The sequence below is a fragment of the Sardina pilchardus genome, chromosome 13, assembly GCF_963854185.1.
Source record: "Sardina pilchardus chromosome 13, fSarPil1.1, whole genome shotgun sequence".
Classification (NCBI taxonomy): Eukaryota; Metazoa; Chordata; class Actinopteri; order Clupeiformes; family Clupeidae; genus Sardina; species Sardina pilchardus.
The window spans coordinates 991,972-1,064,060 of NC_085006.1; the positions used below are offsets into that span (position 1 = coordinate 991,972).

General features: G+C 42.0%; 1 protein-coding gene and 1 long non-coding RNA gene across 2 annotated transcripts; one reads left to right on the top strand and one right to left on the bottom strand.

Moving 5' to 3' along the window:
• Positions 1-19,583: 19,583 nt before the first annotated feature.
• LOC134099994 (uncharacterized) lies at positions 19,584-30,915 on the bottom strand. The gene is made up of 11 exons (XM_062553042.1): positions 30,876-30,915; positions 22,531-22,667; positions 22,164-22,386; positions 21,980-22,055; positions 21,589-21,848; positions 21,220-21,294; positions 21,007-21,077; positions 20,728-20,813; positions 20,083-20,286; positions 19,911-19,997; positions 19,584-19,615 (listed from the first exon to the last, which is right to left on the bottom strand). The coding sequence occupies exons 2-11, from the start codon at positions 22,662-22,664 to the stop codon at positions 19,584-19,586; spliced, it is 1,248 nt and encodes a 415-aa protein (XP_062409026.1). The 5' UTR covers positions 22,665-22,667; positions 30,876-30,915.
• A 19,525-nt stretch (positions 30,916-50,440) lies between these two features.
• Positions 50,441-52,339, top strand: LOC134099486 (uncharacterized). The gene is made up of 6 exons (XR_009941131.1): positions 50,441-50,897; positions 51,112-51,182; positions 51,385-51,455; positions 51,670-51,740; positions 51,956-52,026; positions 52,239-52,339. It is a non-coding gene; the product is annotated as an uncharacterized LOC134099486 (long non-coding RNA).
• Positions 52,340-72,089: the final 19,750 nt, after the last annotated feature.

The following is a 72,089-nucleotide window of genomic DNA, read 5'->3' on the forward strand; positions in this document are numbered from 1 at the left end:
TTATTGTTTTCACAGCCACACAATTTGAAGTTCAACAGCTGTGTGTCAATGGCAGGCCTATTATGTGACTCGGTACACCTTTGGTATGGCCTGGTACCCACGAAGGCGAATTCGGTATAAACAACTATATATTTTCTGAAAGTAGACCTTCTAAGGATTCCATTTCACCCCCCTTTTACATATGCACAACTTATTGTTTTCACAGCCACACAATTTGAAGTTCAACAGCTGTGTGTCAATGGCAGGCCTATTATGTGACTCGGTACACCTTTGGTATGGCCTGGTACCCACAAAGGCGAATTCGGTATAAACAACTATATATTTTCTGAAAGTAGACCTTCTAAGGATTCCATTTCACCCCCCTTTTACATATGCACAACTTATTGTTTTCACAGCCACACAATTTGAAGTTCAACAGTGTATGTCAATGGCAGGCCTACAGTGTATTATGTGACTCGGTACACCTTTGGTATGGCCTGGTACCCACAAAGGCGAATTCGGTATAAACATCTATATATTTTCTGAAAGAAGACCTTCTAAGGATTCCATTTCACCCCCCTTTTACATATGCACAACTTATTGTTTTCACAGCCACACAATTTGAAGTTCAACAGTGTATGTCAATGGCAGGCCTATATTATGTGACTCGGTAAACGCTTAGTATGGCCTGGTACCCACAAAGGCGAATTCGGTATAAACATCTATATATTTTCTGAAAGAAGACCTTCTAAGGATTCCATTTCACCCCCCTTTTACATATGCACAACTTATTGTTTTCACAGCCACACAATTTGAAGTTCAACAGTGTATGTCAATGGCAGGCCTATATTATGTGACTCGGTACACCTTTGGTATGGCCTGGTACCCACAAAGGCGAATTCGGTATAAAAATCTATATATTTTCTGAAAGTAGACCTTCTAAGGATTCCATTTCACTCCCCTTTTACATATGCACAACTTATTGTTTTCACAGCCACACAATTTGAAGTTCAACAGTGTATGTCAATGGCAGGCCTACAGTGTATTATGTGACTCGGTACACCTTTGGTATGGCCTGGTACCCACAAAGGCGAATTCGGTATAAACAACTATATATTTTCTGAAAGTAGACCTTCTAAGGATTCCATTTCACCCCCCTTTTACATGTGCACAACTTATTGTTTTCACAGCCACACAATTTGAAGTTCAACAGCTGTGTGTCAAAGTAACGCTTAGTATGTGACTCGGTACACCTTTGGTATGGCCTGGTACCCACAAAGGCGAATTCGGTATAAACAACTGTATATTTTCTGAAAGTAGACCTTCTAAGGATTCCATTTCACCCCCCTTTTACATATGCACAACTTATTGTTTTCACAGCCACACAATTTGAAGTTCAACAGTGTATGTCAATGGCAGGCCTATTATGTGACTCGGTACACCTTTGGTATGGCCTGGTACCCACAAAGGCGAATTCGGTATAAACAACTGTATATTTTCTGAAAGTAGACCTTCTAAGGATTCCATTTCACCCCCCTTTTACATATGCACAACTTATTGTTTTCACAGCCACACAATTTGAAGTTCAACAGTGTATGTCAATGGCAGGCCTATTATGTGACTCGGTACACCTTTGGTATGGCCTGGTACCCACAAAGGCGAATTCGGTATAAACAACTATATATTTTCTGAAAGTAGACCTTCTAAGGATTCCATTTCACCCCCCTTTTACATATGCACAACTTATTGTTTTCACAGCCACACAATTTGAAGTTCAACAGTGTATGTCAATGGCAGGCCTATATTATGTGACTCGGTAAACGCTTAGTATGGCCTGGTACCCACAAAGGCGAATTCGGTATAAACATCTATATATTTTCTGAAAGAAGACCTTCTAAGGATTCCATTTCACCCCCCTTTTACATATGCACAACTTATTGTTTTCACAGCCACACAATTTGAAGTTCAACAGCTGTGTGTCAATGGCAGGCCTATTATGTGACTCGGTACACCTTTGGTATGGCCTGGTACCCACGAAGGCGAATTCGGTATAAACAACTATATATTTTCTGAAAGTAGACCTTCTAAGGATTCCATTTCACCCCCCTTTTACATATGCACAACTTATTGTTTTCACAGCCACACAATTTGAAGTTCAACAGCTGTGTGTCAATGGCAGGCCTATTATGTGACTCGGTACACCTTTGGTATGGCCTGGTACCCACAAAGGCGAATTCGGTATAAACAACTATATATTTTCTGAAAGTAGACCTTCTAAGGATTCCATTTCACCCCCCTTTTACATATGCACAACTTATTGTTTTCACAGCCACACAATTTGAAGTTCAACAGTGTATGTCAATGGCAGGCCTACAGTGTATTATGTGACTCGGTACACCTTTGGTATGGCCTGGTACCCACAAAGGCGAATTCGGTATAAACATCTATATATTTTCTGAAAGAAGACCTTCTAAGGATTCCATTTCACCCCCCTTTTACATATGCACAACTTATTGTTTTCACAGCCACACAATTTGAAGTTCAACAGTGTATGTCAATGGCAGGCCTATATTATGTGACTCGGTAAACGCTTAGTATGGCCTGGTACCCACAAAGGCGAATTCGGTATAAACATCTATATATTTTCTGAAAGAAGACCTTCTAAGGATTCCATTTCACCCCCCTTTTACATATGCACAACTTATTGTTTTCACAGCCACACAATTTGAAGTTCAACAGTGTATGTCAATGGCAGGCCTATTATGTGACTCGGTACACCTTTGGTATGGCCTGGTACCCACAAAGGCGAATTCGGTATAAACAACTATATATTTTCTGAAAGTAGACCTTCTAAGGATTCCATTTCACCCCCCTTTTACATATGCACAACTTATTGTTTTCACAGCCACACAATTTGAAGTTCAACAGTGTATGTCAATGGCAGGCCTATATTATGTGACTCGGTAAACGCTTAGTATGGCCTGGTACCCACAAAGGCGAATTCGGTATAAACATCTATATATTTTCTGAAAGAAGACCTTCTAAGGATTCCATTTCACCCCCCTTTTACATATGCACAACTTATTGTTTTCACAGCCACACAATTTGAAGTTCAACAGCTGTGTGTCAATGGCAGGCCTATTATGTGACTCGGTACACCTTTGGTATGGCCTGGTACCCACGAAGGCGAATTCGGTATAAACAACTATATATTTTCTGAAAGTAGACCTTCTAAGGATTCCATTTCACCCCCCTTTTACATATGCACAACTTATTGTTTTCACAGCCACACAATTTGAAGTTCAACAGCTGTGTGTCAATGGCAGGCCTATTATGTGACTCGGTACACCTTTGGTATGGCCTGGTACCCACAAAGGCGAATTCGGTATAAACAACTATATATTTTCTGAAAGTAGACCTTCTAAGGATTCCATTTCACCCCCCTTTTACATATGCACAACTTATTGTTTTCACAGCCACACAATTTGAAGTTCAACAGTGTATGTCAATGGCAGGCCTACAGTGTATTATGTGACTCGGTACACCTTTGGTATGGCCTGGTACCCACAAAGGCGAATTCGGTATAAACATCTATATATTTTCTGAAAGAAGACCTTCTAAGGATTCCATTTCACCCCCCTTTTACATATGCACAACTTATTGTTTTCACAGCCACACAATTTGAAGTTCAACAGTGTATGTCAATGGCAGGCCTATATTATGTGACTCGGTAAACGCTTAGTATGGCCTGGTACCCACAAAGGCGAATTCGGTATAAACATCTATATATTTTCTGAAAGAAGACCTTCTAAGGATTCCATTTCACCCCCCTTTTACATATGCACAACTTATTGTTTTCACAGCCACACAATTTGAAGTTCAACAGTGTATGTCAATGGCAGGCCTATATTATGTGACTCGGTACACCTTTGGTATGGCCTGGTACCCACAAAGGCGAATTCGGTATAAAAATCTATATATTTTCTGAAAGTAGACCTTCTAAGGATTCCATTTCACTCCCCTTTTACATATGCACAACTTATTGTTTTCACAGCCACACAATTTGAAGTTCAACAGTGTATGTCAATGGCAGGCCTACAGTGTATTATGTGACTCGGTACACCTTTGGTATGGCCTGGTACCCACAAAGGCGAATTCGGTATAAACAACTATATATTTTCTGAAAGTAGACCTTCTAAGGATTCCATTTCACCCCCCTTTTACATGTGCACAACTTATTGTTTTCACAGCCACACAATTTGAAGTTCAACAGCTGTGTGTCAAAGTAACGCTTAGTATGTGACTCGGTACACCTTTGGTATGGCCTGGTACCCACAAAGGCGAATTCGGTATAAACAACTGTATATTTTCTGAAAGTAGACCTTCTAAGGATTCCATTTCACCCCCCTTTTACATATGCACAACTTATTGTTTTCACAGCCACACAATTTGAAGTTCAACAGTGTATGTCAATGGCAGGCCTATTATGTGACTCGGTACACCTTTGGTATGGCCTGGTACCCACAAAGGCGAATTCGGTATAAACAACTGTATATTTTCTGAAAGTAGACCTTCTAAGGATTCCATTTCACCCCCCTTTTACATATGCACAACTTATTGTTTTCACAGCCACACAATTTGAAGTTCAACAGTGTATGTCAATGGCAGGCCTATTATGTGACTCGGTACACCTTTGGTATGGCCTGGTACCCACAAAGGCGAATTCGGTATAAACAACTATATATTTTCTGAAAGTAGACCTTCTAAGGATTCCATTTCACCCCCCTTTTACATATGCACAACTTATTGTTTTCACAGCCACACAATTTGAAGTTCAACAGTGTATGTCAATGGCAGGCCTATATTATGTGACTCGGTAAACGCTTAGTATGGCCTGGTACCCACAAAGGCGAATTCGGTATAAACATCTATATATTTTCTGAAAGAAGACCTTCTAAGGATTCCATTTCACCCCCCTTTTACATATGCACAACTTATTGTTTTCACAGCCACACAATTTGAAGTTCAACAGCTGTGTGTCAATGGCAGGCCTATTATGTGACTCGGTACACCTTTGGTATGGCCTGGTACCCACGAAGGCGAATTCGGTATAAACAACTATATATTTTCTGAAAGTAGACCTTCTAAGGATTCCATTTCACCCCCCTTTTACATATGCACAACTTATTGTTTTCACAGCCACACAATTTGAAGTTCAACAGCTGTGTGTCAATGGCAGGCCTATTATGTGACTCGGTACACCTTTGGTATGGCCTGGTACCCACAAAGGCGAATTCGGTATAAACAACTATATATTTTCTGAAAGTAGACCTTCTAAGGATTCCATTTCACCCCCCTTTTACATATGCACAACTTATTGTTTTCACAGCCACACAATTTGAAGTTCAACAGTGTATGTCAATGGCAGGCCTACAGTGTATTATGTGACTCGGTACACCTTTGGTATGGCCTGGTACCCACAAAGGCGAATTCGGTATAAACATCTATATATTTTCTGAAAGAAGACCTTCTAAGGATTCCATTTCACCCCCCTTTTACATATGCACAACTTATTGTTTTCACAGCCACACAATTTGAAGTTCAACAGTGTATGTCAATGGCAGGCCTATATTATGTGACTCGGTAAACGCTTAGTATGGCCTGGTACCCACAAAGGCGAATTCGGTATAAACATCTATATATTTTCTGAAAGAAGACCTTCTAAGGATTCCATTTCACCCCCCTTTTACATATGCACAACTTATTGTTTTCACAGCCACACAATTTGAAGTTCAACAGTGTATGTCAATGGCAGGCCTATATTATGTGACTCGGTACACCTTTGGTATGGCCTGGTACCCACAAAGGCGAATTCGGTATAAACATCTATATATTTTCTGAAAGTAGACCTTCTAAGGATTCCATTTCACCCCCCTTTTACATATGCACAACTTATTGTTTTCACAGCCACACAATTTGAAGTTCAACATTTGTGTGTCAATGGCAGGCCTATTATGTGACTCGGTACACCTTTGGTATGGCCTGGTACCCACAAAGGCGAATTCGGTATAAACAACTGTATATTTTCTGAAAGTAGACCTTCTAAGGATTCCATTTCACCCCCCTTTTACATATGCACAACTTATTGTTTTCACAGCCACACAATTTGAAGTTCAACAGTGTATGTCAATGGCAGGCCTATATTATGTGACTCGGTACACCTTTGGTATGGCCTGGTACCCACAAAGGCGAATTCGGTATAAACATCTATATATTTTCTGAAAGTAGACCTTCTAAGGATTCCATTTCACCCCCCTTTTACATATGCACAACTTATTGTTTTCACAGCCACACAATTTGAAGTTCAACGGTGTGTGTCAATGGCAGGCCATTATGTGACTCACTACACACTTAGTTTGGCCTGGTACCCACAAAGGCATAATTGGTAGCCTATAGATATCTGCAATATTATAGTGCATGTTATAAACCCACCTTTTAAATAAGCACAACGGTATAGTTTCATCAGCTTCACAGTTTTAATTTAACACTAGGCAATAAAGTAGATAAGGCACATTCAAAAATACATTCTAAATCGCATATACCTGTACATAGTGGCCAAAAAGAGCGTTGCACCACTACCTGGGGGGGAGGTGGGTAGCTCTTGCGCTTGAATCCATAGTAAAGCTGTCAGTCAAAACGCATCAGCCAATAGGAATGCACCCCACAGACACCCACCCACATGTGAAGTTTGTGCCAGAATCGCAAGCAAAGAAACAGGCAGCGCAAACGCGAGAGCCAGAATCGAAACTGAAAAAGCCAGGAGCAAACAAACGAATGATGTCGCTGCAAATGACTGTTGTTATTGTAAACCAAAAGACAAGTTATTCAAACAGTTTTTTTTTGCAACTACACAAATAATTTGTTTGCTAGTTTAGATTTTTTTTTTCGACTTTATTTTTTTTGTTTAGATTTTGTATTTGGTATTTTGATTAATTGATTTTTGTTTGAATTTGAAAAAGTATTGTTTGAACTTTTTGGCACAAACGAAACTCCATAGCCCCCTAGCCTCTTTATGATCCTCTTAATGCCCCCCCCCCCCCCCCCCCCCAAAAAAAACCCCACTAATATTGCAGGCAAAAAAGTGTCGCTGATACCAGAGTTTTGATATATATACTGTATATATAAAAAAAAAAACTAGCTGTTTTGTACATGCACTTAAGAAAAGTCAACATTCAATGTGCTAACTTACTACTACTTCACTTACTACTTACTACTACTTTACTACTTTACTAATGTAAAATATAAATACAATAGCTGCATTGCTTTTGCATGGTTGCATAATGCTTGCATGGAAAAATACTTCTCAAAACAGCAATTATATAGGTGCCATTGTTTTTGGATGTTTCCCTCATGCAAGCATCATGCACAGGTAGGCAAATGGAAAAAATGGACATGGTTTTTAATAACATTTCATTCAAATGCCTGGATTCAGGAAACACAACATTAGCTTTGTAGCCTATATGGTAAATGGCGGAGCAGATAGGCATAAGTCACTATTTGGAGTTTAACAGGAAGATATGCTTCAATAGCTTTTGGCCATGTTATATTCAAATTTGGCTAAACAATGCACAATTCTAGACTGTATTATACACTGCTCTGTTTTTATGGACGTTGGAAGAATCCACTTCGTTCTATTAAAAGTTGTGACATAATTAAATAGCCTTCCAACCGGTTGCGGCGGAGCTTTGCTACCAACGTTATCGAGTAGCCTAGTTTCAGTTTCTCTCGCGTAAACGCGCACAGGCATTGCATTGAATGCACGCTCATACCACCAATTAATGGCATGCCTGTATGTTTGAAGACGCCAAATTAGCGAGTATTTCCTGGTTGCAGAAAGGTTTGTTTTATTTTCCTGTCGGTCGGCGATTGCTTGATCAATTGCAAGTCAGACGAAGCGCCGGGAATAATTATGACCGCCGCTAGCATAGCTAGCGAAGCGGTCATATAGTTGTTGTCAAAGTTTTTTTTTTTTTTTTTTTTTTTCCGTCATTTTTTGGTCAACGATTCCCGGGACACCGTAACACCGGGGCACATGAAACTTGGTGGGCATGTAGCCCCAGTAGACTTGTGCGGAAAAATTTTGTTTCGTCCCCGGGGGTCACTCCCCCCCCGCGCTGCCCCCGCCCGAAGCCCAAAAATTGCAGTTTTTCCTACATAACTACCTGAACCGTGGCACCGAGGATGACAAATTTTTTATGGTATGTTGGTCTCAAGAGCTCGGATCAACTTAGCTTATAACCAGTCATTTGTGATTTGCACCCCCATGGTAAAAATTGAAAATGTAATGTAATATTGCTTTAATTGCCCCTATCTTCAGATGAGATGCTATGAACTGCACCAAATTTCATGTGTATGATTAACCTGGCACCCTCTGGGAGTATGCCAAGTTTTGTGGAATTTCATCCATGGGGGGCTATAATACATGTATTTATGTGTGCATTTAGTGAATGGTCCCTCAACGTGGCTGTTCTACACTGAAGCCTAGAATGGCCTGTGCCCCATGTAGCTGTGTCACTGGCCACCCCCGTGGCTACCCTGTGCTTACCAAATAAAACAATTATGTATTTATTACGATTTTATATGAGAACGTCAAAAGCAGAACTAATGCAACAACGTTCAAACACTGCAGCCTGCTGCCACTGGTGTGTGGCGCTGGCGCTGCTCAGTGAGTGATAGATCAGATCAGAGAGAAGAAGACAAACGAAGAAGATGGAGTTATGATTTCTCAGTTCCGAATGGCGGCCATATTGGAATTTTCGTTACTGTCGCTAGTTTCACACTACTTGATTTCTCATGTTGCAGTAAGCTGAACGATTTTATCTCTTATGTGACTTGTTGTTCTTGCACGTAACTGTGTAGCTGCTAACCGTCAGACTTATAAAGAAGTTGGTAAATGTCTTTACGTTTAGAAACGTAATCAAGCAAACTCCTCCGAGCAGATGCGAATAGCCTACAATGTCAGTAGGCCTACTCAAACCACCAGTCGCAGGCTTAGGACTAGGTAAGTAAAACATCTCTTCTCTATATCTCTACTATTTTCATTTTAAAAACTGTATTTAAAGCGAACACCTGTTTCCAAAATGTATTTATAGAGTCTGTACATGTGGTCCCTAGCTTGGTTTGCCCGAAAATTAAGTGGAAATATCCTTTAGAAGTGTTTACTTTAGGCGCTAGTTAGCATGTAACAACATCTGAATTAATGAACTGGCATGGTGCATTTATACCTGACGATCTTTTTCAAGTAATTTAAATAAAAACCGGACCTCATGGTTAGTATTAATAGAGTCTGTACATGTGGTCCCTAGCTTGGTTTGTCTGAAAATTAAGTGGAAATATCCTTTAGTAGTGTTTGTACTCTAGGCACCAGTTAGCATGTAACAGCATGTGAATGAATGAACTGGCCACTAGCATGGTGCATTTATACCTGACGATCTCTTTCAAGTTATTTGAATAAAAAACTGACATCATGGTTAGTATTTATAGAGTCTGTACATGTGGTCCCTAGCCTGGTTTGTCTGAGAATTAAGTAGAAATATCCTTTGGAAGTGTTTGTACTCTAGGCGCTAGTTAGCATGTAACAGCATCTGAATGAATTAACTGGCCACTACTCTATGGTGCATTTATACCTGACGATCTCTTTCAAGTCATTTAAATAAAAAAATGATATCATGGTTAATATTTGTAGAGTCTGTACATGTGGTCCATTGCTTGGTTTGTCTGAAAATTAAGTGGAAATATCCTTTAGAAGTGTTTGTACTTTAGGCGCTAGTTAGCATGTGCCAGGTGTCATACCATTGCAGTAATCATCTCACTAAACCAATCTGTTCAACAGAGTTTGCCAGTCAGACCACTACACCTTTGCCAGCACCACCACCCAGCAAGCTTCATCAACTCCAGCCATGCCGGTAAATACAGTGCCTATTGACAGCCTACACACCCCTGTTCAAATGCCAGTAGCTTTGTTCATTGTTAAATCCTGTTGTTCTTAAATGTGTTATTGTGTTTTGGAAAGGTATTGCATTACATTACTCTTCACCTTTTGCTTTGTAGTAGAAAACATGTTGATGGTAGTGAAAAGGTAGTAAATTCAGCTCAATTTTGCTATTTTGGGAGGAAACACCACCAAAGATGCTGTTTAAGAGGATGCTGGGCCGGGCTTTGAGGAGGTCCCTGGCGCTCCAAATTAATTAGACTGGTGCAGCAGGAAAGGTGGCTTTTAAGTCCTTACATCTGAAGAGTGTGTTGCATAATATCATTATTAAAAATAATTTTAATAAATTGTTTAAGCATGTACAATAAATAAAGCATGTAAATGAGCATGCAAAATAAATAAACAAAAGCATGTAAAATAAATAAATAAACAAAATGTATTGAACCTAATACTATGTGTGGTGAGTCTGTGTGATAGTTGCTGAGGATAAATGTTTTTATATTGGATTATTAAATTACAGAATACATTTATAGGTTTCTCATCAGCAGGCACTGTCTTCACCTTAGTAAATTTGGTAACTTTGGTAAGCCCTGTCAATAATTGTAAATTGTTCTGATTGAGGGCAAATGGAAAGTGTTATAATGTATTATTGCTATTTTAGTACATCATTTTCATCATTATGGCCATAAATAAGGCCAATTAGAAGCTGGTGGGTAGTAAGCGGCAAAAGGGTGGCCCTTTATCTGGAGCCACTTCTGAGCCGCCGATGGACCGCCAGAGAACTGATGAGCAAAACTCCAGCGGGCCACTGGTGGGTACCCGCGTTGGACCGCCAACTCTGCCGCTGGTTTGTAACAGTAATTTTAGCATTGCCCATGGTGGATTAAATGATTGCAAAATATTTATTGAGGTGAGTTTAACAAGTGTAATTTCATTGGCATATAATTCAGGCCTAAAGTAGATGGCTAAATGGCTACAATAGAAGGATACACGAAAAGCCCAAACTACCAAAATGTTCATATTTTATTACCACAGTTTCTATCTATAGGCCTCTCTTATTTGGTATACTGACTAGACATTATTGAACAAACAGAGGCTATTCATCTGTATTTCAGTATCTCAGTAGGTTAAAGTATTTTTAGATACCTCCCTGAAATTACTTTTTGCAGGTTGTGATGTCTTCTATATATTGTTGACGTTACTGTCAAAATGGCGTAACTGTTAAATTCCAATATAGTGAGTAGGCTATTGGCAAAACCGATTTCCATTTTTATGTTGAGCCGGCAGGGGGCTCAGTTTAAAAAGTAACTAAGTTCACACACACATATCAACAGATTCACACGCACAGATAAACACACTGCACGGATTCCACACACACACGCGCACACATGCACATTCACACACACTCAGACAGACACACACACATCTTTATACAAGCAAACTCACACATGCACACACTCATATACACATGAGCTGCAAGAGAAGGAGATATATACATACAGTATATTGCACAAATCGGAGGTACAGGAAAGTTGACAAGCGTAATTCGTTTTGGAGAGAATGCAGAACTGAGCGGCGGTCATATTGTGTACCGCTATGCGGTGCATCTAGTTTCTCTCTGTGGCTCCGTGGGCCTGCAGTGTTCACGTTGCGGACCGGTGCCGGTCTGCGGCCCATAATTTGAGAAACAACTAGCATTGACATTAAGTCAATAATTTGCACAAAGACATTGTTTTAATCAAAATTCAAATGAACACTGTATGTGTATACTGTCAGGTACTTGAAAGTTGAGATGAATAACAGTGATTCACGCCCATTTGTGCCCGAGCGCCCCCCTCTATGCTGCCTCGTCCACACCGCCCCCCAACACTGTCCGAACGCCCCCGTTGAGAAACCCTAAACTAAACAAAAACAAAAACGAATTACAGTTTTCTCAGTAAAAGTTAACTTCTGGGTGTCCCCCCCAAAGCTGAGACCAAAGCTACGCCCTTGGTGAGAGGACTAAATATTGGTCGTTGATCAAAGAACAGTAGCTACCATGCCTAGTCTACTATTATCTTTGATGTTGTAGTGCATGATTTTGAATATATTAACAGCTGCCAAAAATCTAAGGAATTCAGTCAGTCGAGTTTATTTGATATTCGCTGCACTTGAAACGGAGTTGTTGCAACTCAGCTGTGATTGCACTCTGCATGATATGTGTAATTTTTCAGAAAAGGGTAAATTGCACTGTTTTCCATCGTTTAAAACTTGAGTAGGCCTACAGTGCTAACTGTTCAAAGAGGCCTGATGATTAATAGGCTACTGATCAGCCTGGGATGGATTATTAAAAATGGCCTAGGTCTTTGAGTTCTGACATACAGTAATAAAACATTGCTTATAAAGTTAAATAATAAAATATCATCATTAATGTTCAATAATGGTCAAATCCACCTTCCTCAGGTGAATTTATGAACAAAACGTCGTTAATACTGTGAAGGCTAAAAGTGTGCATGCGTAATGGACAGTGTGCAGGATTCTCTCTTTTAAGCATAGGCCTATCTTGCAGGCATGACTCAGTCTCAGTTATAAATTCAATTCCTCTTCTCTCTTGCTCCGTGTGTTGGTGGAGCTGAAGTTTCGTCATGTGAAGCGCCTCCATCATCAAGGTGCACACATTGGTTCAGAAAGAGAATGTGTGATTCCAGCTCTGACCCCGCGGGTAGAGATACCACCTCCCCCCTTTCTCGTGGCTCAAAGATTGCGCTATGCTGTAGGCGAATATAAATTAAAAGACTGACTCCCCTGTTGGGCTCATTCTTGCTTCTTGTGTTACTTTGCGTTAATTTGCGTGTTGGTAGGCTACTATAACTCTGTTCATAAACCTTCAACATCAGGCGTACCGCACGTTAGTGCAGTGGTTAAAGCAGACGACTTACATGTGTAACGTTGCAGGTTCTATTCCCGTCGGGATCGTATATGCCAGGGCTATTCAATTAGTTTGTAATAGGGGCCAGTTCATGAAAAGTATCACAACTGCGGGGCCAGAGAAATACCGTTTGAAATATGAGTAATTACGTACAAATGTAGATACAATAAACTACAACAGCACCAATATGGGTGTTCAAATGTTGCATTTTGTAAATGCATAATATCAGAGCCTGTCCCTTATTAGACATTCTCTGATAATATCGTTTTTTGGTGGTTATTTGTGTTTTGGGAATATTTCTGCCACAGGCCCAGACTACCACAGTGGTAGGCCAACATTGGGAAGGTGACACTGGATCTATATTGCTAATATGTTGCATTTTGTAAAAGCATAATTATTTTGTGGTTATTTTGTTGTATTTGTGTTTTGGGAATATTTCTGCCACAGGCCCAGACTACCACAGTGGTAGGCATTGGGAAGGTGACACAGGATCTGCATTGCTATGACTAATATGAAATCTGTGATAACATTAACAGCAATGGAATCTGAGCTTTGCGCAGTAACTGCTAGGTCCATACAATTTCCAATGGGCACAAACAGGTTTCAAACAGTGTTTAAATGAATTAAATGTGCGTAATCGGTCGCATATGTAACTCATCTCAACATACATTTAACGTTCCCACCATTTAAATTGGATGAACGTGTTCACAAATCAATGTTACTTACAGTGGACTTGACATCAAGGCGATGGATGTGTATTAGTTTCACATTGAAACTATTTGCGTGGTGCAACCCGTTAAAATGTTAGTGGCTTATAATACTCCAACGTAGTGGCAATTTACGTTGAAACTAAGCTAAGATGGAACTTATGTTCAACTCGGTCAAAACGTTACGTGCAGTTGGCTGAGGTGCAGTGGCCTCAGAGCGAGTGAGAGCATGTAACAGAAATGATGCCACCAAAGTTAAACTTTTAAACCGACTCCTATTTGCTTCAATAGCTACATGACGAGTGGCGAATGTTTTCGCGAGGATCTGCTTGGACTGGAGAGGCACACTACCGGTGAGATTTCATGCACCAAAAATGTTTCATGCTTTGAGGAAAACAGCTTGGATTTGGCGCACGTCAACATGTTGGTGACGCTGCGTAAAAACGAAGCAAGGCACCTCTTTGTATAATATCCAGTAACAAAGTAGCCTACAACGGCAACGCACCACACAGAATATTATTTATAGGCGCTACTCGCAGTGTAGCCTATCACTGCACCTCCATTATCGCGTTTTCCACCAGCTATTTACGTCTCTACCGATCATAAGGATTTGCTCATATATAACATCAGCCAACACTTCAAGGGCCACTACAATGTATCTCGGGGGCCGGATCCGGCCCGCGGGCCGCTAATTGAAGAGCCCTGGTATATGCTTTTGTATCTGACCAGTGAAACGTGGAAATAACCCTAGTAAGTAGGCTAATGCCTTGGAACTATTATATAAACTGATGTTGTGATCCTGGCCACTCGATGTAAAGCAATTAAATGTATTCAGAATATTTTCTAACCTATTTTTGTGTGTGGTAGGCTAGTCAACTCAAAAGTGTCATGGAGAGGTAAAATGGAACTCTGGCCGCTCGCGCAATGTAGCCTATTGACGCGCAACAGCTGAACCACTAAACACAATAGGTGCACTCGACATGTCAAGTCGGCTGCAAACGCATGCAGTCGAAACGTAATTTGAGTCATATGCAGTGCATGCTGGTTAGACGTGTTGTTCGACTTGAAGAAAATTTGTGATCATGTCACAAAAATGCGACCATGTCACGTCACTCAAAACTCGCGGGATGAAGACGCGAACAGTCACTTTGCGCAATTCTCCGCATCTAGTTTGAAACGCCTGCAACCGGCTGGATCCCACCCCATGACGTCAGTTCAAAGACGTGATAGGTCCGTTTGGAACAGGTTTGGAAGGAATCTCCCCATGACGATTATGACAGGGGTCTCGTTCTGCCTGCTTACCAAAGATTCTATAGCGGAGCAAGATGGATGCAGTTAACATTTTAGGACCAGCACAGCCAGCGTCTGGGATGACACCTGAGCTTGTCAAAAGTGATCCATCTTGTTCTGTTGCAGAATCTTTGCCCCTTACGTTAGAATGTACTAAAATGAACAGATATGGAAGGGATACCTTCTTATTTGTGATTTCTGGAACAGCGGTAGGCTATCCTACTGAAAAGGTTTTGATATTCTGCTATTTTATGCTGTTGGTTACATGTACACGGAAAATCACACTTGATATTTAATTAATGTGCTACAATGCAGGCCTGTTAACTGTATGACAACAGTGGTTTATTTAAACTACTTCATATCAATTTATTTCGTCAGTCATCATGCTCATTTTAATGAGTAAGAATGAAAGTTAAATACTGTATTTAATGCACACAAATTCCGCGATATCTCCCGCGAGGTCTCACGCGAATCACGTCTGTCAAATTTGCAAAATCGTGTTCGGGACCATCTGCACCTAAAACTTTCGCCCCTCCCGGTGACACTCAAGCTCTCGTTGACGTATGCAGTCAGCCGAAGTCAGCCGTTTCCGAACTCGAATGCACCTAATAGGTGCACTCGACATGTCAAGTCGGCTGCAAACGCATGCAGTCGAAACGTAATTTGAGTCATATGCAGTGCATGCTGGTTAGACGTGTTGTTCGACTTGAAGAAAAGTTGTTATCATGTCACAAAAATGCGACCATGTCACGTCACTCAAAACTCGCGGGATGAAGACACCTGCAGTCGAATTCTGCATTTGCCTTTTCGTGCATGCAACCGGCTGTATCCCGCCCCATGACGTCAGTTCAAGGACTTGATAGGTCCGTTTGGAACAGGTTTGGAAGGAATCTCCCCATGACGATTATGACAGGGGTCTCGTTCTGCCTGCTTACCAAAGATTCTATAGCGGAGCAAGATGGATGCAGTTAACATTTTAGGATCAGCACAGCCAGCGTCTGGGATGACACCTGAGCTTGTCAAAAGTGATCCATCTTGTTCTGTTGCAGAATCTTTGCCCCTTACGTTAGAAGGTACTAAAATGAACAGATATGGAAGGGATACCTTCTTATTTGTGATTTCTGGAACAGCGGTAGGCTAGCCTACTGAAAAGGTTTTGATATTCTGCTATTTTATGCTGTTGGTTACATATACACACGGAAAACACTTGATATTTAATTAATGTGCTACAATGCAGGCCTGTAACTGTATGATAACAGTGGTTTATTTAAACTACTTCATATCACTTTATTTCGTCAGTCATCATGCTCATTTTAATGAGTAACAATGAAAGTTAAATACTGTATTTAATGCACACAAATTCCGCGATATCTCCCGCGAGGTCTCACGCGAATCACGTCTGTCAAATTTGCAAAATCGTGTTCGGGACCATCTGCACCTAAAACTTTCGCCCCTCCCGGTGACACTCAAGCTCTCGTTGACGTATGCAGCCAGCCGAAGTCAGCCGTTTCCGAACTCGAATGCACCTAATAATATCTGTCTGCAGAGCCGCAGAGCCACCACAACACCACTACGTCACGCCCGCGCATGCGCAGTAGCCACACCACTACGTCACGCCACCACTACGTCACGCCCGCGCATGCGCAGTAGCCACACCACTACGTCACGCCACCACTACGTCACGCTAGATTTGCCTCGCATGCGCAGTGGATATCACTGATATAACCCGGAAATCTGAACTGTTTTCAACTTCCGTTCATTCTAGATTTGTAATATTATGGAATTAAAATAGACTACAAAAGTCTTGTAAGTGTATATCATGTTTTGAAACTGTAGACATCATTTGTAACTGTAAAAATGATCTGTACAAGTCATCAGTCAGTATCGACGTTTAACGTAAGCTCTCTAACGGTAGAGTTAGCTTGTTAGCTTGTTGACCCATTATAACCTATTGAAAACACATAGCAACGAAATCGCTAACACACTGATATTAACTACTATCGCGTTTCTGTACAACATGACTTGTTGTCAACATAAAAACATTAAAACGGATTGTTGTGTGTATGCCACCTGAACATACTTGGGCTAGATAAACCACTGAATATAATCTGAAGCACTACTGTCTCGCTAACTAACCACTAAGCTAACCTGTTGAGCTACCGTTGACCACCGTTTTCAACGAAAGTATCCTGCCTGTCACTCAGCCGAAACGTGACCACCCCCCTCGGGCGAAATTTTAACAGGCGCGTGGTGACATGCCCTGTGGAAACCCAGCGTTAGCGATAGGTTTAAAAAAATTGCTGAACAAAAAGGGCAATGAAAGTTAAAATAACAGGAATCACATTGAGTAATCTCTTCTCAGGTTCTCCAACCTGTACATGGTGACGTAGTGGCGTGAGTGTAGTGGCTCTGCGGCTCTGCAGTCAGACCCTTCTCACTAAACACATACTAGTTATTGTGATAATTTGTAATTAGTCTAGGCCATATATACTTTTTACAGAATTGTTTAAGATATTTCAGACAAATAATTATTATATTGGACATCTTAAGCAAACTATTTATGTGCTTGCATAAGTTACGTTTTTTCCTGATAGCAATGATAATGCCAGCATTAATCACTTTGGGTTTAAATTAGACATGTCGACACATAGTAAAAACCATCACCTTAGTAAACTATCCTACCTTGAGCATACACCCATAGCCACTATTGATGTTCTTACTGCATCTTGAAATGTTTTGAAAGTACACCCAGTGTAACCCTCTTTTTGTCCAAAATAAATGGCAAAATCTCTCAGTACCCTATGCCTTTTAAAGTTTTGGTGAATTATTGACACAACAATAATAATGTAGGTTACAGTAGTATCAATCCCGCCGCAATGTTACAGCGGACACTACTGCCACCTTCTGGCGATACGTTGTATTACATTTCAGGCAGCTGCGTGAATCAGGCAACTTGTGAAGGAAAACGGCCATCACAATGTAACACCCACTGTGGAAGCTAGAAGATCCTTCATTACTGTCCGCTCTAACCCTCTCACTTACCGGAAAACTGGGGTGATGTCCTCTTCTAGTCAATCAAGTTGACCACGCCCTTAATTATTCATATTTTTTATATCCAAATGTGAGCTGAACTAACGAGTTAGAAAAAAAAGCTACTCTAAGATGAGGCCTCAATATATTGTATATGAGACCATTCTCACATACATTATTCTCTGTTGAATTGCAAATATTTTTTAGACTTGACTGAATGAAATGTAAGACCTTATATGGAAATCTGGCCCGTATTTAAGGCGCGTTAAGGCTTGAAGTTTCAGAATTTTAGACTTTTCAAGACTTTATAAGACCCTGTGGGGACCTCTGTGGGAACCCTGAATAATGGAGGTGAAAAGTGTGGACATAGACATAGCCTACTAGAGTAGCCTGAATAAATACATCCATTTAAGGATTTACAAAAATAAGTAATTAAACAAATAAGAAACAAATAGAGCGGAACTGCTTTGCTTCAATTCATTTTGGATAGACTTTTCTCCACATGGGTGTGACCCACACACACAACATTTACAAATAAACACTACACTTAACCAAATCAATTACAGGTCATTTCTGTTCAATAACACCAAACTATTTTCTGAATAGTTGAATCTTATAGGCACTTGTGTAACACACATGAATGTTCACAATCTTTCTGGACTGGCAATCTCATTGTATTTTAAGTTAATAGAGAGACCCAATGTCCCTAAACAAGGACATTTTTTTTTCTCAAAAACTACTTGCTGTACAAATGTGATTTTTTTTTGTATGATTATGAAGCCCTACAAATCCAAAATAACTCAGTGAAATGAAAAATTTATTCAAATTTACACCCCGGGTCTCAGTAGGTTAATATGACTATACATTGCCTCATGCACATGACATGAATTGATATGTATTTAAAATCACTTACCCATCAAGGACAGCATCGATCCCGTGCACCAAAGCATATCTTCATCTGAATCCTCCATAGAGCCAACATTGCTATTAGCCGCCATGCCATGGTGTTGACAGGTAATGTAGACCAGCTACAGACAGTATATTGTTCGAACTAAGTCACTACGAATTCAGTAGACTGCGCCTACTGCTGGCGTAACTTAGCTTAGCTTAAATGGCTACCTACGTTTTTGTGAGAACGAGTACTATTCGTTAGGAAAGGTGTCCGTCACTTTTGGGAAGCCTGGCAAGAACTGGGAAGTGATATGGCATGGCACATTTGAATACCAACATGATACCATAGGTCCAAAAGACTGTCACTCAGGACAAATAATTGGTTGACAGCCAATGAAAATCACAGAATCTAGAAGAGGACAGCTTAAGCTTTTTTTCATGAACAATTTACATGGAAAAGGCACATTATGTGGTCGGGAAAATTTTGAGAATATTAGCTTGTGTTTACGTATGTGTGGGTTACCATTTTTCTCTACATGGTGAGCAAGCTAATAAACAACTTTATAGACATTCATACCCCATGTGTAAACAATAGGGAATTTTCATGGTACGTTCAAAATGATCATCTGGTGAACTATTGTGTGTAAACGGCTGAAAAGTGGTACGCACAATACAATATTAGTACTTAGCAATATGAGCTGGATGTTTGGCTAGCATTTTACATAAATTTAACTTTGAAAGTCACGACGGGCCCACTAGGGGACGCTTCTGCAGTAATTAATACACTTCAACGTATACTCCAATCCATGTACATACTTGCTTTGCGCACATAGCACATAGCACAAACACATTATATTACATTACACTCCATTATATTATATACATGACCATCCCCTTCCCCCACCATCACCATACAATCACTCACTCACACTTGCATGCTACTGACTCACTGCTTTTACATACTGCATTACTACACATTGCACTCCCTGTTATCAATGTACTGCTACTGACACACTAAACACCATCCCTCCAACACACCCTCACGTCCTACGGAACATCAGCCTTGCAATGGTACCCATCAACTTATCAGCTTGTTAAAAAATAATGTACAAACCCATGTTCTTCTTAAATCCCTGTTTTAATTTTGACATTGATGAGGAAAGAATGTGCCTGACCACCCCGAGACCAACTGCAGCATCCCCTGAAATGAAATGATAGTCCTGCCTTCAGTATTGCATGTCCAACTTTAAATTCCTCATACTGTTTTACTGTGTGCAATCAAATACCTATAATACGACAGTTGAAAGGTGCGGCCCACTGGCTCTTGTCTCTCCTTTGTTTGTAAAATGAAATTAAGGTGCTGTCTCGCTCCTCATCATTATCACCCGCATCCAAAGAAAGTTGCAAAGGCGGCAGATGTTGTGCTCCCTCTTTCACTTCCCCCAGGAACTGTTTCATGGCTTCGATCGGTGTTTCTGCAGTTTTCCAATCTGTAAGGGAAAAACAAGGAATATGAGTAATAATTATTACACTTTATTACACCTCTCTATCAGGTTGCCGTTAAAGCAACACTAAAGCACTTTTCCTGTCGCACTATCGCTATTTGTTTATCCAGCACCGGCTTATATAACAATGTCCACAGACAAAGTATAGTTTGTCGCATGATTTTATGAAAGTATGATGTATTGCAACATCGAAGCATTTGTGGTTTCTTATGTCTCATTCCGTCGAACTACAGATCCACTGCCCGATCTGGTACGTTCATCCTGTTACGAGTTGATGAACCATTGAAATGAGTTTGGAAACATTATTTTAAAGTACAAACAAACTCTTTAGTGTTGCTTTAATAACTTTCAAGACAGCTTCACTGTCATCCCAACTCAAGTTCCGTATTTGGAATATAATGTATATTTTTTGTGTTGCTTTGTTACCTGGTGCAACACGCAAGGCCTGGGACGGTCTGGGATGGGATGGTCCTGGGACCTCCATGTCAGCCACTGGGACATTACTGTAGGAACTTACAACAGAAATAAAACAAACAAATAAAATTGTGATTAGTTATGCATTCGCGTGCCAAATGGCCCTGATGTGTGGAACAGAGAAAATCAAAGAAAAAGTTGGGCATCAAAGAATTATTTACATTTACCATAAATTAGCACACCTCAGCAGAGGTGTGCTAATTTACTTACCGTTCTGATTTACTGATTTACCATTCTGCACACAGGCTGGCATGATCCGGAAGCTCGGATATGAGGAATTCTGTGTCACACACAGGACATACCTGTACACAAGAGAATATCAACTAAATCAAACTATTACTTAATAACATACAAAAAAATGTGAACACAGAAATGTAAAAAAACAACAAAAATCAAATCCACCACCACTTTCTCTTGCTTTCAAATACAGTTATTTAAAATTACCCCTTGCTCCTCTGCTGTGCCAACGTGGTCAGTGTCCTCCTCATCATCATACACAGTCACCACATCCTCCTGCTCCTTTTTTTTTTTTTCCAATGATATAACAACAAAGTTAGTGTGCACTCAGACAAATTATTGGGTTGTATGCCATAACTTCTTAGCCAGGTAACAGCACAATGTTAAATTTCACTACAGCACTATCAAATAGATTTTTACCCCCACCTCTAACAGTTTATAAGTTCAAACAAAGCAGCCATGAAGTAAAAGTATGCCTATTGAGAGTGTTCAGATGTTTTGTACAAAGAGAAAGAGTCTGATCCAATAGACTAATCACTTTATAACATTCATGTTGAATCAAAGTATAGCACTTACAACTGCTGTTGCTGTGCAGTTCTCTGCATGCAAAGTCAACATTTGCAATGGCATGCTGTGATTGCAGACAAGGCAGGCCACCTGTGGCATGCGGGCAAACTCTGCAGAGTTATAAGGCAGTGGCTCAGTGTCTAACTCTTCCTGCACAGGAGCCAAGAAAATAACGTTCTTCCCATTGTTAGAAGCAGATTTTAACTGCCGCCCAGTGTAGCCTTCCGCATCTAAGGGAACCACCATTAACTTCCTTTGGCCACTGCCTCCTAAATCAGAAACACAGAATCACATATCATACTATTGGGAAAGTGGGGAACATCAAATCAGCTGTAGGAATACCAGCTCAGTAAGTACATTTTCCACGGAATTGCCCCAATATCAATTCTGTGATCAGTACCTGTAGCCTTGTAGAACATCCACCGGCCTTCCAACGGTTGCACTTTGGAGAACTCCTTCTCCACCAGGGACACAATCTAATAAAACAAAAGTTATAAAAGGCTGATGAGGAGCAGATTGAGTGGCACTGTCAAGGGAAATTACATAAATTGTTATTGTAAGTAAACAGTAAACAAAAATTAAACCTCAGAATGGTTGTTGTCCTCTGACACCGTCAACAGCCTCCTACCCAGGCCTGCTCGTGACAACAGCAAGTCTTGAGACCCTTTTGGTGTCACATCAGCGGGCCTGGGTAAGACATAAATTGACATGTCTATAGTTTTCGGAGGCGGAGGGGTTCTTGCAGGGCTGCAGAACCTGCCCTTTCCTCTTTTGGCCTCTCGAGGCTGGAACATGCCCGGGAACTGTCTATAAAATGGGAGAGACAAAACAATACTCAAGGGAGCTGTCAGTATAATTCATACAAAATATAAACGCTAAATATGTACAGTATAAGGTTATTATAAAAAATACCAACAATATAAAAAAAAACACTTTTTATTTGTGGCCTACCTTTTCACCGAATTGTTTACTCTAGTCGGGATGTCAGTAGGGGCAGGGGCAGGGGCAGGGGCAGGGGTGATGGGGGCCGGGGTAGTGGCCCTTGACAGAGCCTCTAATAGTGCAGAGGCCATTGTCTCGACCATTCTCTGTAATTGAAAGAGTAATGTAACTGAGGGCTAAAGGACTGTATGGGATTGAGGATCTGTGCCGCCTGGGTGGCGTCAGTCAAAACACCGGTTGAAGCAGTATAGTTTCTTTATTATCCTTTCCAACAGGTTCCACATGAGTGTGGATAAACTTATACGTATATGAATGTGTGGTCTGTAAAGAACCAAATAAAATGCTATTAGTAATATGATTACTAAATAAAGTGTATCGCTATCTCTCCATGAGCACAACTTGTATTAATTACACACGTAACATAAACAGCATTCACTCATCCCCTGAATGCTAAATCTCCGCTTAGCATGCTAGTCACTTGCATATTAACGTAAACAACCCATCCCACCTACAATACACATAACCGAACATTACTTTTACTTACTTTGTTGTCATGGACGCACACAACTTTAACTTAAAGGTAGTAAACTCACTCTGTATTAATATCTCTATCAAGCTAACGTCATGACCAACTCTCTGGTAATACTACTAACGTCTGATAAACCTAAACATGAGACTGCACGAGGGAGCGTCGCCAGGCAACCACACCTCAACAAAATAAGAGTCTTTCATACAGCCGCCCCCAAATTGCGAAAGCAATTTGCTCATCAGAAAGACTCATCAGCCGGGTCTCCGGCAGACGACGGTTGGTCTCCATCTTCGTCCGGGATGGCGGGCAGACGGATGAGTCGAGCCACGGGCCTGGTGTAGATTCGGTCCTTTACCCGAACGTCTGCTGACCTCACATGACCATCTACACTCCGATGGACTCTGACAATCTTCCCAACGGGCCAACTTGCTCTAGGAAGCTGCGTATCCACCATTAGGACTACAGCGTCCACAGTGAGGTCTTCTGGGGTGTCGTGCCATTTCTGGCGGAGCTGGAGGGTGGGCAAGTAATTCCGTATAAAGCTTGCCCAGAACTGGTCCGCCATGATTTGACACTGCTTCCACCTCTTCCTGGTCAGACCCTTGTCCATAGGGTATACCACTTGTGGTAGTGAACCATCTGGCCGCCCCATCAAGAGGACATTTGGTGTGACTGGATCCTCATCGGCTATACTGGATGATGTATAGCCTAAAGGCTTGGAGTTTAAGATGGCTTCCACTTCCAGCAAGACTGTGTAAAGCACTTCTTCCGACACTGACTGAGCTCCAATCACAGTGTACAGAGCAGTCTTTGCAGATCTTATTTCTCGTTCCCAAGCTCCACCGAAATGTGGAGCTGCAGGGGGGTTGAAGTGAAAGGCAATCTTCTGCTTTGCCAAGAGCTTCTGCAGTTCTGGATGCATGCTACTGAAAGCTTCACGTAGCTCCTTCTCACCGGCCTTGAAATTGGTCCCTTGATCTGAGTAGACCTCTGCAGGGGTCCCCCTACGGGCTATGAACCTTCTGAGGGCCATCAGATAAGAGTCGACATCTATGCTGTGCAAGAGGTCGAAGTGCACAGTACGGGTTGTGAGGCATTTAAAGATAATGCCCCACCTCTTTTCTGTGCGGCGACCTATCTTCACCTGGAACGGCCCGAAACAATCAACACCAGTTGAGAAGAATGGCGGCTTGAAGAGGCGTAGCCGAGCGACAGGTAAGTCTGACATCTTAGGCACCACGGGACGGGCTTTCCACCTACGGCACTCTGTGCAGTGGTGCTGTATGCGTCGGATGGCCTCTCTCCCACGGAGGAGCCAGAAAGTGCGTCGCATCTCGGCATACACACGCTCAGGCCCCGGATGGCAGAGACGAGCATCGAAATCCTGTATCAGGAGTTTGGTGGCTGGATTGGCAGGATCTAAGACGATCGGATGAATGGTGCTGGTCTCTAGCGCCTCTGCTCGCCGTAGTCTTCCCCCAACTCGTATAATTCCTCCAGGATCCAACTCCGGGGACAGGGTAAGTAGACGACTGCTGCGCTGTACAGGCTTACCAGCTTTGAGCAGGCGCAGCTCTTCTGGGAAACTATCTTGTTGCGCCCGTTTCAAGATTATCACCTCTGCTTCTTGATAGTCAGATGCTGACGGGACACCAGGCTGATCGGCCGCCCCATGAAGCTCCTGTACGGTAGCCTCAACTAAGTCTTTCCAGGAGGAGGCGTTCTGCAAATCAGCACCAGGTTGTTCATCTGTTGACGTCAGCCCGCAGAATGTAGACTTACGGTACTCTGACGGATCAGGCTCTGATACTGTGGACGGATTTCCAGGCCATTCCTCTGGCTCTTTCAGCAGGAAAGGCGGCCCAAGACTCCAGCGGTTGGGCTTTGCAAGTTCATCTAGAGTCTTGCCCCGCGTTATGTCGTCCGCAGGATTCTGGGCCGAGTCTACGTAGCGCCAGCAGCTGGGCTCTGTTAATTCTTGAATTTCAGACACACGTGTGCCCACAAATACTTTAAACCGGCATGATTCGGATTGGAGCCACGTTAGCACAGTGGTGGAGTCTGTCCATAATATGGTCTTGTCTATGCGTAACGTGAGCTCTTTCTCCAACAGGCTGGCCAACTGCGCACCAGTAAGAGCACCACAGAGCTCTAATCTTGGCATTGAGGTTTGGCGACGCGGAGCCACTCTTGATCTGGCTACCAGGAATGACAGGTAAACTCTTCCTAGTGTGTCTTCAGACCGTAGATATGCGACCGAGCCATAAGCTTTCTCTGAAGCATCACAGAATATGTGAATCTGTCTGGTGAGCACATCAACTTCTGCTGGTACATACGGTCGAGGCAGTGACACACTTGGCAGTACCTGTAGCTCCGCTTCCCACTCATTCCATGCTTGCAGCAGATCTTGGGGGAGGAGTGGGTCATCCCAGTTGCGCTGCTTGTCCCAGAGGCGTTGGACAAGGCACTTCGCCCGCGTTGTGTATGGCAGAATATAACCCAACGGGTCATATTGTCGGGCAAGGACCTTATACACATTGCGCATCGTCAGGACTCCATATTCGAAGGGTCTGTGCTTGTAGCCAAGGCGATCAGACTCCCAGTGCCAGATAAGTCCAAGCGCCGATTCAGGATGGTTTGCATCACCCTGCGAAAGCCAGTGTTCAAGGCTGTCAGACCTGGCCTCTCTCGGTAAGTGACTAATAACTCTTGGGTTGCTGCTTGCCCACTGGCGAAGGTCAAAGCCACCAGTGGCGAGTAGCTTACGCAGTTTATCTACGAGCTGCTTGGCTTCTTCAACTGTTGCAACACTTTGTAAACAGTTATCCACATAGAAACACTGCTCTACTGACTGCCTCACATCTTCTTCAGAGGAGCTGTGCTCCTTGACATGTTGCTGAAGTGCGAACGTGGCACAGCATGGTGAGCAGGTTGTGCCGAATGGTAAGACTTGCCACTCGTACACATCTGGGGGATCTTCTCGTCTCATGTCTCTCCACACAAACCGGAGGAGTGGCCTGTCTTCGGGTAGGAGCCTCACTTGATGGAACATACTCCGTATATCACCGCTAATGGCTACAGCACACTGTCTGAAGCGCAGTAAGACTCCAAGAAGAGAGGCACCCAGAGTGGGTCCTGGCAGTAAAACTTCATTCAGGTTGAGGCCACGAAACTGGTAAGAGCAGTTAAACACTATTCGATTCTTCTCATTGTGCCTCACTAAATGATGGGGAATGAACCATGATTCGCCCTCTACTGAGAAGTCTGCACTGAGCTTCATAACTGATCCTGCTCTGACCAGCTTGTGGATCTCCTCACAGTACGCCTCTGCGAGCTGTGGATCCTTTGCCAGTCTCTTCTCTGTACTCCTCAGACTCGGCATGACTGCCTCCTTGGTGGCTTGGAAAAGGGGGATCTGACGTTTGCGCAGCAGGGGAGTCGCATATCGTAATACACCCTCTATCTCCACACGCGTCGTCTTTGTCTCCAGCAACTCTACTGCCTCTTGGTCTTCTTTCGATCGGACGACTATCTTGTCGCTCCGAAATGGAAGCACATCCACCTGCCACAATTTCTGGACATCTGCCATCAGTCCAGCTGTTTGAGGGGAGACCGTGGTGAACAGGCACTGCTGTTGTGTCAGGGTCTGCTGAACCAGCCGGGTGGGGCCTTGAAGGGTCCATCCCAGCCGAGTACAGATAGCAGCTGGCCCTCCTGGTGGGCCCATCCTCACAGGCTCGACTGGGGTAAGGAGGTGAGGGTGATCAGCACCTATGAGTATGAGAGGTTTCACCCGATTAAACGGCTTGAGGGGAAGACCAACAAGGTGTTTGTACTTCTTCTGAAGGGACACGATGGGGTACGAGTGTTCAGCTAGACAGAGGCGTTGTGATGTGAAGGCTCGCGTAATCCTAAAGCTTTTCTTTGGCTGAGCAGCTGGGGATAAGCGAAAAGACACACATGCACCTTTGAGCACCTCGACGTCCTGTCTTATGGTACGCAGGTTTAGATCTTCAGGAGTGCTCTCTAGCCCTAGCTGTTTGGCTGCCTCCGGGAGTAGCATTGTACGCTCAGAGCCGTCATCTAAGACAGCGTACGTCTCTAGTGTACGGTCCTGGCAGCTAAGCAGCACTTTAACAACCTTCAGTAGTACTCTACTGCAATCGGATGGACGGTCGATGTAGAGGACTTCCGTGGCAGTGCTGACTAAGCAGTTCTCCTCTTCGGGTGGCTCAGATATGTCTCTCTTATTGACCTCGTGGAGGACCTTCAGGTGTTTGCCTTGACATATCTCACAGAGCTTCTTGAGATCACACTGGGCTGCTAGATGGGCCCTCCCACAGCGCCAGCATCGTTTGTTTGCCTTGATCCACTCGCTCATTTGTTCTCTTGTGAGTTTTTGGATAGCTTGGCACTTATTCAGAAAATGCTCTGAGCTCTGACAGTATGGACAATAGAACTTTGCTATGTTTCTCTTCTCAGACGACGCTGGGGGTTGATGTGACAGAGCTGTGGCTGTAGAGCCCTCTGCACTGTGCAACACAGAAGCTCCATGTCTGTTCTGCCTCTTCTCAATCTTAGAGCTGTGTTGCCCCTCAACTTTGCTTGTCAGTTCAACCTCATAGCCTTGGCACCAGGACTCATATCTTAGCCACTCTGCAAGGTCCATCAGGGTATATGTGACCCCTGGTCGCTGAAGCATCTGGCGACGAAAGTCGGCCCTCTGCTCAGGGGGGAGTTTTGTGAGGAGGCGGGCAACGTGTGAGCTGCATTGAAGTTCCACATCTCCATCAGGCCCTAGGGTCTGGAGCATACCTACAAGGGACTGTATTTGCAGTGCAAACTTCTCGAAGGCTGCGACATCACCACGCTTGACCTCTGGTGACTCCATAACAGTGGCTATTCTCTTCAAAGCCACATGATGCGGCTGTCCAAATTTCTCATTTAGGGCTGCCATTGTGTCGGAGTAGGGAGTGGGCGAATTGAGGTAAGAATCAGCAACCAGACAGGCATCTTCAAGTTTTAGGTGATCGATGAGCACCTGATATTTGAATAGCTCAGTGCTGTCTGCAGGCAAAAGATTTTCTAAGGCTAATTTTAGTCTCGCAAACTCCATTGGGTCTCTATGACAGAAGAATGGGATCTTCGGCTTGGGCCCTCTGTACACTTTCTCTTCAGAGGTGGATGTATGGGGGTTGCCTTGGCGTGGAGGTGCATAGCTTGGTCGGGGGCTAGGAGAATATCCAGGGCGTGGACCAGGGCTATACCGTGTTCTATGGTTTGCGGGTGCTAGAAGGCGGGTTGGCGATGGTTGGAATGGAGTAGGCCTGCTAGGCAGCGGAGACCTGGGAAAATAGCTTGCTCCGGGAGCTGAGGGCAAACTGCTTCTCATTGTTGGGCCAGCGGCTGCACCCTGTTTCAGGAGGTGCAGTTCACCCATCATCCTGTCTATGGCTGAAAACATTTTTTCTTTATCATAATAGCCTAATGATGGCTCTAATGGCTCTATTGGTGGCCATGGTGGGGGAGGTGCCAAATCACTGTTGTCATCCTCTTCGTTTGTGGCGCTTGGCGCAGTTACTGGAGCTGGAGGTAGCGGCCACTCTGACTGCTGGTACTCTTGTTTGATGTCACCTAGAACCTTAACTGTATCGGTCAGTGACTTCATGTCTTTCTGCATATCTCTGAGATGGGCAATGCTTCGTAACATATACTCCTGGGATTGGCGCAGATTCATGTTTTCTCTACGAATCTCCTGTAGCTCAGCTTTGCATGCAGCAGTGAAGTCTTCTTCACTATGTTCAGGGGAAGAGGGAGAGAATGCCTGGTGCTCTTCACGCCACTTACCATGCTCTGCACCGTGGCTGGGGAAGTACTCGTCCTCTTGTTGTTCGAGGGCTGGGTCCCACTGCACCTGGCGCCTGGAGTATGAAGTGTGTAAGCGAGCGGTGGGTGTCATCTGGACTGGTCCCCCCATGTTGGGTCTCCACTCACTTTCCTGCATGTGTCCATGCATAGCCGCTGCTTTAGGAGAATGTTGATAGCTGGCTGTATCAAGCTCATAGTCATTTAGGTAACTGGGTAGGCGTGTGTGCCGCTTTGGTCTAACTGCTTCGCTGCTTTCTTCCATCTTGTTCCCAAATCAACACAGCATCCGGCTCGAAGGACCATAATGTAACTGAGGGCTAAAGGACTGTATGGGATTGAGGATCTGTGCCGCCTGGGTGGCGTCAGTCAAAACACCGGTTGAAGCAGTATAGTTTCTTTATTATCCTTTCCAACAGGTTCCACATGAGTGTGGATAAACTTATACGTATATGAATGTGTGGTCTGTAAAGAACCAAATAAAATGCTATTAGTAATATGATTACTAAATAAAGTGTATCGCTATCTCTCCATGAGCACAACTTGTATTAATTACACACGTAACATAAACAGCATTCACTCATCCCCTGAATGCTAAATCTCCGCTTAGCATGCTAGTCACTTGCATATTAACGTAAACAACCCATCCCACCTACAATACACATAACCGAACATTACTTTTACTTACTTTGTTGTCATGGACGCACACAACTTTAACTTAAAGGTAGTAAACTCACTCTGTATTAATATCTCTATCAAGCTAACGTCATGACCAACTCTCTGGTAATACTACTAACGTCTGATAAACCTAAACATGAGACTGCACGAGGGAGCGTCGCCAGGCAACCACACCTCAACAAAATAAGAGTCTTTCATACAAGTAATCTGTTAATAATATGTTATTGTTTTCACTATTTGGTAGACTATTTATTTGTCATGCTCTTATCAGTTGTAACATCGTCAAAACATATCCTATCAGAATAAGAAATAGTAACTTTAGCTGCCAAACACTGTTATTCGCTATCCTGGCTAACGTTTATCCTAGCACTTACAATGTTAAACTCATCATTTTGTACTTGTTACAATCATGGTTGAAAAACTCCCAACAACAATAAAAGAAAGCAAAGCTATATCTGTATCACAGAATTGGATGTTGTTTCATTACAAACAATAAGTCAACAATGGTGGAAGGGCATTATGAAAATGCAGTGCTGTACGTCCCATTACGACCTATTCATTCGATTTGTCTTTGCGCCATCCACTAGCCTACATTTTGAGACGTCAATTTTGGAATGCGCAAGACAAAATTCAGATTTTCGCGCTAACTTTGTGTAACATTCTGAGCAGGCTCACAGAGTACCTCATAGAAAAATGACAGTACCTGACATTACATCACATTAATGTCACATTATCTCTAGTTAATCCACCTCTAGCGACCGAATTAACCGAGGAAAAAAAATACTTTATTGTTTCCCCTTCAAATACACATATTCTCATTAACAGTTCAGGGAAAACTATTTCGTTAATAATCATCATAGTAAGGCATTGATGATCTAGCAGCTAACTAGATTGCTAACTGTGTTAATGGCTAGCTATTACAAGAAACACTGACAACATTTGCTATAACTGTACTTAGTTATCTGGTAAGCTTTTATCACAGACGGTGTAACCATCAATCACTTTTATAATTTATGAAATTATGGCATAGCTGCTACATGATAAATGGAAACCATAAGAGATGATTTGTCTCAGATCAAACCTTACTGAAGTCAGTAGTGCTAGCAGCTAAACACAAGCCGGAGTTCGTAACGTCAACTTCTAACCTAGCCACTTGCTAACGGCTGCGTAATTTATTTAGGGTGTTCAGATGTTGTTTTTACCGTCACTCTCACCCTGAATATCGTCAGACAATATGAAGAAGTCTCATCTAAGTGTAGGGCAAGGAAATGTGTATACTTACAGAGGATGGTGGCGGTGGTGGCGGCGGCTGACCTTGCCCATGTCCGTCCATTGTTGGATTACTGCTAAACTGGCTGCTGTCTGATGAAGTGCAGTTAAAACAAAGTCTTTTTAAAGCATATATATAAGTGTCATATATAAGTGTCTCTGGTTAAAATCAAAGATTCTAGAGCGGGGCGAATCCACGAACGCGCTCTTGAATCTTTGGTACAGATGGTACGGGTTGAGAATGCTCCTTTCTTTCCCGCACATCGGGACTCCCGAAGCATCGGGACTTTAATTAAAACTGCAACCGCAAGGGGGCAACATAAGACCGCCTTAATAAAAGGAAGGTTCGGCTCATACCGGAAAACACGGAAAAACCCGAAGACACCGCGCTGGTGACAAGCGGAGAAAAGAGACATCACGCTCGGCATGTCAGATTGCAGTTTCAGAGTTTTCGAATGTTTTACAGCGTACCTCACAGCTGGCTCTCTCACTCGACGTAGCCTATAACTCAGTCAGTCCAGCAGAGATGCCAGAGCAACGTTTTGGTCAATGGAGAGGGAGAGAAATGCTCCGCATATCCGTCTCATTTAATCCGTCTCATTTAATCATTAAAATGAAGGTGATGACTGGCGAAATTATAATCAAACGACGTTTCAATAAACCATTGTTGAAATTAATGAAAATGGTTTTAGAAGCCTTCAATTCAACCTGAAAGACTCGATATAGGCAACCTTAGATTAATTCATTAATTCATTACGGTTACAAGACCGCATTTCCGTGAATAGGCTATTATTGTCAAGGCGAAGACGAAAGAGATGGACAAGATGGACATTTAGGCTACATTTATGTTAGGAATACTTAGAAATGTGTAGGCCTATAGGCTATTTTAAAACGGAGGCATGTTCATTTTAACCGGCGACGCTGGGTAGCCGTGGTGTACTGGTTAGTGCATCGCGACGCAGGGCAGCCGTGGTGTACTGGTTAGCACATCGGGCTTGTAACCGGAGGGTTGCCGGTTCGATCCCCGACCAGTCCACCACGGCTGAAGTGCCCTTGAGCAAAGTACCTAACCCCTCACTGCTCCCCGAGCGCCGCTGGTTGGGCAGGCAGCTCACTGCTCTGGGTTGTGTGATTCACCTCACTGTGTGTTCACTGTGTGCTGTGTGTTCACTAATTCGGTTAAATTGGGTTAAATGCAGAGAACTGAATTTCCCTCACGGGATCAAAAAAGTATATATTCTATTCTATTCTATTCTAGCTTACCCAGCACTTTATCACAGATTTTGTCCCCACCACTTTTGACAACTGAAAATAAAACGTATTTAACAGAAATATCTTTAATAGGCCTACATGCCTATCATGTCACTTTACTTATAACCGTAGGCTACATGATTGGAGAAGATCGCGCATTTTGTAACATTATAACAATGGATGGTCAGATATGCGATAGGGCAGTGAGGGTGATTCATTGTAACCATCGACTAGTAGGCCTAGCTCCGCAAAAGAAGTTTCTAGCAACTTAGAATTATATGGATCTCGTTATGCATGTTCATGTTGATTCAGAGATAGACATAGACTACCGTGGGCTACTGTGCGTCAATATAACAGCATTTTATCATGTGGTGAATTAATGACTAACGTCAGTTTAACATGTCAGAACTTTTGATCGGCGTTTCAAGTGCATGCCGCGAATAGGCTAAATGAACTCGACTGACTGAATCCTTTATATTTCTTGGCTAAGTGCGAAGAAATTGACACTCGAACTGTGGCGTAAATGGTTGAGGCATCTTAATCATACGTCAGCGACCGGGGTTCAAAACTTACTCTACGAACCTCCGGAACCCATTAAGACAAGAGGCATTATTTTATTTAAAAGTTTTGCGATTTTTTTATGATTGCGATGTCTGCTGAAAAGAAAAGTTAATATGTGAATTCGTGGTTCAGCGCACACACACACACACACACACACACACACACACACACACACACACACACACACACACACATTTTTACATTTACATAATAGAGCTCGGGCACACGCCTCGCATTCTAGGAATATCGCCGCCATTTGGTAGCGCACTGAACGTAATATCCATTCATTCAGATGCACAAGACAAGAAGCAGAAATAGTAGCGATTTATTCTTTTCCTCTTGCGATCGTGGGTTGCACTGTTACACCCCACTACACAGCAACATACTACCAAGAAGGCAAAAACTAAGTAACAGGAACACACTAAAAGGCGGGAGTAAATCCATAGTAATCCATAGTAAACTAAGGAGTGAAGCTGCCAATGTGGCTGTGCCCGCGAAGTTTTGATGTCATGATCCCGAGCCCTAGTGTCAGGAAGTGTCTGTCGAGAGAGAGGGGGGAGGGAGGCAATCGTCCAATGCCGCATACAGGTAGGCTATAATGTCTAGTGAACTGGTTAGACAAGTGTGGGGGAGGGGGAATGATCGCACAAGACAATTACTCTTCATGAAATGGGTAGTCTCACAGACGTTTGTCGATGTTTACGTAGCCTACTACATCACTTGCGAAATCGGACGTGGCACATAGAATTATTAGGCTACTGGATTTAATATAGCATAGACTTTGTTCATCCTATATTAGCCTATATTAAAATGTAATGTGCTGCGGGGAAGCATTGGGGAAGTCAGTTTAAGTTGTCCTGTAACAATTTGCCTCTTATTATAAGAGTATGCAGCCACTACGCACATAATAGTCTAGGTTACGGGCGGATGCGAGCAACCCCATGCAAAAGAAGGCCTTAAGTTAACGGACTGAAGGCCTGTTTACATGTCAAACATGCATTAAATCTAAGAAACGAAAAACACAAATATCATGTATTGTGTCGTAAACAGTTAATGACTTCGTGGCCACTATGCGCAACTGCATCGCGCAGTGAGCTGAAGGATAGGAGGACCGACACTTAGGCCCTTTCCGAAACGGATCCCTACTCACTTCGACTCGGTTAGCGAGTGAACTTCCTTTTCAAGTCCACTCGTGGGTACGGAGAACACTCGCATTTGAAGGGTTAGGGGGTAAAAACAGCGCTACATTTCGGATGCGCTTGAAGGGAGAAGGAAGTTGACGTCATATTCGTTTTCATAGAAATTATGAAGCCAATATATATTAAATCGCCAATTAAGATGTTCTGGACACCCCTATGTATTAGGATATACATCCCTCTTCTCTCCTTTCATTACTATGAGTGAGGAGTTGCATTTTATGCTTTATTTAACATCAAATTATAAAAGTGCTGTAGGCCTAAATGCGACCTGCACATGTGTTCAAATATTACAGCCTACTTCTGTACGATCTTGCACATTTTACTGAGTATCAAACTGAACATGAGTTGTTACAATGTATAGCTTAAATCACGCTTTTGTCTGTAAATGCCGTCATACGGACCAAAAAACAACTGGCAGGGAGATACACGAGCTGCACGAACACTTGAAAACGGTTGCACCTGCGTTTCAAGTCAGCATCGATGCTGACTTGCTCCTGGAGGCGTGGTAGCCCCTCTCCCTAGGCACTTCACTCGACTCAAAATTCGTTTCGGATGATACTTAATGTGGCGGACCCTCGCGTGAACGCGCAAACGAAGTGGAAGTGTGTAGTGTTAGGATTTAGGGGCTGGTTTCGGAAAGGGCCTTAGTTATTAACACAAAGCTTTGTAAAGCACTAACAACCACCCCTCAAAGTTCATTGTCCATAAGTCCAAACAATAAGTATAAAAATCCGACAATCCAAAACGATAACGAGATCTCCCAGAAACGAAAAACAAGTTTGTTGAGTAGCCTAGTCCTTCCAACAATCTCAGCTTTTGCGTTTGTTAAAAGGCATTCTGTCCTGCTGTATTCCAATGAGAAAAAATCATCCACAAGGTAGGCTAAGGGTCACGGTAATGCAGCATGCAGGAATCTATATAGGCCTACGCACAAAACGAATGAATGGATTATATCGGCCAAAACGAATGAATGGGTTGGGAGAGTCGTCTGGCTGTGTCAGCAGACTGCAGTCGGTCTCGAGGGGTTAAATAGCGCACGTACTTGAATTTTAATCTGAAGAAGACCAAATCAAATCAAAAAAGAAGGATTTCAAGTGTGCGAACCTTTTTCCATTTTTTTTATGATTTAGCCTAGGGTGAGATAAGGTAAATTGGGACACTTTTTGGTAGATCACAAATAAAACTATTTAAAATGCCAAACAGGGTGAAAGTGAAGACTTTTATCACTTCATATGAGTCTTAGCAACATTTCTGTGCAGAAAATATGCTTCCAAATATAATATTTTTAAAGATATTAACCTTCAAAGACCACAAGACACCATACCTCAGACCAAGAAAGTGTTCAGGTAAAATGGGACACTCGGTCAGGTAAAATGGGACAGTCAGTTTAGAATTGAAAAATGTGCAACAAATTGTAGAATAATGACAATGTTTATTTGTATTTTTTAATCATTTAATGATAGTGTTCAGATGTGTGTGTGTGTGGGTGCGTGTGTGCACAAGCACAAGCGTGCAAGTGTGTGTAAGTGTGTGTGAGTGTATGGGCCTACTTTGAGTGTGAAAAGGCTAATATGCGGCTAATATGCTAACACCTTAACGCTAATGGCAAATGTAATGTAAAAGTGTCCCATTTTAGCTGATTTTTTTGTCCCAATTTGCCTGATGCACACCAAAGTCACTAAAATTCATTTTCCTTAAAAAGTAAAGGACATAGCCCAAAAGTTTTGATATTAATTTAAACCTCTCATGAAATAGCATACATTTCATGAGAGTTTTGTATAATATTGTTTTTGTTTCAACTACAATATCCTTATGATCATTAAGACAGAATCGGCTTGCCATGGGGCTTTCCTTGCAATTATTGGGTCCACTGATGTTTTTAATCTTGGCACCTCCCATTTCTGATACTTTAGACCAATCAAAATGATTTTATTTGGTAAAGGACATATGTAGTGACAATATAATGACATGTTTTCTGATTGGCAGCTAATATTTAAAGAGATAAAGGTCTAAAACCAACTTTGTCCCATTTTACCTGATGTCCCAATTTACCTTATCTCACCCTACTCTTGTTCTGCACCTTGACCGGGGATGTGCACAAACTTTTTTACTACACTTGAATTTTAAACCAACTCTTCTCTAGCCTATATCCTATAAAAGAAGGATTTCAAGTGTGCGAACCTTTTTCCATTTTTTTTATGATTTAGCCTACTCTTGTTCTGCACCTTGACCGGGGATGTGCACAAACTTTTTTACTACACTTGAATTTTAAACCAACTCTTCTCTAGCCTATATCCTATAGCCATACTTTAATAATCAGATGTTATGCTCATTTTTGTAGGCTACACCTCACCGGCAAGCACGCACGCAAATGCTGCTTTTGCACATCTACAATATTGGCCAGGCTATATAGAATAGGCTTTTAGGACTGTATTTTGCCTTCGTGCAACTTTAGTTGTGCTCAATCTAAATTATTGTCAGTAAGGATAGGTCATATTACCAAATGGCGAACCTCGAAAATTATTTAGGATATAGAGCCGTGTCCATTACGCATGCAGTTATTTTTTAGGCTATCGTTTTATTTGAGTGTTTTTGTCTACCATGGCAAACATAGTTGAAACGTTCGCTCTAAACTTAAGTATTTCCAATCGGCTTTCACAAAACCGATGAGGTCCAGATCTCAGTGGCCTCATAGCTGCCTACAGCCATGCATAGTAAGCCTAATGATAGCCTAATAGTTATGACATTAATAGCCTATTAATGACCTCATGTCGGAATGGCACGTTGTTTGAAAAAAAAAAAGTATAGGCCTAGGCCTACCGCCGAGTGGGGATATGTCGGAATGAACAGCGGATACCAGCTGGGTTGTAAAACATTACTGTATTCGTTGATCTTATCGATGCAGTCCTTGCGGCCACTTCTCCCCATCGTAGGAAACTTTCTGTTTAGTGTTGACAACACAAAGGCCTTCACGTTGTGTGGCAGTGCTTGCTTGCCCTTCGATCCATCCCAGTTGGTGGTTTTGCACCTGTCCCTGAGTTATAGTCTATATGAGTAAGCGCTTATATGCTCTAACCGCATAATAAAAGAAGCACCTGCAGCAGTGCTTATGGCAAGGCTATTAACACCTGTCACTGAGCTATGGACAAGCAGTTATGCTCGAAAATTATCATAATAACAGACACACCTAATTGTATGTCTCTATGTTTAAACACATCAAATTAGGAAGCATTTCCGCCGCAACGTTTGCTTTCTTTTTCTGTCGGTCCGCGGTTGCTTGGTCAATTGCGCAGCAAATTATCAGATCACCGGACCTAATTTCACCCCATGTCTCGCGGACCAGCAGCAGTCTCCACGTTTCGCGGCCCATAGTTTGAGAAACGCTGCATTAAAGTGTCATTAGGTTGTAGGCTATATGTTTAGTGATTTCTTTGTGTGTTTTTCATTGTAGTGTGTGTGCATTGAGTAGTTCCTTAAAATACGGAACAAAGAGCGTCCCGTAGCCTATCTGTTCAATACGGAAGAAGACTAACTATTACTTATATATTTCTTATAACGAAACGCGAAGAAAAAATACGAGGAATGACCATCTCGTTTCTCCGCGTTTCCCCCAATACCATGGCGACAAAGAGAAATAAATATGATTTGACATTTAAGCTGATTGCTGACAAATTTGCCACACAATTCGGGAGAAGCAGCGGACAGGAGCGCCACCACAAGCAAGCACTTCTAGCCCAAATTAACATGGCAACGTTGCCTATGACTAAAGTGTCTAAGTAGGCTAGTCCTACTAATATTACATTTGATTGGTAGCATGTTTGTAGCGCGCCAGTTTACCCATCCCCTACATCAAAACAGCTTAGAATCAATCAAAGAATCAGCTGTGTCGGCGTTAGGCTGTAGGCGATTTTCTATAACCATTTTCATTCATTTCAACAATGGTTCATTGAATCGTTGTTTGAATAATTTCGCCAGTCATCACCTTCATTGTAATGATTAAATGAGATTAAGGAGTCGACTATTGACGGATATGCGGTCTTCATCATTTTGAAATGCGGGATGAAACTTTCTGCCACCTGGTGGTTGTTTGGGTACATTGCCTTAGGCTCGAAAAAAATCGGCTTGACGGCCTGCGGGATCTCTTCGGGAGTCCCGCGGGAGAAGGTGCATTCTCAACCCGTACCCACTGTATTTGTGGATCTGTGGAGCGCTGGTTCACGCAAAGAATGTGTCAAAAATCCGTAACTGTGGAATGCGAGAAATGCGATCCACAAATGCTGAATGACAATTCACAAAGGCAATTTCCAGTTTTACAAATACCATAATATTTACAAATACACATATATATTTAATATATATATATATACGAGTTACAAATTAGATTTTTTTATTTGTAAAATATATATATATATTTATTAATTTATTATTTTTATTTGTGGATATCAAAACACGCATACAAATCAAGTAATACTTGTGGATCACTGTATGCACATTTACAAATATTAATGACTCAAATTTAACTCCATAATTTTTACCAGTAATTGCACCGTGACTGTGTGATCGTAACATATGCGTCTGTGTTCACTTCAGCTCGCAATATTTGCGGCTGTCGTAGCAAACTGTTATCCTTAGTAAAATGTTGCTATTTTCAATGTTTTTTTGGGGGTAATCATATATAATACATGATAAGCCAACTACTAGGACTGTCACCTTAGATATACATTCAATTTGAACGAAATAGCCTGTCAGGTAATGCTACAGCAACTCATAACGTTAGCTGAAAGTTAGGTAGCTGCTAGCTTCTCGCTTCAGAAATTATTTTGCCAACGACGCGTTCTCCTTTCCTGATAAGTTTAGCTCAAATGCTTTCTATCATCATCTCATGTGAAGGACACCTGATTGGTAGCTTATTTTATTCTCAAATAAACCAGTTATTTCGTCGTTTTTATTTAGCCACTTTACCAGTAATTGCACAGTGTGTGTTTGAGTGTGTGAGGCCATGTAACATTGCGTCTGTCAGCTGGTAATATTTGCCGGTGTTTTAGCAAACTTGTCCTTTGTAAACTGTTACTATTTTCAATGATTTCGTGATGGTAACTATATGTAAAACATGGAAAGCTAACTACTAGGACTGTCACTTCAGAGATGTATTCAAGTTTGAACGAAATAGCCTGTCAGGTAATGCTACAGAAACTCAATAACGTTAGCTGTAAAGAGAGAAGCTCCAGAAATATTTTGTTGGTTCAGACATGCCCACGACGCGTCCATCTGTCCGGATCAGTTTCGCTCAAATGCTCAAAATCTATATCACCTCATGTGAAGGACAGCTTATTGGTAGGCTGTTTTATTATCAAATAAACCAGTTATTTCGTAGAAATATGTACCACATTTTACAGTTGATTGCAGCCAAGTTGGTTAGCTTGCTAGGTATGATCTGTCAAATATGAAAGGTGCTAACGTATCCATATCGGCGTGATGATTATGTCGAGGGTCTAACGCAAGGTTTTCGTTTATTGTCGGCTATGTTTTTGCGAGTGCATAACTGAATACTTGTAGTAAATGTGTCATAACTATTGCTTAGTTTGTGTACACTATCGATTTGTTGACCAGGACTTAATGGCGATACTGCTAACTAACGTTAACATGTTGCAAACTCAAGCGGGCATTTTCTCTACTCCACGTCGAGACGCACTGTTTTGTCTTTACGCTGCCAGGAAATAACACGATGTGTATGTGTGCATACATACGCTCTCTAGATGTTTCCAGTCATATTTTATTGCTCAAGTTGTCTTATATCAGTGTTGGTTTGCAAGCTGGTCTGCTATGTAATGTTTGGCCAAGGATTTAACACTAACTTGCTTCAAGTGAGTTCAGGCTAATGTTATTTCTCCAAATCATCAGTCAGCCTTCCAGTGACCGTGTCTTTAGTGAAAAAGGACATGGTTAGAAATTATTCAGATTGTATTGTAATAACCAAGTGAAGTTATTTACAGGCTTATCTCTTTTCTCTTCATGATTTTAGATGGAGGGGGAGAAGAGCCAGTACGCGCGGTTAAAGGGATATTCCGCCATTTTTGGAAATACGCTCATTTTCCACCTCCCCTCGAGCAAAACAATCGATATTTACCTTGCTCCCGTTCATCCAGCCATTCTGTGAGTCTGGCGACACAACTTTTAGCTTCAGCCTAGCATAGATCATTGAATCGGATTAGACCATTAGCTTCTCGCCTGCTAGCTTCATGTTTAAAAGTGACTAAGATTTCTGGTAATTTTCCCATTTAAAACTTGTCTCCTCTTAAGTTAGAAAGTGCAATAAGACCAACTGAAAATGAAACCTGGCGAAACCTGGCGTTTACACCCTCGTCTGGCGTAATAATCAAGGCAACTTGCAGACCTACCATAGGCGCAGTGATATCGTACGCAGCATCTGAAAATAGTCCCCATAGACAACAAGCAGTAGTAGTGCCAGTAGTTTGCAAGTTGCCTTGATTATTACGCCAGATGAGAGTGTAGTTCCATGTCAAATCAGCCTAGAAAAACGCCAGGTTTCACTTTCAGTTGGTCTTATTGCACTTTCTAACTTGAGAGGAGACAAGTTTTAAATGGGAAAATGACCAGAAATCTTAGTCACTTTTAAACATGAAGCTAGCAGGCGAGAAGCTAATGGTCTAATCCGATTTAATGATCTATGCTAGGCTGAAGCTAAAAGTTGTATCGCCAGACTCACAGAATGGCTGGATGAACGGGAACAAGGTAAATATCGATTGTTTTGCTCGAGGGGAGGTGGAAAATGAGCGTATTTCCAAAAATGGCGGAATATCCCTTTAATGGAGTCTCTCAGGGGAAGGAGACACTGACCACTGAGGAGCTCCAGGTCATCGGCGAGCACCAACTCCAGGACCATGAGGGGATGGACATCGGAGAGGAGGAGTACCTGGATAGCCAGCTACTGGGGGAAGAGGATGAGGAGGATGTGGAAGAAGAGGAGGAGGAGGAGAGTGATCTCCCATCAACCTCAGCTGGGTAACTATGTTTTTTTGTGTGCACGCGCGTGCGCAACTGCGCATGTGCACAATTTTCGTCGTTACAAGAGTGTTACTTGTTCTAATAATGACAGGAATAGTGGTAATAGTTTCATTACATTTATATTTACATTTATACTAATTAACATTCTTATGACAATTTATTTTGGGTTTGGTTAGCCATTCCCTGACAGGTCCCATGTCAGGTAGAAAGCGTAGACGCTTCTCTGACGCCGTGTCCTATCCCTCGTATTCTGACACAGACACAGGGACGCCAACTCCCGTTGCGTTTACACCTCGTCGGCCGCTAGGCTTAGATATAGGAAGCGTGCAGCGAGCTGTACAGACAGCCACAAAAACATTGCGTGAGGTAGATTTCTTTACAATGTTTTTCACCTCTGCAATCGTCGCTGATATCTGTGGTTTTACAAACCTTAAAGGGTGGGAACTCATTATGAGTAGTGCGTCGTATGCCAACCGTAAAGGGGGCTGGGATGAAGTGACCCCAGATGAGCTTTACAGGTTTCTGGGGCTCCTGATTTACATGGGGCTCACTTCTCTCCCTGACGTCCAGAGATATTGGGGAACCAAGTCTCTTCAGGGTTCATGGGCCAAAATGTTTATGTCACAGGATCGTTTCAAGGCTTTGCTGGCGGCTCTTCATGTTGTAGATCCAACAACCGAAAATAATAGTGATCGTCTTAGGAAGTTGCGTTATTTAATGGACCACCTCAAAGCTAAATGTCAGCAACTTTATCAGGCCGGCAAACACCTTAGTGTAGATGAACGCATGGTAAAATCGAAAGGTAGATCCGGATTCAAACAATACATGAAGGGAAAGCCAACACCCTGGGGTTTCAAATTGTGGGTTATTGCGACATCCGACTCGGGCTATACTTTAGATTTTAATGTTTACACAGGTAGTCGTGATGGGCGTGTAACTGATTTAGCTTCAAAAGTAGTCGAAGAGCTGGTTCAACCGTTCAAAGGCATGGGTCACACAGTTTGGTTCGATAATTTCTATACTTCCCCAGCTCTTATGATCAAGCTAAAGGAGTGGGGGCTAAATGCATGTGGTACTTGTAGGGTTAATCGCAAGCGATTTCCAAACGATTTCAAAAATATTAAGTTATGGAATAGAATCACAAAACGTGGGGACATGAGGTGGTGTAGGATAGAGGGAGATGTGTTAGTGGTCCAGTGGAAGGACACACGTGTAGTCTCGTGCCTGTCTAATTTCCACAATGCTAATGCTTACACAAAGGTTCAAAGATTAGTAAGAAAGGATACAGTTTGGAACAAAGTAACAGTTCGCCAACCTGCCATAATTAGTGAGTACAATCAACAGATGGGCGGTGTTGATAGGTCAGATCAAATGATAAATGCGTATAGTGTACTTCGCAAAACACAGAAGTGGTGGAAAACACTTTTCTTCCATTTTGTTGACATTGCTGTTGTCAATAGCTTCCTGTTATTTCAGGATTGGCAACGTTCTAATCCAACACCAGGACATACCTTAGAAAGGTATAGTCAGATCAACTTTAGGGAAAATCTAGCTCGTCAACTAGCAGGGATTCCTGTAGATACAGTGCTGCAGTCAAAGTCTCCAGCAGCTCAAACAGCTTATGATTCACCGTCGTCGTCATTTCATGTGGCTCATGCTACTGTTTTTGAGGAGTCACGAAAAAACTGTTGCGTATGTTACAAAAAATGTAAGATAGAAAGGAAAACTAAAATAGGTTGCAAGGCCCCAGAATGTAATGGTAAACGGTTTTGTTTTGTTAGCGAGCGGAATTGTTTTGTGGAGTACCATTCGGCCGAAGGCGACAAGTTTCGAGATTAGGTCTCTTGTGTCTAGTCACATCACGCCCAACCCCCTCTGTGTGTCTGTCTGTCTCTATGTCTGTTCAGGCCACTGTCCTGTTCTTGTACATAGTTCTTTGCTATTCATTCTTTCCTTCTTCACAGCTTTGTTCATGAGTTGAGCATACATTTTATATATGTAGATATTTTGTATACAAGTATTGTCAAATTACTACATTTTTAAATATTAATATATGTATATGTATATCCCAATACAAATGTTTGTGAATATTAAGTTGAATTGCCTTAAAATAATTTCATAATGCATCTTGTTATCCAATATCCATTTGTCTCAGTGTTGTCTTTTTACTATTGTAGTTCTAATAGTTACTGCTTGTTTGTGAATGTTTAAGTGTTATACCTGGGTTCCTGATGATTTAATATAATTGATGCATTTTAAAATAAATTGAATTTTTTTTCCCTTTAGAAAACTTAACATGTGTCAGTGTCTTTTCTCTATTCTTGTTTTTGTAACAGAATGATACACAGGGAGAAACATTCTCCATCAGCTATATTTCACCTTTAGTCTTTTCTCACTCACAAAGGTTATTGGCTCTTAAGGCTATAGTAAAACATACCACATTTAGCTATACAATATACTTAGATGGTTAAATAAACTTATTTAATTACATGACCAATATATATGTGTATTTTGGAGTTGAATTTTCAATCAGGGAATGAAAGCATTCTACTCTTTAAAAATGATACTCGTTACTTCAACTTCAAAATTGTGAGTAAATTGATCATAACTTTTGAACCAAAGGTGATAAATTGATTCTGTTTCTTCCACTGAAGAGAGCATAACAATGTATATATCTTATACACTCTATTTACGATAGTTATTAGGCAAAACATTAGATGTATCTTGATATATTGATGTTTTCGTGTTTTTTAAGATTGAATTTTTAAGGTATTGTTTAAAAACAATGTGTGTTACACTTAAACTTATTAACCATGATGTATACCATTTTAAAGGGCTAGTTCTTCTGATCACAATGATGGGTATATTATATCTCTGCCATGTAGCATATCCACACAATAAGCCTATTTGTATCACGGGGGCATCAAGTATGAAAAAACGGAATGTTTTGTGCCATCTGCAAAGGTCCAATAAATTTATCATAACATTTGAACAGAAGGTGACAGATTGATTCTGTTTTTTTCAGTGAATAGAGGACAAAATTGTGAATCTCCTATACACTCTAGGTTTTTCTCTACCTACAACAGAAATTGGGGAAAAAATTAGATTCATCTTGACTAACTGATATTTTCGTGTTTTTGGGGGTTGAATTTTGAAGACATTTTTTAAAGATATGTGTGTTCTCTTCAAATGTATTAGTTATATTGTATACCATTGGAAAGCTCTATTTCTCCTGATTACAGTGGTGGGTATATTGTGTCTCTGCCATGTAGCATAATCACACAATACAGCCTTTTGTGCCATGAGGCCATTGAGTATGAAAAAATGGAATGTTCGGTGCAGTCTGCAAAGGGTTAACCTACTGAGATAGTCAAATAGCCTACAGATGAGTATGTTTGTTCAATAATGTCTAGTCAGTAGGCCTATACCAAATAAGGAAGGCCTATAGATAGGAACTGGTAGTAAAATATGACGATTTTGGTAGTTTAGGTTCTGTGTAGGCCTATCCTTCTACAGACATTTAGAATATGCCAATGAAATTAGGCTACACTTGTTAAACACATCGACAATTATTTTGCAATCATTTAATCCACAATGGGCGATGCTAAAGTCACTGTTACAAACAGTGCAGTGCAAGACTCTGCCATGACGCTACTGTACCATAAACATTGAACTAATTAATTTAGTTCGGGAGAAAAGAGATAAAAGCCCGCCTGCACTGTCAACGTATCGGTTAATATAGCGAAACAGCCCAGTCAGGGTGCACTCTGTTTTGGATGCGTCTCGGGCACACACACGCACCCCACACAGCAGAGGATTCCAAAACGGACGAGAAGGGTCTGACTGCAGAGCCGCAGAGCCACTACACTCACGCCACTACGTCACCATGTACAGGTTGGAGAACCTGAGAAGAGATTACTCAATGTGATTCCTGTTATTTTAACTTTCATTGCCCTTTTTGTTCAGCAATTTTTTAAACCTATCGCTAACGCTGGGTTTCCACAGGGCATGTCACCACGCGCCTGTTAAAATTTCGCCCGAGGGGGGTGGTAACGTTTCGGCTGAGTGACAGGCAGGATACTTTCGTTGAAAACGGTGGTCAACGGTAGCTCAATAGGTTAGCTTAGTGGTTAGTTAGCGAGACAGTAGTGCTTCAGATTATATTCAGTGGTTTATCTAGCCCAAGTATGTTCAGGTGGCATACACACAACAATCCGTTTTAATGTTTTTATGTTGACAACAAGTCATGTTGTACAGAAACGCGATAGTAGTTAATATCAGTGTGTTAGCGATTTCGTTGCTATGTGTTTTCAATAGGTTATAATGGGTCAACAAGCTAACAAGCTAACTCTACCGTTAGAGAGCTTACGTTAAACGTCGACACTGACTGATGACTTGTACAGATCATTTTTACAGTTACAAATGATGTCTACAGTTTCAAAACATGATATACACTTACAAGACTTTTGTAGTCTATTTTAATTCCATAATATTACAAATCTAGAATGAACGGAAGTTGAAAACAGTTCAGATTTCCGGGTTATATCAGTGATATCCACTGCGCATGCGAGGCAAATCTGGCGTGACGTAGTGGTGGCGTGACGTAGGGGTGTGGCTACTGCGCATGCGCGGGCGTGACGTAGTGTGGCTACTGCGCATGCGCGGGCGTGACGTAGTGGTGTTGTGGTGGCTCTGCGGCTCTGCAGACAGAAGAGTTCAGATGCAAAAGCCTCTAAATCCACTTTTTGTCAAAAATGAGATAATGATGGTGAGTGAATGCTCTTCACATATAGTGTAAGTTAATTCAATAATTTAGCTTCAAAACTCACTAAATACCATTCTCTTCCTGGTCTGAAATATTGATTTGTAGGCGAAACCCTATAGGAGCCTGATACAAAATGCTCATTTAAAAGAAAAGTGGTCAGACGGATTTAGAGGCTTTTGCATCTGAACCCTTCAGATATTATTGAAACGGACCCGCCCTCAAGCCGCCACATCCGCGTGACAGTCACCTCCGTTTTGGCTACGCGCAGGGAACACGACCCGCCTCCGCCAGCGCGCCTTCGTGCGGCGGGTCTGCGGCGGACTCCGTGCGGATACGCACATCGAACGCGCCCTTTCCAGTCCTAACGGCTTCATCAGTTTTCAAATTTCTCGTTGATGAAGTGGAAGACGAAACAGCGGCGTCCGAAGGCTCACTGTAAGTATGCTCCTATATGCTTTATTTATGCAGTTACCTAGTCTTTCCACTGAAAAAGTACTTCCATAACACAAGTTACCTACTTATCTAGCTTTATTTGCTGATATTATCCGAAGATTTGCTGGTCGGCAGATATAGCTCATATTTACACTCAGCTACGTCTAGCTTGCGCAAGCTAATTTAGCCCACTTTAGACAGGGCTAAATCCTGTCCAACTTGGGCTTTGTTACCTTTTGAATTAAAGCTAAACTCAGAACTGAGTTTAAAATGAGCAAAGTTTAATTTGGTTTAACGCTAACTTTAAGTGTGTGTATGTAAACAACAAAAGTTGGCTTGCGTTAGCTAGCGCTAGCTTGTTAGCTAACGATAGCGTTAAAGTTACAGGAAATCTAGTTTTTTTGTGAACGTTATGAAAGCTTAGATGTTGGACTCGGGAGTCTTTATGAAAACGTAGGCCATTTCGGATGTGTTTAAACCTCATTTCTTTCTGGGAGGGAGGCTGATTTCACATTGTTCACCAGTCCGGGATAACGTTAGCTGCTAGCAGCTAATGGTTTTAAATTATGAACGACGTTAGCAAGCTAGCAGCTAACCTTTAAAGTGGACGTGAAACAGTTTCATTTGTATGGGTTTGAATCAAAGTTAAGCTAAATAGAATTGATTTGGCCAGAAAAAAATAAACGTAAAGTCATTTCCCATCATTTAAAACGACATGTCAGTACAGCAATATCAAGGCTTTTATTTTTGCTCGCCGCCATCTTGCTTTTAGGCTAGCTATGACATCACTGGGTTGGTTGGTGAACATTCCACACTGATAGTTCATAGCAAGATGCATCTGGGACTGACATACGTAACGTTAATTGTGGCAGAAGACGAGGAGGATAGGTCTTTAAAGGTTGCCAGGGACCCTGTGGCTACACGTTTGAACCAGTGAGGACAGAAAGACAAACGTGAATTGTTACAGTGGGTGATTTAGACGAGCCCCCGTCGATTCTCACAGGTGTGTAGAGGGTGGGCAACACCGCCTGGGGATGCGTTGTGGACTGGACACTGCACAGCAGTGCCGACCCCAGGGAGTCTGTTGCCAGAAGGCTAATATTCAAGTAATTTGCTTGGGAAACTTCAGTGCATCACTCAGTCATGGAGTTACCAGATACTGTGCTGTGAACAAGACGTCTTGGAAGTGTCTGCTCTCCCTACGTGAAGTTCGTGCCGAAACCTTGGACCAGCCCACCATCAACAGCAGGTAATTGGTCGCTGTAGCTAACTCTTTTTAGCACGAGCTAACGGTAATGTTTAGTTTCTCACTGTACAATATATGACGAGTGTTTAAAACGTAGACATGTTTGAAAAGTTTGCTGTTACATATTGATTGATTACTCGCTACATGTGCATTATCTGTCGCTTGATTTGGCTACCGTTAGCTTGTGGGCTATCGTTAGCAACTCTGCCTGAGCTAGCTATCTCCAGCTTGCTAACGTTGCAGGCAGATGATGATGATGGTGATTTTGTTCGTACTGAGGGCGAAAAAGAAACGTGTTTTAACATTTGATCAAGGAAATATTGTTTTACGTGGTGATCTAACATAAAATGTAAGATGGTCCATGTGCCTTTTTAGTCTGTTCAGGCTAACTGCCTACAGACAGTTCACTCTGGGCCAGCTAGAGGACATAGGAAACGGGCCATACCAGCTTGTGTGATGATCACACTCAGGACTAGATTTCTATCATTACATTATTATGGCTTTTGAATACAAGTTTCAATTCTGAACAAATGTCAAAGACTTTTCAGTGTGTTTGAATCAGTTAATTTAATTGTTCTCATATTAGAAAGTAGGAATGTATTGAAATCATGCAAATGTTATGTTAATATTACTTGTACTATGCTGATTTAATGATTCTATTTTTCAGAGGGTTCACTTGAAAGTTCCTGGCGCTAATCTACTCAGATGCTTCTCTACTGAATGAGCCTTGTCAGGTTTCAGAACACCTTTATGCTGTGCAAGTGTGAGTTCTGGCTCAAAGGTAAAGGCCTACTGTCGCAGTGCTGCTCGGATCGACACAGACTTGGACCTGTGGACTGTACCAGACACAATGACCTTCCTAAAACGTAGTCTTTGCTGTAAGGATGGTCATGGGTAAGAACTTGATGACAATTCAATGTCATCAGTCATTGTGGCTTTGCTGCTGTATCGCTGCACTTCCTGATCTGTCTGGGTGCCTACACTGATGGTTTTTATTGTTTGCTGCTGTTCCTCAACAATGTCACAGTCTGCAATATGGTTGCTGTCTAACTGATGCATTGGATGCATGTGTGTCTCTCTGACCTATGGAAATAATAAAAATGCATGTAGTACAAAGGAATGCACTCTTTGCATTTGTCCATTGAAATATTTTGGTAACATGTATGTGACTGAAAACGAATAGGCTGCGGGCTAAATAGGGTCAGAGGCCACACACACACACACACACACACACACACACACACACACATACGTACACATCTTCAATGGCCATGGCTGAAACAGGCAGTGCATCTCAAAATGTTCACTATTAACATCCAAAGTCACTTTCAGCATAGCAAGAGCATGCATAAAAAGGTTAGTTTCGTGGTGGGGATGAACTCTGACCCTGTTTGACCCGCTGCCTATAAGAATTGTACAATGAATGATGTATACTTCTGTGTATGCAGTGTGTGCATTATGGAGTAATATACATTAGAGAAATTGTAATCATGTTTCATTTTTGTGTATTAAACTTTACTAGTTTATCAGTGGCAAATGATTATTTAAATTATCAAAGGTATTAGGTCAGGTAAAGGTGCAAGAGTGGTAAAAATTCTTAATGGGAATGACTTGGGAATGACAGCGAAATGCTAATTGGTTATATATTTCCTCACGCACTCACAGCCACAAAAACTGCCACGGGTTTGTTTCACGAAACAAAATATAGTTGCCAGTTGTCAAATATAACTATAAGGTCTGCAAATGGTCATTGCCACCAACAAACTTGCTATGTTCTAAAACGCGTCCCTTTTTGTTATCATTACATGCCCGACATGCGCCTGTCATTCATTGTTTGACGTAGATGTTATTGATTTCGTGGCGGCCCTTTTTTGTGAAGATGGTTATCATGGGATTATGGATTTGCCCGTGCATGTAAGTAAGTAGGCTACCATTTATTGCTTTAAAAGCCTATATTGAAAGCTGGCAAAGGTGAGCAACATTTGAAATAGCCTACTTTTCTTGGTGAACTGTAAATGGTACAAAATTGCCATCACTCAAACCCTTAGTAGATTTCATCATAACTAGCACAATTAGCAGAGGTGCACTTGCAGGGTTTACACCCCTTCAGCATAATCTTTGAGTCAAATATTTGGGGGGTGTAGTTTAGGCATGTTTGGTTTGGTTAGGCTATTATGTTGGTAGTGTGTTGCTGAATTTTCTGGTTATCTGTACTGTATTTTTACTCTCATATTGTTGTTTTGCACGCCGTTGTACTCTTCAGACGTTTAGCAACTTTGCTAGCATTGAGAGTTCGTGTAGTGATATGACCTGAAGTTAAAGATTGATGGAGCAGCCTCACGTTTACTGTAAGTCCGTCGTGCTAGCCGGTTACCGTCGTGCCACTATCAATCCCGATTCATCAAATATTTTCTCCTCCACGTAGTTCTCTGATGAAGTGATCGCTAGCCTGGCATTACAACTTTTTTGTTTGGTTTAGCAACTTGCCAACGATGGGGACAGTTTTTCGGTGTGGTAGATGGTGGAAGTGAATGGTCTGATTCAAAACCTGATGGCCACATAAAGCTGAAGTGCCCCTTCCCCCCACTGGTTACAATTTAGCATTTTGCTGTTTACAATTTAGCCTTTTCATAGTGTTTACCAAAGATGCGTCCACGTAGCACCTGTGATATTAGGCGTTTACGATTGTAGAATTTTAAGCCAACCAACCCAGTGACGTAACGTTCTATTGTAGCCCAAGATGGCGCTACACAGTAGCAAAAATTTAACTTTGTAGGAGTCGTTATTTCTAAACCAGTGTCCCTGACATCATTCAACCCATTCGGATTGATAAGAGTGAGAATCAATATTTCAAACAAAGAAAGCTTAATTTAGTGTTTCATGTCCACTTTAAATTATGAACGACGTTAGCAAGCTAACCAGCTGCCGCATGCTCACACATTCGTCGTAGCTCGACATTCTCTGCTGGCAGCTACAAAAAAGCTTTGGGACTCGTTCTTATATTTTGTACAAGTTAGAAACCAGCAAACAGGCCTACTATTCAATTTAAGAAGTCCGGTTTCCAGACGTGTTTCCTGGTGACTTTTTAGATTGAATAGTAGAGATTACTCTCTAACTTCTAAGAAATATAAATGCACGAAGGGCACGAAGCTACAGTATTTGTTTTCATGTAGAAATACTGTCGTCTACGAGTTCATTTAATGATATTGAACGTTCCTTGGAGTAAGATTTGACTGAGAAGAGGCAAAATAGAAGAGGCAGTAGTTGACTTCATGTATGTCCTTGCTTTGCTTTGCCTTGTCTTAGACCAGACACTTTGTTGTGAATGTTTAGATATGGGAAGAGGAGCTAAAATGATCAGCACCATATTCTGTGGATCCCAATAAAATGCTATTTTAATGGGGTGTATTATTGGTTATGATAAATATTTGGCCATTTCTTTCTGATGATAAAAGTAATGCATATTTATGTATCTGTGTCACAGGTTATTCACAAGTGGCTCCAGTCTGGTTTGGGGGACTACGCTTTCTCGTCCTGTCCTGCCACCCAAGTAAAGTAAGCTATACAGTTTTACATTTGATTTATTTGACTTTTGGTCTAAACATTAATAATAAAAATAACCATATGCCTCTGTAACTGGTGTTACTAGTTCAGGACGAAGTGATTGTAAATGTCAACATGCATAAATACCTTTGTCTGCTGTAATAAAACCCACCCTCTACCTCTAAAGCTCTCTAATGAAATGTACATTTATGTATCTACGTTCCAGGTTATTCACTAGTGGCTCCAGTCTGGTTTGGGGGTCTACGCTTTCTCATCCTGTCCTGCCACCCAAGTAAAGTGAGCTATACAGTTTTACATTTGATTTATTTGACTTTTGGTCTACACATTAATAATACATATGCCTCTGTAACTGGTGTTACCAGTGCAGGATGAAGTGAAGGTAAATGTCAACAGACAGAAATGCCTCTGTCTGCTGTAATAAAACCCACCTTCTGAAAAGCTCTCTAATGAAATGTACATTTATGTATCTACGTTACAGGTTATTCACAAGTGGCTCCAGTCTGGTTTGGGGGTCTACGCTTTCTCATCCTGTCCTGCCACCCAAGTAAAGTAAGCTATACAGTTTTACATTTGATTTATTTGACTTTTGGTCTAAACATTAATAATAAAAATAAGCATATGCCTCTATAACTGGTGTTACTAGTTCAGGACGAAGTGATGGTAAATGTCAACATGCATAAATACCTTTGTCTGCTGTAATAAAACCCACCATCTACCTCAAAAGCTCTCTAATGAAATGTACATTTATGTATCTGCGTTACAGGTTATTCACAAGTGGCTCCAGTCTGGTTTGGGGGTCTACGCTTTCTCGTCCTGTCCTGCCACCCAAGTAAAGTAAGCTATACAGTTTTACATTTGATTTATTTGACTTTTGGTCTACACATTAATAATAAAAATAACCATATGCCTCTGTACCTGGTGTTACTAGTTCAGGATGAAGTGAAGGTAAATGTCAACATGCTTAAATGCCTTTGTCTGCTGTAATAAAAATCCACCCTCTACCTCAAAAGCTCTCTAATGAAATGTACATTTATGTATCTATGTTACAGGTTATTCACAAATGGCTCCAGTCTGGTTTGGGGGTCTATGCTTTCTCATCCTGTCCTGCCACCCAAGTAAAGTAAGCTATACAGTTTTACATTTGACTTTTGGTCTACACATTAATAATAATAGTAAAAAAATAGCCATATGCCTCTGTAACTGGTGTTACCAGTGCAGGATGAAGTGAAGGTAAATGTCAACATACAGAAATGCCTCTTCTGAAAAGCTCTCTAATGAAATGTTGGTGTTGGATGCTACATACTATTAACATGTCTGTCTATTTGATTACAGGTGCTGTGAGGAAAAACACAGTAACATGGTCAGCCAACGACGCGGTGGTCACTAAGCACGTGTAACTTGCGTTGTGTAATGCTGGGTAATGACGATGAGGGTTGCAGATGAAGAGGCTTTATTTCTGTGGGTCAGGACAACAAATTAGGGGCGGGCAAAGGATCTCGTCAGCCTGCAGCAGTTCATTTCCGTGTCCGCTACACATACTATTAACAGTACAGAATATCTAAACATATCTAAAATTACAATCCAGTATGAAATATGAGGTGTGTCAATAAAATAATACAAAATAAATTCCAAAAGGGAATAATGTGGCACAAAAACATGAGTGTGAATGTGTAAATGTGTGTAAGTACATAAGTACATAGGTAAATTACTTATTACTGTCTAGTTTAATCTAACTATGCTCTATAATGTGTCATACAGTGTGATAAAAATACATTTAAACAGGAGAATAGACTAACATTCATTTAGAGAGAGAATTCGGTATACCCACATACAAATACAAACACTACTTCATCTATTATCAATGCTAAACGCGCAAAACAGCGCTCATAAAAAGGTAGACACTCCACTCTTGTGATCATAAAATGGTACTGCATTTAGAATGTTACCACAAAGATGTTGAGACGTTAACGGCTAGCATTTTGACTCGCGAATGCTAGCCATACTACCAGCGGAACATATAACATTCATGAAACATAAAATCAAAACAGCAAATACAATATAAATACAATTGGTTACCTGTGGGTCAGGACAACAAATTAGGGGCGGGCAAAGGATCTCGTCAGCCTGAATAAAATAAATGTCACATTAAAAGTTGACACTATATAGCTAACGTTATATTAGTGGACCTGAAGGTCAAACGAAAATATACACCAAATAAAAACCACGAGACAATATAAAAACGTCGCTGAAACGCGAGTTATGTGGGAGACATACATTAATAACAGTGACAACAGATATAGGCCATAAACAATATAGGGATAACACAATTTATAAAGACTTTTACGGCGGACCCTCTTTTGCCCTGCTTACCTGCAGCAGTTCATTTCCGTGTCTGCTGCAGAACACCCACAACGCCGCTACTGTGCAGAATTCTTATCAAAATAAGAGTCCTGACCCAATTATGCAGGCTTTAACATTGACTATAAAGCACTTTATTAACACCGTTACATACACCCCCCTTAAATACTGCTAAATTGGGGAAGTACCATAAAGAGAATATCAAGAAAAGAGCGAGAAGATAGAGAGAGAAAAAAAACTTTGGTCATCAGACTGAATAAAGAGAAAAAGAAACTAGTATCTCACTAAAGAGTATCAAAAGCCGTCGATAAATAAAAATCCTCCAACTAGGGAGTACTTAAAGAATGGGTGGCGCCTTACCCAAGACTGAAAGTAGACTCTAGAGATGCCTGCTACACCTCAAATGCTGCTATAACACTACATATCTGATACTTCTCCTGATCTGAATTGTGTTCTCTCAGACTGACTAAAATGACATCTGACGTTAAGAGCTCAGTCTAAAACAAGCTTCTAACTAGAGAAACTAAAGAACTAACAGTGGACTCTGGGACGTTAAGAACTTGTTCATTCATCTCACAAATGAGTCTTTTAGGGGGCTTGACAGCTCTGACTCGTCTGGTTTGAAGAACTGTGCCGTCAAAACCCTGGGGTTGGGTGCATATAGCAGGCTCATCTGTGATGGGGCCTTCCTGTGTGGATACAACTGGTTGGAACTCAGCAGTGGGTGAGTCAAAGCCATCACTCGCAGGGAGAACATCACTGTTCTGCTTTCTCTCTTCGCCTGCAATGCCACTAACTGAGTCAACTACTTCCGGCACTCCATCAGACACATCCAGCAACTCTGTGTTGGGAGTACGACGATCCTCCACCTCGAAGTCATCAGGGCTAGTGAGCACCCACTGCGTAGTCCGGTCACCACAGCCATCATCCTCATCTGGCGGGATGATCTCAGGGACTGCCTCATTGCTGTCACTTGAAGGGAGTTCTTGCACGTCTTCAACAGGTAAAAAGTTCACAGGAAGCAGGAGATTTCGGTGGACTACCTTCACTCTGTCTGAGTTGATGTCTTTGATCTTGTAGACATTGATGTTGGGATTCACAGCCACGACCTCATATGGAGAAGAGTCCCATTTGTCTGCTACTTTCCTCTTTCCTCTTTCTCCTCTGTTTGCGACGAGAACTCTGTCACCGATGGCAAGCGGGGAGCCCTTGACTTTCCTGTTGTAGAGCCTGGCGTGTCGAGTCTGTTCTTTGCGACTGTGCTGTTGTGCTATCTGCACTGCCTCACGCAGGTTTTTCTTCAGGCGAGACACAAAGTCATTGTGATCCACCACAACATCGTTGGAGAGGACACTTTGAAACAGGATGTCAACTGGGAGACGGGGGACTCTACCAAACATGAGATAGAACGGTGCAAATCCTGTCGTCTCATGCTCTGTGCAGTTGTAACAGAAGGTGAGCAGCTGTAACATCTGAGGCCATCTGGCTTTGGACTTAGGAGGCAAAGTTCTGATCATAGATCCAAGGGTCCTGTTGAATCTTTCAGCAACACCGTTGCCCATGGGGTGGTATGGAGTCGTGTGTGATTTTTCGACACCTGACAGAGTCAACAGTTCCTTGATCAACTTGCTTTCAAAATTTGCTCCTTGGTCAGTGTGAATCCTCTTCGGAAAGCCGTAGATGAGAAAGAAGTCATCCCAGAGTCTCCGAGCTACTTGCTTGGCAGATTGATTCCTGCATGGGAATGCATGGGCCATCTTAGAAAAGTGGTCAGTCACAACGAGCACATCCACAGACTTCCCATCATTGACCTCCGCAGACCAAAAGTCGATGCAGACCAACTCCATCGGCTCTGATGTACGGATACTCTCCAATGGAGCACGAGCATTGGGCTCTGGTGTCTTCCCAACAACACAACGATGGCAGTTCTTTACATGATCGTCGATGTCTCTCTTCATGCCAACCCAGAAGAATCTTTGCCTTGCTAGAGACAATGTTCGGCTTTTACCCTGGTGACCAGCTGTATCATGAAGCCCAGTGAGAACTTGTGCCTTGAGAGAGTTAGGCACCACAAAGAGGAAAAGTCGTCGGTTCATGTTGTGGTCTCTTCTAACCTTGCACAGCACACCATCACGGATAACGAGTTTGTTCCAGTACTTCAGGAGCTGACGTACACTGGAAGGCTCATCCGCTCTGTCGCTCTTAGAAGGCTTTCGACGTCTCTCGATGTAGTAGAGAACACGGCTGATGGTTCCATCTTGTCCCTGCTGGTTCACAAGACTACTGTGGGGAATGGGGGAGTCAACATGCTGCAACTGGGGAACAGCTGGGCTCGCCCCAAGGACTTCACTCAGGCCACCCGTAGAGTGAGCATCCAGAATAGCTGAAATCTCTGGAGCTCCGACTGAACCACTCTCTGAAGTGTCTTCACTGAGTGAGTCCTGTGGAACATTTCCCGATCTCAGGACCATCTGATGGTTGGTGGTGTACTTGAAAGCATGTTGAACAGTGTCATCAACAACACCACTGACATTCTTCAAAAGAGACAGGTACGGCTCTGTGACGAGACGGTGACTTATGCAGGACTGGACGAACGGCTCTCTGCTCAAAGCATCCGCAACCACATTTCTGGGACCTGGAACATACTTTAGGTCAAAGCTGTATGATGCAAGTTTCGCCACCCATCGTTGCTCACAGGCATCCAGCCGAGGCTTTGTCAAGATGTACGTCAAAGGATTGTTGTCAGTCCAGGCTGTGAAGTGACGTCCTTTAAGCCAATGGCTGAACTTCTCGCAAACAGCCCACTTCAATGCAAAGAACTCCAGTCTGTGAGCAGGGTAGTTCATCTGAGAGCGAGAAAGCGTTCTGCTGGCGAAGGCTACTGGTCTTGCTACATCTTCACCAGGAGGGACTTGAGATAGAACTGCCCCAACTCCATCAAAGGATGCATCTATGGCCAGAATGAAAGGTTGGTCAAAGGTGGGATGAGCCAAAGTCACAGTCTGCAGCAGATCAGACTTCAAGGTTTCAAAAGCTGTCTGACACGCTGGTGTCCAGTCAGAGGGAGCAAGTTTTGCATAGCTGATTTTCCTCCCAGGTTTTCTTCCCTTTCTCACATTGGTCTTCTTGTTGGAGCCGGCAGTCAACTGGAAGAGCGGCTTGGCTTTTGCGGAACACCCCTGGATGAAGTGTTGGTAATACAGCACCATACCGAGGAACGACCTGATCTTCTTTGGGCACGGGGTTTGTCCATCAATCTCCATAAGGTCACCAGGGGAGAGGCATAATCACTGTGCGACTTGCGGATGATCCCTTTTTCCTCCATTTCACTCAAAGCTGTTCTTAGTGTAGCATACTGACTTGGTGGTATACGCCTGTATGGCAAACGAAAGGGTCGGTCATCAGTCAAATGAATGCGGTGGACAAAGTCTCTGGCTTCTCCACAATCCATTTTGTCTCTCGAGAAGATGGACTCATATCTCTCAATGACTTGTAGCAGCTCGTCTTTCCAGTGTGCTGATACCTCACAAGACTCCAAGTCGATGTCAGACAGATTCAGGTTGCGCAGGACCCGTTCAAACTCGTGACTGGGCCTGGGTGATGACGTGGGACAAGTGTTTGCAGTGCACTGTACATTTGACTGCAGCTGTTCAGGTTGTGGAAGGTCCTCCACAGCGATGCAGGGAGACACGTCTGCCAGCTTAGTGTTCCTCTTCAGTATGACTCTGTGGTTGGTGGGGTTTATGATCTTCAGAGGAACAGAACCATCTCCCCAAAGCGGTGTGATTACTCTGCCAACCATTATCTGCTTCGGTCTCGACCTTGACTTCGTCGGCTCAACGATGACTGTGCTGCCCACTGACAATACTGAAGACACTGGTAGCTTTCCCCAAACCAGATGCTCTGTCTGCGGCTCTAATGTCACACTTCTCTGGAGCTTTACAGTGCCCACTCTCTCAGGCACAGACTCACCTCTCCACCTCTCAGTGTTGGAGAAAAGGGACAAAAACTCGCGGCACTCATCACTCTGGTTATGGCTGGGCGTGGACATGAGTCTCCAGTAGCCAGTCGTCCCTTTCAGCTGTGTCAACAGCCTCTTGATGGCGTTGGTGCCCAGGATCATCTCCTCAGTCTGACCTGGCACAACTAAAGTAGGGACTGTCATGGAACAACCGTACATCGAAACTTGAAGGTCATAGATCGCTGTGGGACTGACACGATGGCCTCCGCAGCCAACAATCACAATGTCTTGTGCTGACTGCTTCGGTATGTCTGGAAAGCATTTCAATAAACTAGCTTCAGCAAACTCGCTAAGAGTACATGCCATGGATCCACTATCAATAAGGGCTTTAAAAGAGGGGCCATTTTCAATGGAAACTGATGTGTAGAATAAACTATCTGATCTTGGGACTGTCTGTAAACTCTGGAAAATGACTGTTTTGTGTGAAGAACTATCATCTCTGTACAGCTGACTTAAAGAGTCATAATCTGAAAAAGCTTCAAAACTAGAGGTGGGAGGCTCACTCTCAAGATCTACGTGGTCCTCCCCTACACGCAGATCAGTCAGTTTGACGGCTGGCTGTTGGGTGTTGCACTCCCACCTCTGTGTGGACATTTGTTCCTCGGGTGATCAGGCGAGAAACACTGGAAACACAGTCTGTTATCTCTACAGTGTGACAGAGCAGAATGAGAGGAGTCTTTACAGACCAAGCATGGTGTGTCGTTGAGGCCTTGAATCCGAGTTAAGCCACTGGTCTTCCTACCGGTCGGTCTGGACTGGGCATTGCTCATGAGAACTTTCTCCAGCATACTAATCATCCTCTCCAGAGAAGAGTGATCCGACGGTACAGACTGTAGTGGAGACTGCGGGTTACACAGGGGCGCTGGGCTAGTGTTCACCTCTATCTTGTTCACAGCCACTTCCCTCTCCATGACTGCCTTATCTTTCCTCTTCCCTGCTGCTCTGATGACTTTCTCTGAGTGATACTCATTCAAGACTTCCTGCACCTCAGAAGCAGACCACTTATCAATGGTTTTAGAACGAAATGTGAGGGCTAAATCTGAATTCGGGCAGTTCCGAATGAACATACGCGTGACCTCAATGGACAGATTGTCTTGCTGCTTACCCTGTTCTTTGAGACATTCCGCAGTGACATCTGCAGCACGGTTGAGACGCAGCCAGTAGTCATAAGGGTCTTCCTGTGACTCAGGTAGAGTAGTGTAGAAGTCTTGCAGAGGGAGAGGCGAAAACTGCTGACAACTGAAATGCTTCCTCAACAGACTGTACATCACATCTGGGTTACTCCTGATGTCAACACCACAAGACTTTATGCCCACTCTGACAACATCCTTGGCTTTGCCTCTTAAGTGGATGAGAATCTCCTCACCTTGCTCCTCAGTCGGCAGGCCACCCTTCCTGATGAAGGTCCGCATGAGCTCAATCCACTCTTCGAGTGTAACAGAATCAGACGTGTCACCTCTGAAGGTAGGAGGATCTCTCACTTTCCTCTGGCTCACTACGTGAAGCTGAGATGAACTAGAAGAAAAGTCCTGCGCCAGAGTGTGACTGTCAGTGTGTGCACTAGCTGCAGCTGCTGTTGGGCTGGGCCTACTCAAGTGTGTGAGAATACTGTCTGCAAGCTGCTGACCTATGTGTTGCACAATGTTACCCATCTGACCCATAAGGTCGTGTGGAGTGGACGTACAGGGGAGCTGGTGAGTGGAGAAGCTATCTTGCTGTGTGGGAGCAGTGTGTGGTGAATCCCTGATGAGAGGCGGTAAAGCGTGCGCTGCCATCCCTACACTACAACCTACATCTAAGTTAAGCTCTGGAAAAGGGATAGGCGCCCCCAATAAACCTCTACCCCGACCAACACTACCCGAAGTCTGGGAGTACTGAGGTCTAGTAAACTGTGAGCTATCCATTACAAAGAAAGAGTAATGTATAAAGTAGAAAAATAGAGAGCAGAAAACCTATGCACACGACAATACAAATACTATCACATCACATCACATCATATCTCAACCATACTAGCTATACAGTTCACATGCTGCAGGTATACTGAACCATATGCATTCAGCTGAAGAAGAGAAGACAAACGGCCCACCGGTCCGAAGAGGCGTTGATCGGCGACCAACTGGAGATCACGGGTTAACGGCACCACTGTAACTTGCGTTGTGTAATGCTGGGTAATGACTTGGGAGACGATGAGGGTTGCAGATGAAGAGGCTTTATTTCTGTGGGTCAGGACAACAAATTAGGGGCGGGCAAAGGATCTCGTCAGCCTGCAGCAGTTCATTTCCGTGTCCGCTACACATACTATTAACAGTTCAGAATATCTAAACATATCTAAAATTACAATCCAGTATGAAATATGAGGTGTGCCAATAAAATAATACAAAATAAATTCCAAAAGGGAATAATGTGGCACAAAAACATGAGTGTGAATGTGTAAATGTGTGTAAGTACATAAGTACATAGGTAAATTACTTATTACTGTCTAGTTTAATCTAACTATGCTCTATAATGTGTCATACAGTGTGATAAAAATACATTTAAACAGGAGAATAGACTAACATTCATTTAGAGAGAGAATTCGGTATACCCACATACAAATACAAACACTACTTCATCTATTATCAATGCTAAACGCGCAAAACAGCGCTCATAAAAAGGTAGACACTCCACTCTTGTGATCATAAAATGGTACTGCATTTAGAATGTTACCACAAAGATGTTGAGACGTTAACGGCTAGCATTTTGACTCGCGAATGCTAGCCATACTACCAGCGGAACATATAACATTCATGAAACATAAAATCAAAACAGCAAATACAATATAAATACAATTGGTTACCTGTGGGTCAGGACAACAAATTAGGGGCGGGCAAAGGATCTCGTCAGCCTGAATAAAATAAATGTCACATTAAAAGTTGACACTATATAGCTAACGTTATATTAGTGGACCTGAAGGTCAAACGAAAATATACACCAAATAAAAACCACGAGACAATATAAAAACGTCGCTGAAACGCGAGTTATGTGGGAGACATACATTAATAACAGTGACAACAGATATAGGCCATAAACAATATAGGGATAACACAATTTATAAAGACTTTTACGGCGGACCCTCTTTTGCCCTGCTTACCTGCAGCAGTTCATTTCCGTGTCTGCTGCAGAACACCCACAACGCCGCTACTGTGCAAAATTCTTATCAAAATAAGAGTCCTGACCCAATTATGCAGGATTTAACATTGACTATAAAGCACTTTATTAACATCGTTACACACGCAATCAGGTGGTTCAACGAGGAGACCTGTCCTGCTTCCATCCACACCAAACGGATTAATAGGAGAAATAAGCATTAAACAATCTTTTTTATTGAACTAATTGTCGTTCACCAGTTATTCATTTTCTGATATTTTAGCTGTGCATATAGCGCAGCATTTAATTGAAGTTGTAGCCTACCGGTAATAGGTAAAATGTTTCATGTCTGCACCGACCTAGGCCTATAAAGCACTAAATTAGTTTAGAGTAGTTAGAATTTAGAGTAGTATAGCCAAGGCTACTTAACAGAAACAGAATAGGCTAACTTAAACTTTCCATTAACCCTCTTTACCCCATAGCGGCCGCCGACGGCCTGTTAGAATTCTACTGTAACGGCCGCGGCCGGCCGTGATTTTTAAAGGGACATCTGCTACAGTATAACCTTCATTCGCGAAGTAATACAGTGTTAGTGGATACATGAACATCAGACTTTTATTTTGACACACTTATTTGTCTATGTCACCATTGACATTTCTGAGGTATTTTTTAGTTTAACCTGCATTACGCTGTTGATTGACCGGCTGAGCAGTTGCGTTGTTTTGAGAATGGCTTCTAACAAGCGTCCACGTATGTTCTCGTTGGAAGAGACGGTATTGATGATGGATGAAGATGATCTACCCTGTTTGGATGTCAGTGTGGATCATATTGATGTAAGAAAATAACTTAATACAAATAAAAAAGTAATATTTAACGTTAGCATCCTCCCGTTTGTTATGACTTAGCTGCCTCTCTCTGGTACTGTATCCTCGTATGACTGGCTCTATGAAAGTTGATTAGGGTTTAGCTAACACCAGCAATATAAAAACATACACCAGTAATGTGTTGTAATTAACCATGAACCCATAAAATGTTTAGTTGCAGATATATCTCTTAACACTAACGTTGACGTTAGGCTACTCCTTTCTGGCATGTTCAGTAACGCTAACTTTATCATACATCACTGACAGTCTGGCTACGAGGCACCTGTCTCTTTGATTCAGAGTTGACTAACTAATAACCACAACGCTGTAAATCCGCCGTGTTTTCTACTTATGGTTGTCAGGAAAACGTAATTGATACACATAATAATATTTTATCATCTCGTGTAATTACAAATCATCATAGCCCGCTAATTTGCTATCTTCACTGAGGTAACGTTGGTCTGAGGCACGCTACGTTAGGACAGGATGATTAGTGAAAGTGTGCAACAGGTTCATCACCAAATTGACCAAGTTCAGATAAATTATATCACGTACATATATGATGTACGTGGAAAAAAACGTAAATCCATGTCAGGTTTAACTATTGTTTGTGGCATTCTTAGTCAAATGAGTTACAGTTTCATGAGCTATGCTTCTCCACTAAATTGGTTCATAGCCTGACCTATAGCCTATCATGCATGAGCTGTAAGGGCCAACAGCTAAAACACAAGCAAGTGCAAGATAATTGCCTGTATATTTCAATGAATTCATTACTCCTATAGTACCTCGTTTCCCAGCTTCAAATACAGACCTGGTGTTAACCACATTATAACTTTGGGTTAGTGAAAGACTTTGAGACTATTCACATTATAGGCAATAAACATGCTACCACTTAACACTACCACACTATCCTTTTCACTACTAAATAAATCTGATGATTATGATGTCCTCTAGTGTGTCCATAGTCCATATCAGCTAGTGATCTAACAGCAAACAGCCCACTATTGTGTATGTGTGTGTGTGTGTGTGCGCGCGCGCGCGCGCGCACACTGATGAGAGAGAGAGACAGAGGGAGGAGGGAGAGATTTAGGGAATAGTTATCCTGCTGGCTAAATCATTCCACGAAATAATGAATCAGTTCATGAAAATGGACGGAGCACTGAGATTATGGAGAAGTTTTTGTTGCTTTTTATTGCGTCAGGATGTTGGGCGTTCCAGCTCATCAGAGAGTAGTCAGGATGCTGTGAGTGTGGCAGCAGAGAACGTGGAGGACATGGAGATGGAGGAGGAGGAGGAGGAGGAGGAGGAGATGGAGGCTTTGGTAGTTCAGAGAAGAGGAGGACGTGGGCATGGCAGAGGAAGGCGCGGACATGGCAGAGGACACATGAGGGGGAGAGGGCGGGGCAGACTGTCGGGTAGGCGGGTGGCTGACAACCCATTCTCTTGGGTCAGAGGGGCAGTTGATCCTTCCCTTCAGCCATACAGTCATGAGGCTGGGCCACAGATCACACTAGGGGGTGTACTGGATATTTTTATGCAAATGGTGGGGCTTGCTTTTTTTGTTAATCTGGCAGAAAACACAAATTTGTATGCCTCTCAAAATGTGTCCTGGACCAGTACATGTATGGAGGAGATGAAGGTCTTTGTGGGGTTGAATATACTCATGGGAATTCATCGTCTGCCATCTTATCTAGACTACTGGTCATCCGATCCTGCCCTGAGAGTGTCCTATGTGGCAGACACTATGCCTAGGAATAGGTATGAGGAGTTATGTAGGTACCTCCATTGTTCACGCCCAGGCCCAGCAGATAGGGGCGACAAGCTGCACAAAGTGCGACCACTGATGTGTGTGTTGCAGGAGAACTTCCCTGCACTTCTTAGGCCTTGGAGAAATCTGTCCATAGATGAGGCCATGATCAAATTCGATGGCAGGTTACTGTGGAAGCAGTATATGCCAAAGAAACCTGTCAGGTGGGGTATTAAGATCTGGTGTCTCTGTGACTCATCGACTGGGTACTGTTTGGCTTTCCACGTCTACACAGGAAAAGATAACGGTGAGGCAGATGACCTTGGTTTGGGATACAGGGTGGTTATGGGTCTGATGCGAGACTACTTACACAAACACCACCACCTGTATGCCGACAATTTCTTTTCTTCCATTCCCTTGGTAAAAGCCCTGCTAAATGCTGACACATATTATTGTGGGACCATAAGGCCAAACAAAAAATTCTTCCCCAAAGACTTGATGGAAGGCAAGCTAAAGCGTGGTCAGAGCCTGAAGCAGTCAGCTGAAGGTATGACAGTTTGTAGATGGAGAGACAAGAGGGATGTCTGCTTCATATCCAGTTGTGGGGGTACACAGGACACTTTAAAGCCTCTGTCGAAGTTCACTGCTGATGAGTTCATCACAGTACCAGAGCTTGTCCTCGATTATAATGCAAACATGGGCGGTGTTGACCTGATGGATCAATTGCGGAGCTACTATAATGTGGGAAGAACAGGGAAAAAGTGGTGGAAGTATGTGTTTTGGGGAATGCTCAACATCGCATTGGTGAACTCGTATATTTTGTGGCTAACTCTGCAGAGGCCACTGCCCAAAAGCAGACGTCAGTTCTGCCTCAAAAGCTTCAAAATGCAACTGGTGCATGAGCTGTGTGATGGGTACAGCAGCAGGAAGAGGAGAGCTAAGGGGCAGCCAGGCGCAGAGGTGGAAAGAGTCGTGACACCTAACCTGAAAGCAGGTCATTCCCTCGTGAAGTTTGAGGGACGCAAAAGAGGCTGTGTGGTGTGTATAAGAAGTCAAAAGAGGGCAAAATCGGGGAGATGTGTCGAAACGTCTTTTGGGTGCTCAACATGCTGCGTTTCACTCTGTAAAGCAGGGTCATGTTTTCACGAATTTCATGGAATGTTGTAGTCAGAGTCCATGTCTCATTTCATCTCTTTCTTGCTCTCTCACACTCACTCATACTCTCACTCACACTTTTGCTAGATCTCTCTCACACTCACATACTTAGTTGATTTGAGAAAATCAGTTCTCAATTTAGTTGCTGACATTCCCTCAATATGTCTGTCATTCATGGTATAATGATAAGGTTTTGTACTTGTTGTGTTGGCAAATAATTAAATATTTAATTATTTACTAAATAAATTCTATTTTAATACTTTAAGTAATATATATGTCTGCATTATTGTTCAAAAAAGAAGTCCAGATGAAACCTGGCTATAAAAATGACATTTAGTGAGCCGGTAAAGCTACATATGTTAATATCAGTGGATACATATTTTATATCAAAATAAAATACAATTTCTGCTCTTTAAAACAATATAAACTTGTAATTGTAATTTCTGCTTTGTTTTCTTAATATAAGTATTTGTTTGCACAGTGACATAAAATATGAGAATTTCTTTGTTGTTCTCAGTAAAATGCTGCAGCATTCTAGAATTCTATTGGGGTATAGAGGGTTAATGTAAATGTCAATTTCATGTTTCCATTGAGCCAAGTGATTATTATTTAAGGCAATGCAGATTTAAACTAGGCCTATATTGGTGTAGAAGTCTAGGCTAGGCATAGTGATAGTTTTAGATTCATTTAAAATATTTTATTGGGATTTTGAAAATGAGATGAACGGGTCCAAAACGGACCCGGGACAGAGGTATTTTGAGTCCGTTGCGGATCCGCGGCGGATTTGCGGGTCCGAACAGGCTCCGGTCAGAGTATTTTTTATGAGTCCGTGGCGGGTCCAGAACGGACCCGGTCCTGAGGTTTTCTATGAGTCCGTCGCGGGTCCGTGGCGGATTTGCGGGTCCGGGACGGATGCGGAGCGGATGTAGCGCGGAGCCCAGCCGGGTCCGCGATCCGCCCCCGTAACGGATCCGTCACTGAGTGCAAGTGGACGCCGATACGGGTCCGTTTCGCGGGTCCGTTCCGGAAGCCGCGCTGCTGTGTGGGACCCCTCTCTTTCCCTCTCCGTTGCGGCCGTCGGGGAGCCATACAGTATGCAAACTCGGGATGTCTTGCTAGACGGCACTTTTGTCGCCAACACAGAGTTTACAACGTACCTTAATGTTGTCATGTGTAGATGATACAAACTCAGACAAAATATGTCTACTGATTTTCATCTAGAAAACGCGCATCTGTCTTCTCCCTGCATTGTTGTTTCCGTTTGTGTCGCTTCATGGAGCCTACACATGAGTTGTCCTCGTGCTGAAAACGTGAGCATACACGACAAGAAGAAAGCTAAATGAAAATGACAAAAATAGTAACGCACGTTGACTTGGATAAGTAACTTTAATCTGATTACTGGTTTTGAAATAGTAGCGCGTTAGATTACTCGTTACCGAAAAAAGTGGTCAAAATCAGGGCTGTACGCTTAGCTTTTTCATTAGGAGCACAGGTGCTCCTAAACGAAAAAATTTAGGAGCACAGAGAAAAATTTAGGAGCACTAAGAAATTTCCTTGAAAATCTCATGCCTTAAGCAGGATACAGATCATTCACAGCAGTGGCAATCCTAGTCTCTGCTCAAACCCTCCACACACACAGAAAATGGCTTGTCTTGTTACAGTGCATGCAAATGCACTGTTCTGTTCTTCCTGGGCATCTTCTTCTTATTATTAGAGTGCATGAAAATGCACTCTACTGTCATCCGATATCTTCTTATCTTTATTATTTTTCTTCTAACGTTTTTGTGCGTCCAATTCAGCTTCAACCGTTTAACGTAGAAACTTCGTTCAAACTGCGCTGCGTAGGTCTTACTTAGGTGACTTCAGCTTTGTATTTTTCAACTTTGTAACTTTTATACTTTTTGAACTATTAAATAAAAACTATTAAAATTTCCCCCATAGACTTAACATTGCGATTATGACATCATAATAGGGCAATTAGAATCTTATGCCAGGTGGCCAGTCCAGCTGCAGCAGCTCTCTCTCTCTCAGGCTTCAAGCATACAATCTCTCTGTGAAGACTACATATCCTACATTAAACTGTTTCCTCTTTCCACAACTGTTTCAAGATAAAAGTCCTCACTGCAATAATACACTATTGAATCATTTAAAGGGATAGTTCGGATTTTAAGACACGAAGTTGTATGGGTTCCCTGTCAGCAACGTAGTGCATCATAGTGGGGTACGAATTGTCATGAAATAATGGTCCCGTAGGATTTTTTTGCTAAAATTTATTTTTTTGTTTTATTTGCTTTATTTGGGGTCCTACTGTTGAAAAATGACGGGGTGCAAATTTTCTGACCCCGTTTTGCCCTTCCTCTGGGGGGCGCTTTCTCACCTTGGCCAGGATACTGACTGCAATCATACATCTACTAATAATGATCACATTTTCACATTCTTGGTGTCAATTTAGGGGTTATTGAGGATGCTGAGTTCATTTATGACAGTTTCATTGTGATCAGAAGTTGTTATGACTCATTTTTACATAAAATTGCAGTAATAAAGGCAAATCCAATGGGGCAAAGTCGCCAAACAGTAAGTGAGCTCATATCTTGGGAACGCTTTGATGTATGTCAACGAAACTTGGTCACATGACAACTGACCCCCTCCCAAGGGTACACAACAAATTTGGTGTAATTCGGCCACTGGGGGGCGCTATAAATAGCAAACCTGCGTTTAGGGGTTACAGTATATCATGATGACGTTGGTTAGCAAAAGAATTCCAATGGCTAGTCATACTCTTCATACTCATATTGATGATCATTGCAAATTTTACCCACTCATTATAAACAATTGCCCATTTTGGATTTTCCTGAAAGAGAAACTAGATCATCAGCAGTCACAACTTTGTTTGGCCCCCTCATTGCTGCTTACCAATTTTTGTCAAAGATAACTATTTCAACACAAGATATGTCTTTTAATTCTGTCTGATGACACAAAGCTGAGAATCACATTGCTAAGATACAGACAGAAGATACAAGAAGACAAAATTATCAAATGATGCCATTTGTAATGGATCCCTTTTAACCCTATGAGCCCTATTGACCAAGTGTGTCAAAAAACACTCCCATTCTTCTCTGTTACATTGCTCTGCCATTATTAGTTGCAGCGAGATGAAGCCTTTATTGCACGAAAGAGCAGAACTGGGGCTTTCCAACGAGACTAAACACTTGTCATTAAATTAAATCAAAGTATATCATATTTATAGTCTATACTGCTCTCTGCGTTCACCCGCACATCCATTACTCTCGCTTGAATTACTCACGAATCCGGGATCGCACAGACATGCACGCATATCAGATGAAAGAGGAGAAACAGAGCTTTCCATTGATACCAAATACATCGATCCTTCTGTGTTATAAAAATAGACAAAGTGACAAACAAATAATAATGTCATATAGCTTAGGCTACCATTACTCTCGTTTGATTTACTCTTGAACCAAAGATCAGAAAGCTATGGCACACATGTCAGATGAAAGAGGAGACACAAAGCTATCCACAGATACCATACAACCTTCTAGGTCATGAAAGAGACGAAGTGACAGCAAAATAATAACTTCATTTAGCTCCACTTACCCCATGTTTTTGTGTGTTTTTTGTGGCATAATAGCTTATGTTCATAATCCAACATTATCATGTGTTTCTCTATGGCAAGGCACGTTCATAATCCAGTTTTGAGATCCTAGCAAATTCCTGTATGGTATCCAATTCAAGACTCATATTGCATCCAATTTGTTTGACAAATAAACACTTTTTTGCCTTTACTTTGTTCATTGCGATGCAGTAAAAAGTAATTGTAGAGAATCATCATGTGTGCCACGCAAACAAGTCAGGTTAGATCAGCTTGTGTCACAAATATGAAGCACAAAAAGTGTCAAAAAATAATTTCTCATCACTAAATCAAAATTGCCATTTATTTCTGTAAGGCACACACCACATATTTCTGTAAATTGCTCAGCTCCAAAGTATCCCTCCACCATGGTTCTTGTATTATGTAGCATGTGTGAATGGCACTTACAATGACCAGGATAAATGCTTCTAACTAAAGGTAGTGTGGAAATGCCCTTAAAACAGCCTAGGGCTCATAGGGTTTCTCCTATCCTTTGGATTTGAAAAACCACCTTATTTAGAGAGCTAGAATTTTACATGTGATTTTTCCTCTCTCATCTCTCGGTTTAGATTTTCTTGCTCCAAATTTCAAATTGAAATCGAGACTTTCATATAACACACACTCTTCAGTTTACTGATAGTGAAACATTTCTGGGGTGTTTTGTGTCATACTGCTTGTCACACTTAAGTTGTTTACAAGAAAAAGATAATTTTCTCATTTCATCCGATATTGATTTTCACACATTTTTACATAACGATTTTTAGCCATCCATTACAAATGGCATCATTTGATAATTTTGTCTTCTTGTATCTTCTGTCTGTATCTTAGCAATGTGATTCTCAGCTTTGTGTCATTAGACAGAATTAAAAGACATATCTTGTGTTGAAATAGTTATCTTTGACAAAAATTGGCAAGCAGCAATGAGGGGTCCAAACAAAGTTGTGACTGCTGATGATCTAGTTTCTCTTTCAGGAAAATCCAAAATGGGCAATTGTTGATAATGAGTGGGTAAAATTTGCAATGATCATCAATATGAGTATGAAGAGTATGACTAGCCATTGGATTTTTTTTGCTAACCCAACATCATCATGATATACAACCTCTAAACGCAGGTTCGCTAATTATAGCGCCCCCCAGTGGCCAAATTACACCAAATTTGTTGTGTACCCTTGGGAGGGGGTCAGTTGTCGTGTGACCAAGTTTCGTTGACATACATCAAAGCGTTCCCAAGATATGAGCTCACTTACTGTTTGCCGACTTTTCCCCATTGGATTTGCCTTTATTACTGCAATGTTATGACAAAATGAGTCATAACAACTTCTGATCACAATGAAACTGTCATAAATAGACAGCATCCTCAATAGCCCCTAAAATGACACCAAGATTGTGAAAATGTGATCATTATTAGTAGATGTATGTGTGCAGTCAGTATTCTGGCCAAGGTGAGAAAGCGCCCCCCAGAGGGGGGGCAAAACGGGGTCAGAAAATTTGCACCCCGTAATTTTTCAACAGTAGGACCCCAAATAAAACAAATAAAACAAAAAAATCAATTTTAGCAAAAAAATCCTACGGAATTACAATTCGTACCCCACTATCAGCACTGACTTACCCCCGACAGCGTCCTGTGAGCCGAGATCCAGTCGGTTTTAGATCGTTTTTGATGCTGAAGAAAGTAGTCCGGCAAGTTTCTGGGGTCACGAAAGTAAAGTGTTTTTCTTCTCAAAACCATATGCGTTCAAAAGAGTGATATATTTGCACCACAAAAACGTTGTCCAGGAAAAATTCAAACCTCGTTATCACTTACTTATTTTTCGCGATTCCTATCACTGCGCGCTACTGACAGCTGGACAACGTTTTTGTGGTGCAAATATATCACTCTGTTGAACGCATTTGAGAAGAAAAACACTTTACTTTCGTGACCCCAGAAACTTGCTGAAGAAAATAGTCCGGCATCAAAAACGATCAAAAACCGGCTGGATCTCGGCTCACAGGACGCTGTCGGGGGTAAGTCAGTGCTGATGCACTACGTTGCTGACAGGGAACCCATACAACTTCGTGTCCTAAAATCCGAACTATCCCTTTAACCGTTGAAAATACTCAACTATTTAACTGTTCAACCATTCCAACTGTCAGTTATCATCAACTATGCCTCCAGTCAACTACATGAAACCTCCACGTACCTAGCAACCAACATAGCAACCATTAAATTAAGCTTTTATGACAGTTTCCATAGCAACCAACATGATTATACTACAGTAACTTCTTTATTTCTGATAGTGGCCATCATGGATACCCCAGCAACAAATGTTTCAAAATAAAAGTCCTCACTAGCAAGTTAGCTAGTTAGCATGGTTAGCATAGTTAACATTGTTAACATAGTTAGCATTTTTAGCATAACTGCTAGAAATAATTAGCTAAGTTAGCTAATCAACCTGGTTAGCATTGTTAGCATAGTTAGCATTTTTAGCATAACTGCTAGAAATCATCAACTAAGTTAGCTAATCAACCTCGTTAGCATAGTTAGCATGGTAAGCATTGTTAGCATAGTTAGCATTTTTACATAACTGCTAAAAATCATTAGCCAGGTCAGCTAATCTGGTAATCAGGTTAGCTAATTCAATTTCAAACTGTCTATCTTCGCACTATCAACTTTCAAAAACTATGAAACCACCATGTCTACCCTAGCAACACCTTAGTAACCATATCTACATGATTTATCTGTACATTTTTGCATTTTCATGCACTCGTAATTTCCTTGGAATTACATTCTCTAGTTACAGTGCATGAAAATGCACTGTACTGTTCTTCCAAGGCTTCTTCTTCTTATTACAGTGCATGCAAATGCACTGTACTGTTCTTCCTAGGCTTCTTCTTCTTCTTATTACAGTGCATGAAAATGCACTGTACTGTTCTTCCTCGGTCTTCTTCTTCTTCTTCTTATTACAGTGCATGAAAATGCACTGTACTGTTCTTCCTCGGTCTTCTTCTTCTTATTATTACAGTGCATGAAAATGCACTGTACTGTTCTTCCTTTTCTTCTTATTATTAATCTTCTTCTAACGCACGCAATTCAGCTTGAACCGTTTAACGTAGAAACTTCATTCAAACTTTGTTGCGTAGGTCTCGCTTATGCCATGTGTGCTTTGTATTTTTCAACTTTGTAACTTTTATACTTTTTAAACTATGAATTAAAAAACGATTTCCCCATAGATTTAACATTGAGCTATTTCCCCATAGACTTAACATTGCTCATTGTGACATCACGGCAGCAATTAGAATCTTAGGCCAGGTGGCCGGCCACCTGGGCACCAACTGTCAGTTTCTCTGGCTTTAACTATACAATCTCTCTGAAGACTACATATTCTGTTCCCCTGTATCCTCTGCGCACAACAGTATCAAAATAAGTCCTCCTAATTCCATCCAACTTTATATCCATTCATCTTCTTCAAACCATTCACTCATCCACCCATTCTAAACAGTCTGCCTATCAACATCAATAAGACGCTCTACATTCAACTTTTAAACAATCTACTCTGTCTCAGGCTGGCTCTCTTAAGACTAGCCAGTTAAATTGATTACACCTGTATCTGTATCCACTACTCTCAGTAGAGAGCTGTGTCTCTCCATTCTACAAGAATATAAGGCACATTCCATCCAACATTCTATCCATTCATCTTCATCAGACCATTCACTCATCCACCCATTAAACTGTCTATCAACATCTATTAAACAATCTGTCTATCAACATCCATTAAACTCTCTGTCTATCAACATTAATTAGACTATCTACATTCAACTTTTAAATTATTTACTCTGTCTCAGACTAGCCAGTTAAATTGATTACACCTGTATCAACTACTCTCAGAGAGCTGTATCAGTGTCTCTCTTAACAAGAATATAAGGCACATTCCATCCAACCTTCTATCCATTCATCTTCTTCAGACCATTCACTCATCCACCCATTAAACTGTCAATCAATATCTATTAAACAATCTGCCTATCAACATCCATTAAACATTCTGTCTATCAACATTAATTAGACTATCTACATACAACTTTTAAAGTATTTACTGTGGGTCCCTCTCAAGCAGCGTTTATATGTCCTCCCTCGCTCCTCGATTCTCAATGATCTACATAAAGAAAGATAGAAGAAGGGCTAGACTATCCCATTGTTGCCGCTCCATCATTCTTTATGTAGATCAGTGAGGAGCGAGAGAGGACGCGTAAACGCTATATGAGAGGCACCTTCTGTCTCAGGCTTAAA

Coding starts and splice junctions, on each gene's coding strand:
- LOC134099994 (XM_062553042.1), bottom strand. CDS start 22,664: ATGGTCGAGACAATGGCCTCTGCACTATTAGAGGCTCTGTCAAGGGCC. Junction 22,387..22,530: donor GTAAACAATTCGGTGAAAAG/GTAGGCCACAAA, acceptor CCCATTTTATAG/ACAGTTCCCGGGCATGTTCC. Junction 19,616..19,910: donor GGGATTTAAGAAGAACATGG/GTTTGTACATTA, acceptor ATGTGCGCAAAG/CAAGTATGTACATGGATTGG.